General features: G+C 45.0%; 2 protein-coding genes and 1 pseudogene across 3 annotated transcripts; all 3 read right to left on the bottom strand.

Annotated features, from left to right (window-relative positions):
- Positions 1 to 38,891: 38,891 nt before the first annotated feature.
- Positions 38,892 to 41,164, bottom strand: LOC136519458 (DNA (cytosine-5)-methyltransferase 1-like). Of its 2 annotated transcripts, XR_010774924.1 has the most exons (4): positions 40,633 to 41,164; positions 39,588 to 39,693; positions 39,349 to 39,476; positions 38,892 to 39,108 (listed from the first exon to the last, which is right to left on the bottom strand). XR_010774924.1 is itself a non-coding variant. In XM_066512860.1 (3 exons), exons 1-2 carry the CDS (start codon positions 41,008 to 41,010, stop codon positions 39,673 to 39,675), a joined length of 399 nt encoding a protein of 132 aa, XP_066368957.1. In that variant the 5' UTR covers positions 41,011 to 41,164; the 3' UTR covers positions 38,892 to 39,476; positions 39,588 to 39,672. The 2 variants fall into 2 exon arrangements, 1 of the variants encoding a protein (XP_066368957.1); XM_066512860.1 differs by having other exon boundaries at positions 38,892 to 39,476.
- Positions 41,165 to 46,505: 5,341 nt separating this feature from the next.
- LOC136524249 (uncharacterized) lies at positions 46,506 to 49,420 on the bottom strand. The gene is made up of 4 exons (XM_066517690.1): positions 49,397 to 49,420; positions 48,039 to 48,706; positions 47,441 to 47,708; positions 46,506 to 46,739 (listed from the first exon to the last, which is right to left on the bottom strand). The coding sequence occupies exons 1-4, from the start codon at positions 49,418 to 49,420 to the stop codon at positions 46,506 to 46,508; spliced, it is 1,194 nt and encodes a 397-aa protein (XP_066373787.1).
- Positions 49,421 to 50,758: 1,338 nt separating this feature from the next.
- Positions 50,759 to 54,708, bottom strand: LOC136524250 (uncharacterized; annotated as a pseudogene).
- Positions 54,709 to 72,089: the final 17,381 nt, after the last annotated feature.

Below are 72,089 nucleotides of genomic sequence, written 5' to 3' on the forward strand. Positions count from 1 at the left end.
ATCTAGATCGGCCTTATATCATGTTTTACCCATCGTTTGTTAATTTAAACTGATCTGATCCGCACCTTAAACAATGAGTTATGTTTTATTAGCTGTTTTATATCAATCTTGATCGTGCATAGCGTGCAGTTAAGGCATGCCTGGTCTTGAATAGATCTATCGGCTAACGAAAACCGTTCCATGGCCTGTTATCATGGCCTGTGTGATTCTGCCTCACACCCCACTGTTAGCACCGTGGAGCGGGGATCATTATTTGGTAGATATGTTCCTGATAGGGCATGACCTTGATTGTGCGCTATGCCTGAATTGGCTGCTTTAGCCGATATTGAGTGCTTTCACATATGCAGTTCACGCCACGAGACCGTTGAAGTAAGGGTAGGTTGAAAGATATGTTAGCCCCATGATCTTATTATTGTATTATGGCATGCATGATTCTGCCTCATGCCCCACTGATATTAGTAATAAGTTAGGGTCGTCGAATTTATTGCTGTTTCTATGGTCTACATGATTCTACCTCATGCCCCACTGGTCATAGCGATAGATGAGATCTAATATGTTCATTTGATCTATCTCTATTAAATGGTTAAATGATGATGGGCTGAATTTTTATATAAAAAAGGGATTCGGTTGCTTGCAGTCATTGGCTCAGCATAAATTGATTAGTGTCGACATTCTACTGACATTGACTAATGTTTGTCTAAATAATGATATTCATCCTGAATGATAACCGATTTTTCTTCCATAATTCCATGAGCTTTAACTGATTTATTCTTATGAGTATGCTAGAATCGGCTATTTAGTCGATCTCCTTCCACATCGGCTCTTAGAGCCGCATATTCGGGAGTGTCTGGCAACACCGGCATGTTCTGTCTTAAATTATTGATTAGCTTTCTCTCCTTGTCAATTGCAGGGTCAAATTGACTAGCACGTCTCGGGAGGAGTGCACAGGATCGATAATCCCTGCGTTGAAGCCAGGTAGATCTGCAGCTCCATCGAGCAGACCCTTCTGGCTTGCTCATGTGCCTCGGCATGGGATGAATTTTCATGTCGACACTAACTTTGTGTAGTGACATAGCCATTGTGTAGATAGAGACTATAGAAACTAGAATTATGGTAGGTGGCTTGCATTTTTAGTAGGCTAGTGCAACACTCGCTTCGTCTCATATTTGTCTAACGGGTTTGCTAAGTGTTGCTGTAGAATTTTTTAATAGTCTATTCACCCCCCCTCTAGCCATTAGGACCTTTCAAGTGGTATCAAAGCCAATGTCACCATGATTTGAGGATTAACAACCTTCGGTGTAAAAATGGCTCAAATCAACAACACCAAGAAGCCACCCCAATTTGGTGGCGCAAATTATCCATATTGGAAGTCAAAGATGACCACACATATCAAGTCAATCAATAGAAGGGTATGGAAGGTGGTAGAAACCAAAATCGAGATTGCTGATCCGGAGAATCCCACGGCAGTCGAACAAGTGCTTCTCCAAAACAATAACATTGCTCTAAGTGCCATTCATGACGCAATTAATGAGAGAACATTTGAGCAAATCAAGAATATTGAGATGGCTCATGAAGCTTGGAAGAAGTTTGAAGAATCATTCAATGGCACCAAGGCAATGAAGGGTGCAAAGGCATACATTCTCAAGGAGAAATTTGCTAGCTTCAAGATGAAGGAAGATGAGAGTGTGCTGGATATATTCCATCGGATGGAAGTGCTTGTCAATGATCTCAAAGCACTTGGTGAGAAGGTGGAGGACAAGGACTTCTCTCATAAGTTCTTGAAATGCTTACCCGCAAGATTTGGCATGTTGGTCACCTTTCTAGTGAGGACCGGTTTGGACACAATGACATCAAATCAAATCTTGGGAGATATCATGACCGATGATGCTTATAGAGATGATGATGAGAAGAAAGAAAAGAGGGACAAGAAGGATGACAAGAAGAATAGTGTGGCATTCAAGGCCACATCATCCAAGGGCAAAGCAAAGCAAGAATCATCAAGTGAAGATGAAGACTTGAGCTTTGATGAGATGGATGATGAGAAGATGGCTCTCTTTGTCAAGAGATTTGGCAAGTTCATGATGAAGAAGGGCTACCGTGCTAGAAGAAAGAAGTATTCATCCAAGAACAAGGAAGAGTCAAGAAGGTGCTTCAATTGCGGAAGCAAAGATCATCTTGTTGCTCAATGCCCATACAATGGTGACAATGATGATGACAAGAAGAAGGACAAGAAGGAAAAAAAAGAAGAAGGACAAGATGACCTTCAAGAAGAAGGGTGGTTCATATGTGGTCACTTGGGATAGTGATGCTTCCTCAAGTGATGATGATGATAGTGATCATGACAAGACCACCAAAAAGAAGGCACTTGCAAGCATTGCTATCAATGAGAAGCCTTCTCTCTTTGACACTCTATCATGCTTCATGGCTAAGGCCACTAAGGTACAAACTTGTGATGATGGAAGTGATGAGGAACATGATAATGAAAATAAAAATGAAAATAAAAGTGATAGTGATGATGATGAACCAACTAAGGATAAACTACTTGACATGCTAGATGATGCTAAAGAACACTTTGACATTAAGAGAAAGCAATGCAAAAGCTTATGTAAGGAAATAAAAGCACTTAAGCAAGCCTTTGATGAGCTCAAAGCATCTCATGAGAGGCTAGAGGAAGCCCATGAGAAGCTTGGCAAAGCTTACAAGAAGCTTGAAAAAGCTCATTCCTCTTTGCTTGATGAGCAAAATAAGAAGAAGCATGTTGAGACATGTAATGTAGGCTTAACTTGTGACTTAATTGATGAATCATTATATAAGCCTATCATTGTTGCTCCCACTAACCCTTCTTGTAGCACTTCTACTTCCACCTTATCTAGTAGTGATGGTTTCACTTGTGATGCCTCACTAATGGTTGAGAATGAGACCCTCAAGAAGGAGGTCAATGAGCTCACTCATACCTTGGCTAAGGCCTATGGTGGTGAGGACCGCTTGCTTATGTGCTTGGGTAGCCAAAGAGCTTCTCTCTACAAAGAGGGATTGGGCTATATCCCTAAGAAAGGCAAGGCGACCTTTGCTCCTCACAAGACTAGTTTTGTGAAGAACAATGGTCGGTTTTGCACTAGTTGCAAGCAAGTTGGTCATAAAGAGCATGAATGCAAGAACAAGAGCAAAAATACTAATGTATCATCAATTAAGATTAATTCTTTCTATGTGCTTACCAATGGTGCAAATGGTGTAAAGGCTAAGTTTTATGTACACCATGGATGAGCTCAAAGAAGAAAACCATTTGGGTACCAAAGAGCTTGGTCACTAACCTTCAAGGACCCAAGCAAGTTTGGGTACCTAAAAAAATTAATCTTCTTTTGTAGGTCAATTACAAAGCCAGGGGAAGGCATTGGGTTCTTAATAGTGGATGCACTCAACACATGATTAGTGATGCAAGAATGTTCAACTCAATCAATACTGTAACATCCCGCCTCTACAAGGCCGGGCCCGCTTACATTTGGCAGCTTTTCTAGGACATAGACTGCCCTCACAGACCCACATAAGTCTTTTCTGCTCACTTTGTCCTCACTTATGCGCACCCGGGAAGGACTTCCCGGTCGGTCACCCATCCTAAAATTGCTCTAGACCAAGCACGCTTAACCTCAAAGTTCTTTAGAGATGGGCTTCCAGAAAAAAAGTTGCAACTTGTTGGTATGAGTATCCTCACCCCCTTAAGAGACTGATGTCCTCGTCGGTCAATCCCAAGCCAGGAACGTCCCCTCTTGGCCACATCCGTGTGTCTAGTGCCAGCGCATGTGTCATGCTATGTGACCACTCTAAGATCACTCCAGCCATGCGCACCATGCCTGCGCAACTATGACACACGCGCCTGTGAAACCGTGAGAGTCGGCTCTGATACCATTCTGTAACGTCCCGCCTCTACAAGGTAGGGCCCGCTTACATCTGGCAGCTTTTCTAGGACATAGACTGCCCTCATAGACCCACACAAGTCTTTTCTGCGCACTTTATCCTCACTCATGCGCACCTAGGAAGGACTTCCCGGTGACCACTCCAGCCATGCGCACCATGCCTGTGCAACTACGACACACGCGCCTGTGAAACCGCGAGAGTCGGCTCTGATACCATTCTGTAATGTCCCGCCTCTACAAGATCGGGCCCGCTTACATCTGGCAGCTTTTCTAGGACATAGACTGCCCTCACAGACCCACACAAGTCTTTTCTGCGCACTTTATCCTCACTCATGCGCACCTAGGAAGGACTTCCCAGTCGGTCACCTATCCTAAAATTGCTCTAGACCAAGCACGCTTAACCTCAGAGTTCTTTAGAGATGGGCTTCTAGAAAAGAAGTTGCAACTTGTTGGTATGAGTATCCTATTAATCCTGTTAAGCCCTGGGCCAGGATGTTACAAATATCAATGGCAATGATGGCTATGATAGTATCACATTTGGTGACAATGGCAAAGGCAAGGTCAAAGGGCTTGGTAAGATTGTAATATCCAATGACATAAGCATATCCAATGTGTTGTGAGTAGAGAGCTTGAACTTCAATTTGCTATCTGTGGCTCAATTGTATGATCTTGGATTCAAATGCATATTTGGGGTAGATGATGTTGAGATCATAAGTGTAGATGGCTCTAACTTGATCTTCAAAGGCTTTAGATATGAGAATCTATACTTGGTTGATTTCAATGCTAGTGAAGCTCAACTATCTACATGTTTGTTCACTAAGTCTAGCATGGGTTGGTTAAGGCTTGGTCATGTTGGAATGAAACAATTGAATAGATTGGTTAAGCATGACTTAGTTAGAGGCTTGAAAGATGTAGTGTTTGAGAAGGATAAGCTTTGTAGCTCTTGTTAAGCCGGCAAACAAATTAGAAACACCCATCCCAAGAAAAGCATGATGAGCACTAGTAAAACATTTGAGTTATTACACATGGATTTGTTTGGGCCAACACAATACACTAGTATTGGTGGTAACAAATATGGATTTGTAATAGTGGATGATTACACTAGATACACTTGGGTATTCTTTCTAGTGGACAAAAATAATGTGTTTACAATATTCAAATCATTTGTCAAGGGCATTCATAATGAGTTTGAAACAACCATCAAGAGAGTTAGAAGTGGCAATGGTACTGAGTTCAAGAACACTAGAATTGATGAGCTATGTGATAAATTTAGAATTAGACAGCAATTCTCAGTCAAGTATACTCCACAATCAAATGACCTTGTTGAGAGAAAAAATAGAACACTTATTGATATGGCAAGGTCTATGCTTAGTGAATATAATGTGAGTTAATCTTTTTGGGCCGAAGCTATCAACACGGCTTGCTATTGTAGCAACCGCCTCTATTGTCACCCATTAAAAAAGAAGACACCATATGAGCTTTTGAATGGTAGAAAGCCCAACATTGCATATTTTTTAGTCTTTGGTTGCAAATGCTATATCTTGAAGAAAGGCACTAGATTGGGCAAGTTTGACAAGAAATATGATGAAGGATTCCTACTTGGATACTCAACTACTAGCAAAGCATATAGAGTTTGGAATTTGGATAGTGGTACTCTTGAGGAAGTTCATGATGTTGAATTTGATGAAACTAAGGGTTCACAAGATGAGAATGAGAACTTAGAAGATGTTAGAGGCGTTCAACTTTCAAATGCCATGAAGAACATGGATATTGGTGAATTGAGGCCTAGGCAAGTGAATGATAATGAAGATGATCAAATATAAGTGCTCTCTAACTCAAATGTGCAAAATGATACAAATCAAGCTAGTACAAATGGCTCTCATGATAATGAACAAAATCAAGTGGCTAGTACATCATCTCAATCCAATGATCAAGCAAGTGCAAGCAATCAAGTTCTAATACTCCAACCAACCAATATTTCAAGGGATCATCCATTGGACACTATCATTGGTGATATTTTAAGATGTGTACAAACTAGATCAAGATTGGCTTCATTTTGTGAGCATTTCTCATTTGTGTCATCCATTAAATCAAAGAAGATAGATGAAGCATTGAAGGATGTTGATTGGGTGAATGCTATGCATGAAGAATTGAATAACTTCATAAGAGATCAAGTATGGGAATTGGTAGAGAGACCAAAGGGACACAATGTGATTGGAATCAAATGGGTCTTTAGAAACAAACAAGATCACGATAGGATAGTAGTAAGGAACAAAGCAAGATTGGTAGCACAAGGCTATACACAAGTCGAAGGTCTTGACTTTGGAGAAGCATATGCCCTAGTTGCTAGATTGGGCAATTAGAATCCTATTAGCCTATGCTTGTACCCATAACATCAAGCTCTATCAAATGGATGTCAAGATTGCATTTCTCAATGGTTACATCAATGAAGAAGTATATGTTGAGCAACCTCCCGGTTTTGAAGATGACAAGAAGCCCAACCATGTGTACAAGTTGAAAAAGGCATTGTATGTCTTGAAGCAAGCACCTAGAGCATGGTATGAGAGATTGAGGGACTTCCTACTCTCTAAAGGGTTCATGATGGGCAAGGTTGACACCACTCTTTTCATCAAGAAGATTAGAGAAGATTTATTTGTGTTGCAAATCTATGTTGGTGACATCATATTTAGATCAACCAATCAAGACTTTTGTGAAGAATTTAGAAAAATGATGGCTAATGAGTTTGAGATATCCATGATTAGAGAGTTAAATTACTTCCTTGGTTTTCAAATCAAGCAATTGAAGAATGGTACATTTGCGAGTCAAATCAAGTATATCAAGGACCCGGGCTCGAATGCGTCAACTCAATTTACAGGTGAGCTCGTTCTTAAGCGATCCTTTTCATACTTTTGAGAATAGACTACTACCTAATGATGTTAGCTTGCTTAGGAACATTGGAGAGGGTCAAGAGGGACTAAGAGGACGTGGAGGAGGTGATGATGACCAGCAAGGACGTCCAACACAAGCCGGAGGCCCAGTCCAACAAGAATTCGAGTCTGCCTTGGCCTCCAGGACCAGTCTGTCTTAAACTGGTCGCCCAGGACGCATCCGGACTCCGTTTTCGATGATCCACATATGGATGGAAAGATAATTTGATAAGGAAGCCAATCCATGCGGTTTCACATCAAAAGCTATTCGTAATCAACAGGAATCATCAAAACAAGTAAGCATCCAGAATCTGCCATGGTGCTGCGACACCGTCTTTTGGTCCGTTGGACTATGTATCGAGTTTGGACCCATTAGGGGCGCATCCAGGGGTCTTGCACAACCCTAGAGTCTTCATAAACAGCTGCCACCCCTCCATTAGGGTTTGGGTTTTGCTTAGATTATTCTGTCAAGAAACAGTTTCGCCGTTCTTCGGTTTGTGAGACCCCAACTCGTGAGATTAATCAATCATCTGTAATTTGGTTGCTTTCTTTCTCGTTCTTGCTTGTGTTCTTCGTTGCGCAGGCAGGGATTAGCCTTCTTGGCGAGGTCAACCTGGTCCGTGACTTGGTTGATAACCAGAGGAGCTGTGGTGCTAAGATTGCAGGGTTCGATCTTTCGATCTAAAGCCGGATCGGTGTGTCATTCTCCGCCATAACGATAGTTACCATCACCTGACGGAAGATCGGGATCCCCGTCTCCATTAAGACACCATATGAGCTCTTGAATGGTAGGAAGCCCAACATTACATATTTTCGGGTCTTTGGTTGCAAATGCTATATCTTGAAGAAAAGCACTAGATTAGGCAAGTTTGACAAGAAATGTGATGAAGGATTCCTACTTGGATATTCCACTACAAGCAAAGCATATAGAGTTTGGAATTTAGATAGTGGTACTCTTGAAGATGTTCATGATGTTGAATTTGATGAAACCAAGGGTTCACAAGTAGAGAATGAGAACTTGGAAGATGTTAGAGGCATTCAACTTTTAAATGCCATGAAGAACATGGATGTTGGTGAATTGAGGCCTAGGCAAGTGAATGATGACGAAGATGATCAAGTGCAAGTGCTATCTAACTCAAATGTGCAAGATGATACAAATCAAGTTAGTACAAGTGGTTCTCATGACAATGAACAAGATCAAATGGCTAGTACATCATCTCAACCAAATGATCAAGCAAGTGCAAGTAATCAAGTTCCAATCCTCCAACCAACCAATGTTGCAAGGGATCATCCATTGGACACTATCATTGGTGATATTTCTAGAGGTGTGCAAACTAGATCAAGATTGGCTTCATTTTGTGAGCATTTCTCATTTGTGTCATCCATTGAATCAAAGAAGATAAATGAAGCATTGAAGGATGTTGATTGGGTGAATGCTATGCATGAAGAGTTAAATAACTTCACAAGAAATCAAGTATGGGAATTAGTAGAGAGACCAAAAGGACAAAATGTGATTGGAACCAAATGGGTCTTTAGAAATAAGCAAGATCAAGATGGGATAGTAGTAAAGAACAAAGCAAGATTGATAGCATAAGGCTATACACAAGTTGAAGGTCTTGACTTTGGAGAAACATATGCCCCGGTTGCTAGATTAGAAGCAATTAGAATCTTGCTAGCCTATGCTTGTGCCCACAACATCAAGCTCTATCAAATGGATGTTAAGAGTGCATTTCTCAATGGCTACATCAATGAAGAAGTATATGTTGAGCAACCTCCCGGTTTTGAAGATGACAAGAAGCCCAACCATGTATACAAGTTGAAGAAAGCATTGTATGGCTTAAAGCAAGCACCTAGAGCATGGTATGAGAGATTAAGGGATTTCCTACTCTCTAAAGGATTCACAATGGGCAAAGTTAACACCACTCTTTTCATCAAGAAGATTGGAAAAGATCTATTTGTGTTACAAATATATGTTGATGATATCATATTTGGATCAACCAATCAAGATTTTTGTGATGAGTTTGGAAAGATGATGGCTAATGAGTTTGAGATGTCCATGATTGGAGAATTGAGTTACTTCCTTGGTCTTTAAATCAAGCAATTGAAAAATAGTATATTTGTGAGTCAAATCAAGTATATCAAGGACATGATCATGAAGTTTGGCATGAGTGATAGTAAAGCCATTAGTACACCAATGGGAACAAATGGCAACTTGGATAGTGATGCAAGTGGCAATATGGTGGATCAAAAATTGTATCGGTCTATGATTGGAAGCCTACTCTATATGACCGCATCAAGGCCGGATGTCATGTTTAGTGTATGCATGTGTGTAAGATTTCAAGCCTCACAAGAGAAAGTCATTTGAAGGCTACAAAAAGAATATTGAGTTACTTGAAGCATACACAAAATATTGGTTTGTGGTATCCTAAAGGAGCAAAATTTGAGCTAGTTGGATACTCCGACTCAGATTATACAGGATGCAAGGTTGAAAGGAAGAGCACCTTGGACACATGTCAATTGTTGGGAAGATCACTTGTTTCATGGTCATGAAAGAAGCAAAATAGTGTTGCATTATCAACCACCGAAGCCGAATACATATCCGCTGGTAGTTGTTGTGCACAAATACTTTGGATGAAGGCCACCTTGAATGACTTTGAAATCAAGTTCAAGAAAGTGCCATTGCTATGTGACAATGAGAGTGCAATCAAGTTAACCAACAATCCAGTTCAACATGCAAGAACAAAACACATTAATGTCTGCCATCATTTCATAAGAGATCACCAACAAAAAGGGGATATTAGCATTGAGAGTGTAAGCACCGAAGATCAACTTGCCGATATATTCATCAAACCATTGGATGATAAAAGGTTTTGCAAGCTAAGGAATGAGTTGAACATATTGGATTTTTCAAATATGTGTTGATGCACCCTCCACTGATATGACATGCCTCTCCCTCGAGCAATCCAAGGTAAAAGTTGATTGGCATGTCATACATCCTTGCTAAGGACATGTTTTGTGCATCGAGTCATCTTTCACATTTAATAGGCTCATTCATAAAAATCAAATGATTTCGATGTTTGCATGGTACCACTATTGCTTCTATGCTTAATTTGGTCTAGTGGTAGCATATGACATGTTTGTGGGCTTGTAAACCTAGTGTTTGATCTAGAAAATGAACTATAAGTGTTTAACTAAACATGGTACAAGATAACCCTTATTTAGAGGTGTGAAGAAGCTTGTCCTTATATCAAACTGAGTTAAATATCTTTAGCAAATGATCTAGATTGAATCATATTTGGGAAAATGATCCTCACCCCGTTGATTGACTTTGATAACCCTAACCTATCTACATTTTGAACATTTGTGGTCATTGATGACAAAGGGGGAGAAATAGTGTACAAAGATAGTGAAAAGACAACAAAGGGGGAAAGAAACAAAGATATAAGTGATAGGGGAAAACTTGACATAGGGGGAGAGATATGACAAAGGAAGGGGATCAATTAAAATTTTTAAGCACACAAGTAGGGGGAGCAAGCTCATAAACTTGATTGATGCATTTGAATGTGCATTTCATATGTTTGCTTGCATGGCACAAGTTTTAAATTTCAATATCCATGTTTGTGTGGTGTATGCTAGTTGTAGGTTTGAATGATAAAATAAAAAACTAGCATGCATAGGTTAAGTAACTAGACTCATGCTCATATTATGAAAACTAGACCCTTACTTCTAATATTGATCTCATAGGGTATTCTAGTTTTTGTGTATGTCTAGTTACTAATGATGCTAAGGATGATATATTGGTGCACTTCGATTGGTATCACGCTTCAAAGGTCCATCTTTTATACCTTAGCATCATTCAGTAGATATTGTCTCCTATATTTCCTATCTAAGCATATGTGCAAGCTACAATCCAAACTCTTAGCACATATGTAGGGGGAGCAATTGCTACTATATGGGATTCATGAAACTTGTCCATATTCTTTTACACATGGCAAATAATGCTTGGGCAAGCAACATGGATTCAAATGAATTTCAATTCATATCTTTGTGAAAGGGTTGTTGTTGATGTTTCACCACTAATAGCCTGCCATGGGGGTACCCGGGGCAGTTTGTTCGGGCTTCAGCGTATGCAGAACTCGACGGTTAACGCAAGAGATAGTCAATTTATCCTGGTTCAGACCCTCGATCGTGATCGAGTAATAGCCCTACGTCCAGTCGATGTTAGCCCTTTGCGTTGGATTGATTGTCAAGTGTTCCCTTACCTCCCAAGAACCCCACCCTCCTTTATATAGTTAGGAGGTCAGAGTCCTAGTCGGTTTACAATAAGAGTTCCTAGTAGGATTACGGAATAATTCTACTACTAAGATTACATGGAAAGAATCCTAGTTAGTCTAGATATTCTCCCTTCCTTGTGGGGTATCCCGTGGGTCCCGTATCGATAAGCCCCCGAGCACTTCATGGTTGAGCTCTGGAAGCCTCGTCTTGTTCCTTCAGGTCTTGCCAAGCAGGAACAAGCGTCGTCCGAGCGCTTTCTTGAGTGAAACCGTGTAGCGCTTCTTGGGATCTTCGAGTGGTGTGTGCTTTTTGAAGAAAAGAAGTACTCCCATCTGGGTGTAGCCCCCGAGCCTCTTGCTATTTGGAACAAGGAGCTGGAGGGTCTTGTCTTGAAATTGTTCTGATTCTTCATCGAAGGGCTCCCGAGCATATACCCAGGTTCTTTATCAAAAAGAACTCGGATATAGCTCGGTCCGGGTTCTTTTTGTCATGAGGCCTTGAAGTGGTCTATCTTGAAGAAGTCTTCTTGGTGACATGCGCTTTTTTGGAGAAAAAATGCACTCTTCGAGTGTAGCCCCCGAGCCTCTTGCTATTTGGAACAAAAAGTTGGAGGGTCTTGAATCTTATGTTGTTTGAAAATTGTTGTCTTGAAGAAGTCTTCTGAGTGATGTGCGCTTTTTTTGAAAAAAGTGCACTCACTGAGTGTAGCCCCCAAGCCTCTTGCTATTTGGAACAAAGAGTTGGAGGGTCTTGAATCTTAGTTGTTCAAAGAATTGAAAGCCTCTCCTGTTGTAGCCCCCAAGCATATATTTGGGTTCTTTTATTCAGAAAGAACTCGTATGCAGGGTCTTGGCATATTCTCTAGTAGTCTACTATTATCAGATGTAGTTGTATGGTGGTGGTTGAGTGTAAATGTTGTTTGTTCATGAGTTGTACAGTGTTGGTATATTCTTTTGAATATGCTCGTCCTTGAGTACTGTTCTTTCACGCCCGAGTCCTCTTTCATTGAATTCTGTCTTTTCGCTGTGTCCTTTGTTAGGTTTGTTCCATTGGTGCTCCTGGTCCATGTGCATCGCTTCTTTGGTCTATAAATACCCTCTTGGTGTGCTGTTTTGATTCATCGAGCATTTTGTTGCGTAGTCTGAAATCTCCGTAGTCATGAATATGATAGTTTCTGAAGTAGAGCAGCCCCCGGGCGTATCTTGTAGTTCTTGTATATCTTGTTGTAGCTGGAGGGAGTCTTGTGATAGAGATTAGAGGTAGACTAATATCGCAGCGGCATTGTACCAGGAGGTACGTGGCGGTAGTTGGAGGAAGTCTTGTGATGTGGGATACGTTCCTTCATCCAGCAGTTCTGGGTAGATCTCCCTTGCCTGCCCTGCGACTGTCCGGTGTAGATCAACGCCTGATCCGGTATCACATCGGACTTGGGTAGACAGATGTCTACTGGCCTTCCCTGATCCATGTCCCGCCATGCTGCTGACTTTCGCCTCGAATGTACTGCGTTCGTCCTTTGAAGAAAACAGTGTAGCCGAGTGCGGTTTGTTCTATCGAGTAGCAATTTGGAACACGTAGTAGTTCTAGAGCCTAGTTGTGTCCAGGTTCCTTTTTGCTATCTTGATCATCGTAGTACCGAGTTCGTTGGGTCTTGTAAGATGTGTAATCTTGTAATTTTTGAAGCCATTTGTAATGGAAAGAATCTTGTCTTCTGAGTTTTCATTCTTTTTCCTGCTTATGTCCTGGTTGTTTATGAGATTCCCAAATTCTTTCTATAAGAACTGAGTTCTTGTGTTCCTTGTGAGGTAACCCTTTGTTGCTTCATGGTTGATGAGTTCTTTTTGTAGCAATATGATAACTCTGCCTTGGTGCTGGATGGATAAGTCTAAAATCTGCCCGTTGAACTGTACCTTTGTGTAGAAGTGTGTTGTCTGTCATTTCAGCTGTGTCAGTTGTGTTGGGAAATGGACCGTTACGTTCTCATGCCGTGTTTAAACGGGCCTAGTGGGCCATGTTTTTATTGCTGTAAAAATCTATTTAAAGGCTTTCTTTCTTCTTTTTCTTTGCTGCCCTGCTTTTGCCTTCAAACCCTAGTCCTCAAAACTCCACCGTTGCCATTGCCGCCGTCATCTGAGCACCGCAGTCTGAGCATCCTTGTTTCTTAGTGCTTTATTGCTTTCACTAGTATATGGGTAGGAAGAAATCAGCGAGCAAGTCCTAGGCGACTTTTGTAGATGAGGAGGCATCGCTTTCTGTGATTGAAAATCAAGAATTCATGGCCATGAGGGCTGCTCAGAAGATCTGGCCGGCTCCGACTACGACTGAGGATCAGTTGTGCGAGCTTGCCAGTGATTGCCTGATCCAGGACAAGGATATTGCTGAGTGGAAAGCTCTAGGCCAGCATTGGGTCCCAACTCCAGGCCCTGGTGAGATTGTTCTTTTTGTCTCCTTTATCCGTGCCGGACTCTGCCTTCCTGCTTCTGCTTTTCTTCATCGATTTCTTAGTTATTTTGGGATTAGCTTGAACCATCTTACTCCAAATGATGTCCTTCATCTTTCTATTTTTGTTCATCTTTGTGAAACTTTTCTTGGAATTCCTCCTTCTCTTTCTCTCTTTCGTTACTTCTTCCGTCTGAAGCCCCAACCCCGCAGCGATGACACCCATGTTCTTGGTGGCTACGGGATTCAGTTTCGTCAGGGTCGTAAGAGTAAATTCTTTGATTATGACTTGGTTGATTCTATGAGAGATTGGCGTGTCGACTGGTTTTATGCCACCAATATGATCCCTCCTCTTGCTGTTCATTCTGGTTCTGGTCCCATGGTTAATGACCGATGGGAAAAGAATCCCCTGACGGTGAATGAGCTCCAGGCGATCAAGTCGTTTCTTGAGAGGATATGTGTTCTAAAATAGCAAGGCTTGATCAGCTTTGGGATCATTTCCAGTTTTCTTCGCCGCCGTGTTCAACCTCTGAAGGAGCGAGAGAATTATGGTTTTGAATACTCTGGGGCGGAGGACCCTTCTCGTATGGTCCCTTCCCTTGAGTTGACCGATGAGGAGGTGCTTAAGTGCCTTCAGAAGATGTTGAAAGGAGTAAGCGTCGTCCCGCATACTGTCCCTGAGTATTGTGCTAACAACCCGCCTCCTGCTGTGAGTTGTTTTTTCTTATGTGGGTACTTTTCGTATTTCCTTTGCTATCTCCACTTTTCGCTTAATCTTTCTCGTCTGGTTGTTTTACTCTTTTATAGGAATTGGGGCGCAACTTCGTTGATCTGATCCCCCTTGATGACTGCCCTGCCATTGTGGAGACTGGGGAGAATCTTGCTGGGGCATCTTTAACCAGTAAGTTTCAAACCACCGCGATGTTTCCTGGTGTTTCTTCCGCATTTCTTGACACATATGTAGAGTATGTTCCTCGTCCAGTTCCTCGAGCTCCTCATAGTGTCGGAAAAAGGGGGCGAGCGGATTGTTCTTCTTCTGGTTTGTCTACTACCAAGAAGTCTCGCCAATTGAGTACTCGTCCAGGTACTCAAGTTATAGGTAGCGTGCTCTTAGGTGAGCATATTAATATGTTTTGTCTTTTCGTTGTTTGTTTTTGCCTTTAACCGAGTACTTTTCTTCCTTTTTAGATGGCGCTGTGGTTGCCATGTTTGAGAGTGAGGAAGATGAGGATGATGATGCGGCCCTTGTTATGCGTCAGTGAGTTGTTTTCTTGTTTTTCTTGTTGTTGAACACCTCTTTTTGTTGTGACTTTGACCTTGTTCTCTTGTAATAAGTGGTCGTCGACCTCGAGTTCTTCTAGGGCTCTGGTACCGACCATGCCACTCCTGTCGCAAGGTGGTGGTGATATTTTTGCTGCTATAGTTCCCCCTCTAAGGTCTTCTTTTGGTTTTATGAAGAAGAAGATAGCTGAGTGAGTGAATCCTCGTTCTGTTTCTTTGCTTTTGTTTTCCTTTTTTCTGATTCATATTCTTATCGTCGAGTTTCCTTATCATCTTGTAGACCCTCACCTTCCCTTAACCCTTATCAACCTCTTGTCAGTCTTCTGGTTTGCCCTGGTGTACTGAGTCTCAGGATCCTGAATGTACGGTCGGCGAGGTGGCTGTGAGGGAGACAGGGTTCTCTGGTGATCACGCAACTGCTGATTTGCTAGCTCCGGAGGTGACCGTGGCCGTGGTGGTGGAGCCATCTGAGGAGGTAGCCAGGGCTTCCCAGGGTACGGCCCGGGTCTTGTCTTCTTTGCCTCGGCCGGCTTCTCCCTCTGCTCCTCTTGCTAGTGGCGTTCAGCGTTTGGATGATGATGTGGTGCAACAATTCGATGCCACTCATCGGTTGTCAGAGCTGACCGCTGCCTGGGGAACCTTTGCGACTTCTTTTGGCGAAAAACTCTAGGTAAGTTTTTTCTGAAGTTCTTTCTTTGGATGTTTGTCTTTTTTCTGTCTTATGTCTTGTTTTTCTCTCTCTCCTTTGTTCAGTATTTTTCTCGGGATCATACCAGCTTCTTTTTCTCATCTGAAACCGAGAAAAAATTGTCTTCTGAGGTTAGTGCCCTAAAAATAGAGCTTGACCTCTGTCGGGCTGAGATGGAGACCAAGCGTCAAACGCACCAAAGGGAGGAAAAAGCTCTCCGTGCCTAGGTGGTTGAGGCAGAAAAGCGGAGGGATGCTGCTGTCCAGGAGGCCTTGAAGAATGTGGAGGCCATGAAGAATGAGTGCAATGGTATTGGAGGTTCTTTTTGTTTCCTTTTGTATTCAAATTTCCCTTTCTGCTAACTTGTTTTTTGGTGCCTAGTCTAGCTCTCTGAGTTGAAAAGCAGAAGCTCTCGGAGGGTATTGAGGAAATGAAGACACTTGCTCGCAATAGTCACAACAGAGCTGAAGAGGTAATTACTCGTGCTAAAGAAGAACTCGCGCTTGCCAAGTTGATTAGGCGTGGAGCTGATAGGGATCTTGTGCAGGTCCAAAAAATGGTTGAAGTCTTGACTGGTAAGTTGGCGACGGCTATTGAGAACTAGAATGCTTTGTGGAAATCATTTCGGTCAGTAGCCGATCTTCTCCGGACTCCATCGGATGATGGTCAAACTTGGGCTCAGTTTATTCCCCAAGTTCCGACCCGTTTCCAGGAGTTTGTGAAGAGGTGCGCCCAACTATGTACCAGAAATGTTTTTGCCCAGGTCCAGGTTCTTGCTCCGGAGATGCCTTTGTCCAAGATTGCAGAGGAAGCCGAGAGTCAAGAATATCTGGATGCCATTGAAAAGGTGGAGCCTGAGGTCGAAGATTTAGCCAGGAGGATCGTAGATAATCTTAATATTGATATTTCTTCTCCTGATGACAATGCTTAATGTAATTGACCTTTGTATTTTAGCCTCTATAATAGGATACTATACTTCTTTTTGAATGAAGATCTTTTATTTTTTGTTGATGTCTTCTTCGCCTGGATGTCTTTGATTTTGACAAGTACTTGTCATGCTTTCGTCTACACCGTGTAAACAACTGGGTATTTGTAGATCGTTGTCTTGACAAACTTTCTTGACTTGTCGAGTGCTTGTCTGGCTTCCGTCTGCGCTGTGTAAACAACTTAGGGTAAGTAGATCTTTGTCTTTATGACCTTTTTGTTCTTATTAGTACTGAAAAGACTTAGGACCAGCGATCTCAAGCATCTTCAACTTCTTCTTTTTAGCTTTTTGCTTAACTCGAGATGTGGCCAGCATCTGGCTCTTTCCCTGGTTGTAAAAACATCTTAGGATCGGTTCGGTTGTTAGCTTATTAGTTACCCTCATTGGTGGGCTCAAGCATCTTTTCAGCTTTTTTGCTCTCGGCCAGTATGCTCAGGCATAATTTCAGCCATTTTGCTTTTTGGATCGGGTGTCAGCTTATTAGCTACCCTCATCGGCTGGCTCAAGCATATTTTTAGCTCTTTTGCTCTCAGCCGGTATGCTCAAGCGTAATTTCAGTCATTTTGCTTTTTGGATCGGGTGTCAGCTTATTAGCTACCCTCATCGGCGGGCTCAAGCATCTTTTCAGCTCTTTTGCTCTCGGCCGGTATGCTCAGGCATAATTTCAGCCATTTTGTTTTTTTGGATCGAGTGTTAGCTTATTAGCTACCCTCATCGATGGGCTCAAGCATCTTTTCAGCTCTTTTGCTCTCAGCCGGTATGCTCAGGCATAATTTTAGCCATTTTGCTTTTTGGATCGGGTGTTAGCTTATTAGCTACCCTCATCGGCTGGCTCAAGCATCTTTTCAGCTCTTTTGCTCTCAGCCGGTATGCTCAGGCATAATTTCAGCCATTTTGCTTTTTGGATCGGGTGTTAGCTTATTAGCTACCCTCATCTGTGGGCTCAAGCATCTTTTCAGCTCTTTTGCTCTCGGTCGGTATGCTCAGGCATAATTTTAGCCATTTTGCTTTTTGGATCGGGTGTTAGCTTATTAGCTACCCTCATCGGCTGACTCAAGCATCTTTTCAGCTCTTTTGCTCTCGGCCGGTATGCTCAGGCATAATTTCAGCCATTTTGCTTTTTGGATCGGGTGTTAGCTTATTAGCTACCCTCATCGGTGGGCTCAAGCATCTTTTCAGCTCTTTTGCTTTCGGCCGGTGTGTTTAGTGAAAACAACTTGGAAAAAGTCATAATAAGACATATGTTGTCGAGGAACACCATCTTTATTGATCATGAACATTTACATGCTTAGTAAAAACGACTGGGGGAAAGCCATAATAAGACATATGTTGTCGAGGAACACCATCTTTATTGATCATGAACGTTGATCTCTTGTGGCTTGTATATATATTCTTCCCTGAGTTGTTTTTATGCTTAGAATCTTCTTAGTTGGCTGATGTGCCATGTATTGTTGACTTCTTTTCCATCTTCAGTTATCAACTTGTACGTGCCTGGTCCGGTAACTTTTGTGATAATAAAAGGACCTTCCCATGGACTAAGTAGTTTATGGCGTTCGTCAGTTTTTTGTATCCTTCTTAGTACTAGGTCTCCGATTTTGAGTGATCGAGGCTGGGTATTCTTGTTGTAGTGGCGCCTTAAACCTTGGAGGTATATGGCTGATTGAAGGGTAGCGTTTATTCTGACTTCTTCTGTACTGTCGAGTTCTAATCTTCGGGTGTGTTCTGCTTCTCCTTCGTCATATTGTTCTATCCTTGGTGACGTCTGAAGGGTCGAGATGGCGACTAGAGGGGGGTGAATAGTCTTTTCTAAAACTTAATCACATTGGCTAACCGAAACAAATGCGGAATTAAAACTATCGGTCTAGCCAAGACTATACCCCACTATATATGTTCACTAGCACCTTGCAAAGATAACAATTATGCAACAAAGATGCCGGGCTAGTTAGAGCTCTCCTAAACAATTCTAGGAGCAAGGTTACACAAACCTATGTCACTAGTACTTTAAGCAACAAGGGAGCTCCTACACATGCTAGTAAGCAAAAGCACAAAGCTAACTAAGCTTACTAGCAATGCTCAATAACAAGGCAACCAATGCCTAATTAGAGAGCGCAAATACTTAGCTACACAAACTAAGCAATGTGACTAACAAGGTTACTAAAACCAAATTAGCCACGCAAGGGAGCTACTTCTATGCTACACAAGCAAGAAGGTAATTAGCAAGCTACACAAGCTATCTAATTACAAAAGCAACAACACAAGCGTAATGTATATGAAAGTAAACGCAAGCTTGTGTAACGGAGATGCAAACCAACGGGAAGAACAAGGTTGACACGATGATTTTTCTCCCGAGGTTCACGTGTTTGCCAACACGCTAGTCCCCGTTGTGTCGACCGCTCACTTGGTGGTTCGGCGGCTAATTGGCATCACCCGCCAAGCCCGCATGTCGGGCGCCGCAAGAACCTACCCCTTGAGTGAGGGTAGCTCAATGACACGCTTTACTAATGTTGCTCTTCGTGACTCCCGCGGGGCGAGCACAATGCCCCTCACAAGCACTTCTCCGGAGCGCCGCACAAGCTTCTTGCGGGCTTCGACGAAGACCACCACCAAGCCGTCTAGGAGGTGGCAACCTCCAAGAGTAACAAGCACCACCGGCTTGCAACTCGATCACCTAGTGCCACTCGATGCAACCTCACGATGCAATCGCACTAGAATCGCTCACTCACACAATCGGATGATCGCTATCAAGTATGTGTGAGATGGAGGGCTCCCAAGCACTCACAAGCATGGACACTAAGTCCCTTGAGGTGCTCCACACCAGCCATGGCCGAAGGCCACTTCTATTTATAGCCCCAAGGGCTAAACTAGCCGTTACTCCTTCACTGGGCAACGGTCGGGCCGACCGGACGCTCCGGTCGTGTTGACCGGACGCTGGACCTCAGCGTCCGGTCGCTCGCAGATGACCACGTGTCCTGATTCCAACGGTCACTTGACCTGACCGGACGCAGCAACTTCAACTGACCGGACGCTGGACCCTCAGCGTCCGGTCGTTTCCAGTAAGCTCCTGAGCATGACCGGACGCGTCCGGTCGAACGCGATCGGACGCAGCACCAGCGTCCGGTCGCTCTCCAGCTACTGCTACACTCCACGTCAGCGCGACCGGACGCAGGCAGTCAGCGTCCGGTGCATTTGGATCCAGCGTCCGGTCACTTGACCAACGCTGGCATCTCCTCCATTTTCTTCACCCTTGCTCAAGTGTGCTAACCACAAGAATTTGCATCCGGCGCAATAGAAAATAGACATTCCATTTTCCCGAAAGCGCCGAATCCCAGAGAGGGACCCAAAACCCATCTCACCCCTGCAAACACCACCTCCTTTGTAAATGTGCCAACACCACCATGTGTATGTGTGTTAGCTTTTCACAATCATTTCCCAAAGGATGTTAGCCACTCAACTTGCCACGCCACTCGATCCTAGCGACAATGCAAAGTTAGATCACTCGAGTGGCACTAGATGACCGATATGCAAACAAGTTTGCCCCTCTTGATAGTACGGCCATCTATCCTAAACCCGGTCATAAACTTCTCTACACACCTATGACCGGTGAAATGAAATGCCCTAGGTTATACCTTTGCCTTGCGCATTCCATTCCATCTCCTCCAATGTCGATGCAACACATGCACCAACACGATCAACAATGATATGATCCACTTCATATCATCACATGATCATATTGGTTCATCGATCTTGACTCTACTTGCTCTTCACCATTGCCATCGTCCATCGGCGCCAAGTCTTGCTCAAGCTTCACCGCCACGCGGTCCATCACTCCAAAGCCTTCGACTTGCCCTTCACGCTTGCAACCGGTCCATCAAGCCAAGTCATGTCTTGATCTTCTCCACCTTGATCACATGACTCAATGTCATGTCTCATGTGCAATAAGCTCCTTCATCATCACATGTGTGAGCTTTGCAACATCTCCAAGCCATTTTCACCTTCATGGCATATGTTGCTCACACACATGTACCTGTGGACTAATTACCTGTGTATCTCACATAAACACAATTAGTCCACCTAGGTTGTCACTCAATTACCAAAACCAACAAGGACCTTTCAATCTCCCCCTTTTTGGTAATTGATGACAACTCTACAAAGATATGGAAATTAAGCTCTTTTGGATTCATGTTGCTTGCCCAAGCAATTTTACCATGTGAAAATGATTTTGGACAAGTACCACAAACCTGAAATGGTAGTATTAGCTCCCCCTACATATGTGCTAGAGTATTTAATTTGAAGCTTGCACATATGCATAGATTGAAATTGTGGGAGAGTAAATACTACAAAATGATGCTAAGGTGTATAGAATAAACCTTTGAAGCGTGTACCAATCGGAGTTGCACCTTTAAGTTCATCCTTAGCACCATGGTTAACTAGATATCACTTGATAATAAAACACTAGATACCTTGTGAGATCAATATTAAAAGCAAGGTACTAGCATTACTTGAAAAGCATACCAAGTGTCTAGCTATCATCCTATGCATGCTAGTTATCAAATCATCATCCAAGTTCTACAACTAGCATACACCACACAAGCATGCATATTGAATTTAAAAACTTATGCAATGCAAGCAAGCACATGAATATGCACATATCAAATGCAATCAATCAAAGTTCATGAGCTTGCTCCCCCTACTTGTGTGCTTCTTTTGTCCAAGACTTGTGATCCATTCTTTTCTCCAATGTTGCTCCCTCTTTGTCCATGTCCATGTCCAACCTTTTTCATATCTTATCTTCTTATCTCTCCCCCTTTGTACAATCTCTCCCCAAGCTTCATATCTTTGTACAATCTCTCCCCCTTTGTCATCAATTTCCATAAAAGGTATGCTTCTTATTGATGCAAAGGTGTGCACTTTGGGGTAGATGGTTGAGACTAGAATTTTATATTTTTGATGGACATTACTTGAATATTGGAATGACACCACATGTAGATACCATTTAGAATTTTCAACTTGTACTACTTGTATCTTATCATTCTATGTATGGGTCATCCATTTTATTTCACTTAAGCTCTTTTAGGTGAGGGATGCATTCTTCATTTGATGATCACTTAAAGTTGAGGATCACTTGTGGAACCATCATCTTGCATGATTGATACTATGTATAGATACCACTTGTAGGAAGTGAATATCATTTGAAAGAATCTTCTAGTATGGAACCACTTGTTTGATTTATCAATAAAGACCATTTCTTGAACATTTGCTATCTTCATGAGTACCACTTACAGGATATCACTTGTGAGTTGAAACATATAAACTAGATATCCATTTGCATTGTTGTCTTGTGCTTGTACTCTTATCACTATCATGAGCTTCTTATGTGACTTGAACTAAATTGATTTGCTTAAGTTTTCAAGTCCGGTTTGAACCAATGACAAGCTTCTTCACACCTCTTTTAAGGGTTATCTTGTCAATGTTGTACTTGTCACTTGTTTAGCAATCCAAATTAAGTCAAGTACATGGGATCACTAGCTCATGAACAAATTCATATACTAACCACTAGATCAAGTAATCATTCAAGCAATAGTGGTAGGCTATGAATTTAAAACATTTCATTTGTAATGCATGATCCTATGAAGCATGTACTATATGCACTAACCGCATACTAGTAAGGGATGAAATGATCATGCACATTACAATGATACCTTTGCTATGTTGGAGTAGAGGATAGTCACATAGATTCCAATTCATTACTCCAATAGCAATACGAAGTCCAATTATAAGCTTGGTGAAGACCGATAGATACCAATTTGAATCTCATTCTTCACCCATATGAAATGAATACCACTTATGATCAAGTGCACTTTCTTGTTGTGGTTGACTTGCTTTCTCTTTTGATGTTTGCTTTTATGAGAGAACTATTTGAAATACCACTTGAAATAACTATCTCTCTTTTGGGTGTTGCTTGCTTTTCTTGATCAATCCTTTTGATTGCTTCAACTAAGCATCTCAAATGTTCCTCGGATCACCACTTCCATGTTAGCCTTCCAAGTACCACACTTGGTTCACCTACACATAGGCGGCAAGCCCCTACACTAGGGAGAAGTGACCTCTCTCCAAGAACCATTCTTGATACTCACTTGACATAACTTGATTGATTGATCCAAGTGATGGACTTAATTTGATGAGTAACCTTGATTCCTTCTTTAAGTCCTTTTCTTTCTTCTTGTTTAAGTTCTTTTCTTTCTACCAAATGATTTCCAATAGTCACTAGAACTTAAACTTCAACTTCATCTTGAGTTTGATCTTGATCTTCTAATTTGAGTACCAAAAGTGTGCAAAGTACACTCCTCAATCAAATGGCCTTGTACTCATATCTTGTCATGCTTCTAGATCATATCAAAAACAAACTTAGGTACCTCAAACACTTGTAAACATGTTTCCAACTTAAGGACCTTTCAATCAAAGTAACTCTAGATCAATCCAATACTTGTCACTTTTCTTAGTTAGCTCATGATCATCCAATTAGCAAGCTTTATCTCAATTATTTGCAAGCCATCAAATGTATCTAATGAATCATCAACAACTTGAAATTTACACTTGTATGTTGTAGCACATTTGGACTTCATTCAATTTGTCATGGCATTGGGATAATGATCATCACTTAGCAATACTTGGTTCAACTACATGATCAAGAAGATGAATATCATTTGAACCAAGCCTCCAATGCCGATGGTACCTACAATCAATTATCCACTTTTTGATGGTACCTAAATAAGTTTGGGTCCTCTCAAGTTAGGAGCAACATACTTAGGCAACGCCTTAGTATGAGTAGCGGGATGTTTTGCAATTGCAACCAATGAGGTACCATTGCCATCCTTTCTAAGCATATCATGATCATCAATTGAAGTAGGCTTAGAAATTTTACCTAGGGGACATGAATGTGCCATGTGTCCCCTTTCCCGGCATGAGTAGCACTTTCTCTTTGCTTGAGCCTTCTCTTCTTTGCTCATGTGGTGCTTCTCATTGCCTTGCCTCTCATGGATTGCTTGAGCCTTCTTCTCAAGCTTGTTAGGACACTTAGAGGCAAAGTGTCCCGTACTTCCACACTTGAAGCACTTGATGTGAGCATAGACTTTCTTCTCATTGTCATTCTTGCTCATCATCTTGGCATCTTGAATTTGCATTGGATGCCTTGCCTTTCCACCCCTTCTTGTTTTCTTCTTCTTTATCATCAAATCACCACCATCTTCATGGTTGATCTTGAGTTGAACTTGGGGTGTCTTCTCTTCCTCAACTTGTAGCTTTGGTTGAGGCTTCACTTGTTGCTTCACCAATTGCTTGGTTGGGCACATCGAGGTAAGATGACCCCAAGTGCGGCACTTGAAGCACTTGACATGCCTTAGCCTCTCTTCTTCTTTCATCATCTTGAGCTTCTCAATGTTAGGGCAACCATTTGCAAGGTGTCCCGCTTCATGACACCGGTAGCACATGGTGTGAGAGAGTTTTCTTTGTTGAATCTTCTTCATTTTTCTTTCTCTCTTTCTTTCGCCCTTTGTCATCTTCTTCTCGAAGCCAAGGCCACACTTGTCACCATAGTATCTTTGAGTCTTCAACATGTGCTCAAAGGTGACTTTTGAGTTGTAGCACCTCTCTAACTTGTTTATCAATTTCTTCACTTTATTTTTGAGCTCATTGTTCTCCTTCAAAATGTTAGTCTCACAAGACATAGAAGTAGAACAAGCATCTATATGTGAAGAGCATGGCATTTCTAGTAAATCATCACAAGAGGTGGATACATGCTTCTTGCCTACATCACAAGGGTTAGCAATAATATGTGATTGATCAATTGACCCATGTGATGAGCTCTCACTAGTTTTAATTTTTCCATTAGAAATCTCTATAGTGAGAAAAGCATGGTCTTGTACCAAGTTATCATGAGCAACACTAAGTTCCTCATGAGCCAATTTTAGCTCCTCATGTGAACAAGTAGTAACATAGAGTAGATGCTTTTGTTGTTCACATGTGTTCTTTAGAAAAGAGTTATCATTTTTTAATTTCTCGGTTTTAGCCATCTCTTTTTCTAAAGCTTTGATCATGCAACCATATCTATCTAGAAGCTCCTCATATGAATCAAGATCAATCACATTTGCATTAGATACCTTAGTGTCACCTTGTGACATGAAGCAATGTGATGTAGTTGGAGAGCTTGTAGTAGCATCTTCATCATGGCTTGAGCATGAACCATCATCCCCATCAAGTGTGCATGGGGTAGCATCATCACTTGCGACACTTGTGGCATCATTATCAACTTTGTCAAGTGAACTTGTAGTGGATCGATCATCATCATCGGAGACCGCACCATACTTCTCATTGAGATAACTCCAAATCTCATCGGCGGTCTTCATGTCAATGATCTCTCCAAATATGCAATCATGCAAAGATCTATACATGATATTAGTAGCTTGGATATCGAGATCTAGGCATTTTTCTTGTGCTTGAGTTAGATTATCTTCATCCAACACATGAGAAATGCCTACATCTACCATCCACCACATTTGAGGGCAAATAAACTTAAAATTGCATATCATCCAATTTTTCCATTGTGTAAAGTGTGTGCCATCAAAAATGTATGGACAATCAACATCTAGCCCATAAGCCGCCATCCTCTCGGGTCGGTGAAGACCACAAAAGAGAGACCGGGCTCTGATACCACTTGAAGGGTCGAGATGGCGACTAGAGGGGGGTGAATAGTCTTTTCTAAAACTTAATCACGTTGGCTAACCGAAACAAATGCGGAATTAAAACTATCGGTCTAGCCAAGACTATACCCCACTATATATGTTCACTAGCACCTTGCAAAGATAACAATTATGCAACAAAGGTGTCGGGCTAGTTAGAGCTCTCCTAAACAATTCTAGGAGCAAGGTTACACAAACCTATGTCACTAGTACTTTAAGCAACAAGGGAGCTCCTACACATGCTAGTAAGCAAAAGCACAAAGCTAACTAAGCTTACTAGCAATGCTCAATAACAAGGCAACCAATGCCTAATTAGAGAGCGCAAATACTTAGCTACACAAACTAAGCAATGTGACTAACAAGGTTACTAAAACCAAATTAGCCACGCAAGGGAGCTACTTCTATGCTACACAAGCAAGAAGGTAATTAGCAAGCTACACAAGCTATCTAATTACAAAAGCAACAACACAAGCGTAATGTATATGAAAGTAAACGCAAGCTTGTGTAACGGAGATGCAAACCAACAGGAAGAACAAGGTTGACACGATGATTTTTCTCCCGAGGTTCACGTGTTTGCCAACACGCTAGTCCCCGTTGTGTCGACCGCTCACTTGGTGGTTCGGCGGCTAATTGGCATCACCCGCCAAGCCCGCACGTCGGGCGCCGCAAGAACCTACCCCTTGAGTGAGGGTAGCTCAATGACACGCTTTACTAATGTTGCTCTTTGCGACTCCCGCGGGGCGAGCACAATGCCCCTCACAAGCACTTCTCCGGAGCGCCGCACAAGCTTCTTGCGGGCTTCGACGGAGACCACCACCAAGCCGTCTAGGAGGTGGCAACCTCCAAGAGTAACAAGCACCACCGGCTTGCAACTCGATCACCTAGTGCCACTCGATGCAACCTCACGATGCAATCGCACTAGAATCGCTCACTCACACAATCGGATGATCGCTATCAAGTATGTGTGAGATGGAGGGCTCCCAAGCACTCACAAGCATGGACACTAAGTCCCTTGAGGTGCTCCACACTAGCCATGGCCGAAGGCCACTTCTATTTATAGCCCCAAGGGCTAAACTAGCCGTTACTCCTTCACTGGGCAACGGTCGGGCCGACCGGACGCTCCAGTCGTGTTGACCGGACGCTGGACCTCAGCGTCCGGTCGCCCATAGATGACCACGTGTCCTGATTCCAACGGTCACTTGACCTGACCGGACGCAGCAGCTTCAACTGACCGGACGCTGGACCCTCAGCGTCCGGTCGTTTCCAGTAAGCTCCCAAGCATGACCGGATGCGTCTGGTCGAACACGATCGGACGCAGCACCAGCGTCTGGTCGCTCTCCAGCTACTGCTACACTCCACGTCAGCGCGACCGGACACAGGCAGTTAGCGTCCAGTGCATTTGGATCCAGCATCTGGTCACTTGACCAACGCTGGCATCTCCTCCATTTTCTTCACCCTTGCTCAAGTGTGCTAACCACAAGAATTTGCATCCGGCGCAATAGAAAATAGACATTCCATTTTCCCGAAAGCGCCAAATCCCAGAGAGGAACCCAAAACCCATCTCACCCCTGCAAACACCACCTCCTTTGTAAATGTGCCAACACCACCAAGTGTACACCACCATCCGTATGTGTGTTAGCTTTTCACAATCATTTCCCAAAGGATGTTAGCCACTCAACTTGCCACACCACTCGATCCTAGCGACAATGCAAAGTTAGATCACTCGAGTGGCACTAGATGACCGATATGCAAACAAGTTTGCCCCTCTTGATAGTACGGCCATCTATCCTAAACCCGGTCATAAACTTCTCTACACACCTATGACCGGTGAAATGAAATGCCCTAGGTTATACCTTTGCCTTGCGCATTCCATTCCATCTCCTCCAATGTCGATGCAACACATGCACCAACACGATCAACAATGATATGATCCACTTCATATCATCACATGATCATATTGGTTCATCGATCTTGACTCTACTTGCTCTTCACCATTGCCATCGTCCATCGGTGCCAAGTCTTGCTCAAGCTTCACCGCCACGCGGTCCATCACTCCAAAGCCTTCGACTTGCCCTTCACGCTTGCAACCGGTCCATCAAGCCAAGTCATGTCTTGATCTTCTCCACCTTGATCACATGACTCAATGTCATGTCTCATGTGCAATAAGCTCCTTCATCATCACATGTGTGAGCTTTGCAACATCTCCAAGCCATTTTCACCTTCATGGCATATGTTGCTCACACACATGTACCTGTGGACTAATCACCTGTGTATCTCACATAAACACAATTAGTCCACCTAGGTTGTCACTCAATTACCAAAACCAACAAGGACCTTTCAACGTCTAGATCAAGTCGGCAGGTAGTACGGCTTCTGATCCATAAACTAGGAAGAAAGGTGAGTATCCGGTGGCTCTGCTTATTTGAGTTCGTAGCCTCCATACTACTTTGGGTAATTCTTCAATCCATTTGGATCCATAGTCCACTAGTTCTTCATACACTCTTGGTTTTAATCCGGCTAGCATGAGTCCATTAGCCCTTTCTACCTGTCCGTTGGCTTCTGGATGTGCGACTGATGCATAATCTATGCCGAAGCCGCAATCTTGTGCCCAACTTTGGAATTCTGTAGCTGTAAAGGGAGAACCCAAATCTGTGATGATTCGATTGGGCATGCCAAAGCGGTGCATAATGTCTTGGATGAACTCGACTGCTTTGGCTGTGCTGTATTTTGCGAGTGGTTTGTATTCAATCCACTTGGTGAACTTGTCAATTGCTACAAAGATGTACTTGAAACCGCCCTTTGCTTTCTTGAGAGGTCCTACTTGATCCAGCCCCCAGTAGGAGAAAGGCCAAGCGAGAGGGATGCAGATGAGATTGTGAGCTGGTACATGACCTTGTCTTGCGAACATTTAACAACCTTTGCATTTTCTGACGAGTTCTTCTGCGTCTTTCAAAGCGGTTGGCCAGTAGAATCCGGTGCGGAATGCTTTGCCGACTAGTGTTCTTGAAGCGGCAAGATTTCCACAGCAACCTGAGTGTATTTCGTCTATGATGTCTTTGCCTTCTTCAAACGAGACACATTTTAGGAGTACTCCTGATGATGCGGCTCTTCTGTATAGCTTGTCCCCTACTAGGACGTAGTTCTTGCTTCTACGAACAACTCGGGTAGCCTCTGCTTTATCTGCTGGTAACTTATTCTCTTTGATATAATCGATAAAAACCTGGGTCCATGAGGTGGTGATTACCAAAATCTGGGTGCCTTTAGCTGGGAGTTCATGGGTTATCTCACTGGGTTGTTTGATAGAGGGAGCTGATAACTCCTCTATGAATACGCCGGGTGGGACCTTTGCCCTATCCGATCTGAGCTTGGCGAGAACATCTGCTACAATATTAGAATCGTGCAGGACATGTAGAATTTCCAATCCTTGAAAATGTTTTTTGAGTTTTTGTATTTCAACACAGTAAGCACCCATGTTTTCTTTGGTGCAGTCCCAATCTTTGTTGACTTGGTTGATGACTACTGCCGAATCGCCGTATACGAGTAATCGCTTGATTCCGAGGGTAATTGCTACTCGAAGTCCGTGGATGAGGGCTTCGTATTCTGCTTCATTGTTCGTAGCTTGCCATAATATCTGAAGGACATACTTGAGTTGTTTTCCATCTAGAGAAATGAAGAGAACGTCTGCACCGGCTCCGCCTAGCTTGAGCGATCCATCAAAGTACATCTTCCAATGGTCAAGGATGGTATTTGACATGGGTTGTTGAATTTCTGTCCACTCGGCAAAAAAATCGGCAAGGGCTTGAGATTTAATTGCCTTCCATGGAGTGAAATCGATATTGAGAGCACCAAGTTCAACTGCCCACTTAGATATGCGCCCTGTTGCATCTTTATTGTGTAGGATGTCTCCGAGCGGGAAATCTGTTACCACGGTAATCTTGTGGCTTTCAAAATAGTGGCAAAGTTTTCGTGAAGTGATCAGGAGGGCGTAGAGTAGTTTTTGCACATGCAGGTACCAAATTTTTGATTCTGACAGTACTTCACTGATGTAGTATATGGGGCGTTGTACTTTATATACGCACCCTTCTTCTTCTCTTTCTACGACTATCGCTGTGCTGATCACAGTAGAAGTTGCCACAATGTACATCATCATGTCTTCGTATTTCTTTGGAGGTGTGAGAACAGGCAAGGAGGTGAGGTATGCCTTAAGTCTTTTGAAAGCTTCGTTGGCTTCTTCTGTCCACTTGAACTTGTCTGTCATCTTTAGTAGTTTAAAGAAAGGTAACCCTTTTTCGCCGAGTCTTGATATGAAATGATTGAGGGCCGCCATGTAGCCTGTTAGTTTCTGCACATCTTTGACACTTCGAGGAGGGCCCATCTCTGTTATGGCTCGAATTTGCTTGGCGCTGGCTTTGATTCCACGATGACTGACCAAGAATCTGAGTAGTTGTCTTGAAGGAACTCCGAATACACACTTGCTTAGGTTCAATTTCCACCTCCACCTTTTCAGGTTTTCGAAGGTTTGCTTTAAGTCTTCGATTAGTGTGTCCGGGTTCTTTATTTTTACTACTACGTCATCCACGTATGTCTCTATGTTTTCGCTGATCTGATCGCCAAGGCACGTTTGGATAGCTCTTTGGTATGTGGCACCAGCATTCTTGAGTCCAAACGACATGGTCTTGTAGCAGTAGGCACCGAACGGAGTGATGAAAGATGTCTTGCTCTGGTCTTGTTCCTTTAATGCGATCTGGTGATATCCTGAATAGCAATCAAGAAAGAATAATAGGGCAGATCCTACTGTTGAATCAACTATCTGATCAATGCATGGTAGCCCAAATGGATCTTTCGAGCAGTGTCTATTGAGATCTATGTAGTCGACATACATGCACCACTCGTCCGTATTCTTTTTTTGTACTAGAACTGGGTTTACTAGCCAATCTGGATGAAAGATTTCTCTGATGAATCCGGCTGCTATTAGCTTTGTGATTTCTTTTTTGATTGCTGCCTTCATGTCGGGTGAGAATCGTCATCTCCTCCGGCTAGTTCAATCGACTACGAGTAAATCCTGAGCCACTGCCTTGGTTCGGTCTTATCATCATATTTAGAGTGGTTGGATGGCTTGAACTTGTGAGGTAGTCGTATTGAAGCAAGTCTGTTTGCAAAACAGGGGAATCTATTGTGCGTTCCGGCTTCTTTGTATTCTGATTCGGCACCTCCTTCCTACCAACTGTCGTTTTGGTGAGAGTAGTTCTACGGGGATGTCTGAATGGGTGCTTCGCTTCTGATCTTCCTTGGTTGTTTGATTCGGTAGTTTTGACTATGGTCCCTTCTACTTTCTCTATTGTGACTTCCACTTGGTCCAAGTCTCTCGAAAGCGGACTTCCTTTGATTTTGATCTTCCTTCCTATGAGATGTTGACCTGGCAGGTAGTCTTGAGTGGGCTCTTCCGTCGTGCGTCCTTAGGGCTACTGACTGGAGGAGGTCCCGGAGCTGTTCCTGTTTTTCACTGGGAAGTGATGTCGCTCCGAGTTCTTCTAGTGCTTCTCGGATCCTATTGTAGGGTGTATTCGCCGTGCGTCTTTCTTCGACTTCTTGTTCTGATTTTCTTCTATCGTACTCAGCCAGATCTGACTCATATTTGATCCAAGCTTCCTTGCGCTGCCTAGCATGGCATTGGCATCCTTGTTTCAATTTAATTCTTCTTTCTCTGGCTTGCCTCTGATTCTCGGTCTCACCATCGTGCCCCTGGATAAAGGGTGATATGTTGGACTCAGATTCATCCGATGACCTGATGTCGGGTGCTTCTGGGGGGACCAATGGTGATCAAGGATGGCGAACCATGAATACTTCTCGTGCGTGAATTGTTCTATTATCGGTGTTGGTTTCCACACTGTTGGAGTTGTTGATGATTTTAGTAGAGGCTTCAAGGTCGCAGATTGAGTCTCCTTCTTGGTAGGGTAGAATTGTTGTCGTCGTCGTGCCGACTAGTTGGGTACCGCTGTCCTCAGGAACAGAACCTGGCCAGTGGACGATGCAGTCTTGAGATGTTATAGTTAGTATGGGACCTTCCTGAGCTCCTTTTAGTGGCATTCTAAGCACCGGATTGAGGGATCCTTCGGACCATGCCTGATAAGATTATGTCATGTTGTGGAGTCCAAACGGAAAAGGACCCGGCTTCTTGAAAGGACTCTGAGTGTATTCCAAGTTGTTTTCTTGATAGGCTGAGGCCACGTTCTGGAGCCCCACTAGAAAAGAACTTGGTTTCTCGAAAGAACTCGGTAAAGACTCCATCTCGGATGCGGAGCCTGAGTTTGCGTCGGATGCGCAAAGCCGCAAAATCTGAGTTGGATCGGACATCACGAGCTACGCGAATCTTCCGGTGAGTTGATCTGTCATAGTCGCCGAAATAGAAAGGTCTTCAAGGTGATCCAAATCTTTGAGGAGATGGCTTTGGAGCTTGCCATTGTCGCTTACCTCGTAGATCCATGAACTAAAGATGAAGGTTGATCCCGTCGAGAAGATCATGTTGTCGAGGTCCGTCGAGCTCTCGGATGCAAATTCATCGAAAGCCCCTACCTGGCGCGCCAGCTGTCAATGTTTCACCACCGATAGCCTGCCATGGGGGTACCCGGGGTAGTTTGTTCGGGCTTCAGCGTATGCAGAACTCGACGGTTAACGCAAGAGACAGTCAATTTATCCTGGTTCGGACCCTCGATTGTGATCGAGTAATAGCCCTATGTCCAGTCGGCGTTAACCCTTTGCGTTGGATTGATTGTCAAGTGTTCTCTTACCTCCTAGGAACCCCACCCTCCTTTATATAGTCAGGAGGTCAGAGTCCTAGTTGGTTTACAATAAGAGTTCCTAGTAGGATTACGGAATAATTCTACTACTAAGATTACGTGGAAAGAATCCTAGTTAGTCTAGATCTTCTCCCTTCCTTGTGGGGTATCCCATGGGTCCCGTATCGACAGTTGTCATCAATTACAAAAAGGGGGAGATTGAAAGCTCTAGTTTGGTTTTGGTGAATTGATGAAACCCTAAGTGCTAACCTAGTTTATCAAAGTAATTATGAGATAGGTAGTACTACTCCAAGTGATGAAGCAAATGAAGATCATGACATGATGATGGTGATGGCATGGTGATGATAAATGCTTGGACTTGGAAAAGAAGAAAGAAAAACAAAAAGCTCAAGGCAAAGGTGAAACTTGATAGGAGCTTTTTTGTTTTGGTGATCGAGACACTTAGTGAGTGTGATCACATTTAGAATCGATAGCCATACTATTAAGAGGGGTGAAACTCGTATCGAAATGCGGTTATCAAAGTGCTACTAGATGCTCTAACTCATTGCGTATGCATTTAGGATCTAGTGGAGAGCAAACACCCTTAAAAACATTTGTGAAAATATGCTAACACATGTGCACAAGGTGATACACTTGGTGGTTGGCACATTTGAGCAAGGGTAAAGAAGATAGAGTTGAAAAGGAGTTGAATGCGCTGGTCACGGGGTGACCGAACATGTCCGACGTGAGGACCGAACACGTCCGGTATCTTCTTGATGTGACCGGACGTGTCAGATCAGACGCATCTGGCCAGGCGTGGTAGAGTTGATGAAGTGACCAGACTCTAGGTCGTATCAGTGACCGGACGCTGAGAAATCAATGTTTAGCATCCGGTCAAGGTGACGTGGAGCGCGGGTGTTGGTCCAGAAAGGACCGGACGCACCCCTGCATCTGGTCGGCAACACCAGACGCGTCCGATCATAGTTCAATGGCTCTAGGAGCTCTCTGGACTCGACCGGACGCAGCGACTAGACACGTCCAGTCGCCACACCGAACCAACAAGTCTCGGGTTTTCAGCTATAATTGATCGGACGCTGGGAGCGTGGTCATTTTCTAACAGCGCGTCCGATCATGCAAAGATAGCCGTTGGGCTCGAGGGCTAAACAATTTGAAAGGGACATGTGGCGGTCTGGCTGCGACCGAACATAGCGACCGAACACGTCCGATCGCCACACCGGACGCGTCCGGTGCACACGACCGGTGCGTCCGGTCGTCCCGCAGTCAGCCCAATAATTGAGCCAACGGCTCTATTGTTTGGGGGTGTCTATAAATATCGTTTGGCCGGCTCTAGCTTACTCTCTTAGCCATTTGCATTGACATAGCAACCTTGTGAGTTAACCAAAGCCCTCCCACTCATCTCCATCATTGATTCATCATCTTTGTGAGATTGGGAGTGAATCCAAATGCATTGCTTGAGTGTTTGCATCTAGAGGCACTTGGTGTTCATGTTTCGCTGTGAGATTCGCTTGTTACTCTTGGTGGTTGCCGCCACCTAGATGGCTTGGGGCAGCGAGGATCATCGAGCAGAGGTTGGTGATTGTCTCTGGCTTCGATCGTGGTGATTGTGAGGGGTTCTTGACCTTTCCCTGACGGAGAGCCAAAAGGTACTCTAGTAAATTGCTCGTGGCTTATGTGATCCTCATCTTGTGTTGGTTGTGCGGCACCCTATTGAGGGTTTGGCGTATGATGCCAATTAGCGCGTGAACCTCCAAGTGAGTGAATCGCCACAATGAGGACTAGCTTGCCGGCAAGCAAGTGAACCTTGGTAAAAATCATTGTGTCACCATTTGATTTTGAGGTAATTGGTCTTCATTGGTATTCATTCTTGTGATTGATTGGTTCATTCCTCGATTCGACGGTATAACGATCTTGTTCTCTCTCTTTACATTACCGCAAACTAGTTGTCGACCTCTTTAGTGTAGCTAGTCATGAGAGCTTGTTAGTTTAATTAATGTAGCTCTTTAGTTAGCCTTTGAGAGCACACTAACTTTGTGTAGTGACATAGCTATTGTGTGGAGACTATATAAACTAGAATTATGGTAGGTGGCTTGCATTTTTAGTAGGCTAGTGCAACACTCGCTTCACCTTATATTTGTCTAACCGGTTTACCAAGTGTTGTTGTAGAAATTTTTAATAGGCTATTCACTCCCCCTCTAGCCATTAGGACCTTTTAGAAGGCCATGCAGTGACCGCGCACCCGGCGCCAACCAACCCGAGACAGTGACGTGCACGAATTTTAAAGTGTTCAACACGACCAAACGGTTGCTCTAGGAGGCAAACCAGCTTCACTATGCTCAAGATGGCATATGAGACTACCAAATTGAGTTATAACACTACACCACCCTTTAACCCAATCTCTCATAATAACTTGCTAAACATAGCAATGTCTAGCTGTCGGCAGACTTGAAAAATTCTAGTTTTTTAGCTGAATTTGATTTCCATTTGCGATTTCTAAGCTAGTGGAAATATTAGCTAGTAATATCATTTTTCGACCGCAAGTATTTCGCTATCATCTACAAAGTTTGTACTACAAACTTTATTTAAATATCACATACATGGTCTATAGCATTTTTGCTTAATAAAAATTAGTTTTAAACCCTAAGTGATATAACATGACTATCGAATCAACTTTCGTTTCGCATTTTTGTTGATCGTTTTGAGTTATGGAAATTGATCTACACACTTTATTACATGCATTAACATCTAAACATGATGCTCATGACATGTTTTAGTAAATAATTTACGGTGTAACACCGAGGGTGTTACAGATATCTAGCTGCCATCATCAGCCGGTTAGGCTTCCATCAACATTGGGTGGATACAGTCATGAGGTTTGTCACGTCTGTCTCGTTTTCAGTTCCTTTTAATGGCAACAAGCTTGAGAGTTTCAGACCGGCGCGGGGTATACGACAAGGAGATCTATTTCCCCCATATTTGCTTCTACTAGCAGCAAAGGGCGTCATGTGCCTTTTGAAGTCAAGAACCCAGAACATTTAGTTTGAGTCATAGTGCTGTTGGTTACAGCAAATGAGAGCGATGTAGGCCGTGATGGCTCCCTGCTCTCCCACCTGCTCCCCCAACCCTAGCCTGCCGCAAGCCACTCTAGCGATGGCAGCCACCAACCTAAACCGCGTCGGCGGCTCTGGTAAGGCCCTCTCCCCCGACGCGCCCCTTCATCCCCTTCTCTGTCGGCAGGACGAAGAGCATGCGCTGGGATGAGATCTCCGTCAGTGACTACTCTAACGACGAGGAGCCCCCTACCTCCAGGCCACACGCCACGCCATCTCTACCACCCTGACACCCCAGGTGACCTTGGTCTGTGAGGAGGGCAGCTCCTCCGCCACTGCCGTTGCTGGTTCCCTGTCGAGGGAGCTGATGGAGGGCGTGTGCCCAAACGTCGTCGCCAGAGCCGGCGTCGCATGAGGAGGCGGGTTTGCCATGAACGCGGTGTAGCAGTGAGCTCTGGTCGTCGCGCCTGAGCGAGTCCCTGTCCATCAGCACCTGGGGCGAAGGCACTGGACGACCGCTACGAACACCGACGACTGGCAGCGTGTGTTCCCTCAGTGCCCCGATGAAAGGTTTTAATGGCTGGAGGGGGTTGAATAGCTTATAAAAATTTTTATAAATACACGAGAGCAACTTTGTTAGTCAACTAAATGGTGAAATGTGTTTTGCTCTAGCTCTACTTAAAAGGCAAACCACCTACCAACAATTCTAGTTAATTATGATCACTAGGCACACAATAGCTAAGTCACTACTCTAACTAACTTGAGAGCTAGCAACAAAGCTAACTACAACTAATTAACCCAAGCTACTCAACTACCAAGGCTACCACGAGATCTACACAAGATAAATAAGAATGTAATACAAGAGAGCATCAAGGTGATTATACTGTCGTGGCAAGATACAATAGATGATCAATCACACAGTGAATATTATATAAAATGACACCAAGATTTGAGTAAATTGCACGGCCGGTCCTTAAAGTATTGGGCGGATTTCATCTGGGTCCCCAAACTACGAAATCACATGTTTGGCTCCCTAATATATTTAAGTGATCTCATCTAGGTCCAAAATAGACATGAGGAGGGTTAGAAGCTGACATGGCCATCCATGTGGACATGATTTAACCCAGTCACCGCCACCTCGATGACCAGAAATTGACCTTGCCGAGGTGGCGGTTGACCGGTGACATGGCGTATCCTGATTGGAGGGAAGGTGTTTGTTGACTGTCAGTCAACAAGCGGTCTGGACCGTCGGTTTTGGATTGGGCAGGGTAGGAGGAGTCGTCCTCCCCTATAGCTGCGCTGGGGTCGAGGCGGGATGGCACTCCGGCGGACGATGATCTCCGGCGAGCGGCGGAGCAGGAAGAGGAGGCCACGACGAAGTCGTCTGCGGCGATCTCGACGGTGGGGAGGCCGCGGGGAAGGGAATCAAGGCGGTGGGGCAGACAGTGGCGGTCTGGAAGCTCCGGTGAGGTCGGGGAATGGAGTTGCCGGCTCAGATTGACATCGTGGAGTGGTGTAGAGGCCTCGTCGTGCATCTGAACCCAATGGAGGAGGAATCGAGTCTGGAGGTGAGCTGTGGACGAAGATCGGGAGCTCGGCTGTGTGCTTGGTAATGGCGGGGGCGGCGGCGGAATCGGGCGCTAGAGCGAGAGAGAGATCACAGGGAGGGGCGAGGTGGCGTGACGCAGCAGTAGCAAGCGGTTGCGTGGCGGCATGACGCAGCAGTAGCAGCAGGCGGCAGGCGCATGGCCGAGCTGCCACCGCTCTCCCGTGGTCGCCTACCCCGATGCGACGGCAAGGCCCACGGGTTGCACACTCGCCCCTGCGTGCCAGCGGTGGCGGCGCGACCGGCAATGCACTCACTCGCCTACCCCCGACACGACGGCGTGACCCGCATCCCCCGCGCTCACCTAGTGAGCTCGTAGGCCGGCGGCAGCTAGAGCTGGAAGACAGGGCCGTCCTGGTGGTGACTGGGCTGGAAGATTCTGGCCGCGCATGCCACGTCTTAGGGTTTTGTGCTTAAATCGTCCACATGGATGGTCACGTCAGCTTCTAACCCTTCTCATGTCTATTTTGGATCTAGATGAGATCATTTAAATACATTAGAGAGTCCAACGTACGATTTCGTAGTTTGAGGACTCAGATAAAATTCGTCAAATACTTTAAGGACCGGCCATTCAATTTACTCAAGAGATTTTTACCAAGGTTCACTTCACCCGGCCCTGGGGCGGCCGTCCCAGGCCCAGTGATCCAATGGACCCCTCCCCAGGTATGGATACAGTAGTACTCAGCGTCTAACATGCGCAAGTCCAGAGTAGAAAGAATCGACGATCACGGAACACGCATTCACGCTCTGACGCGCCACGCGAGTCGCGACTTCTCCGGTGCCTTTCCTTCGACAGTTCGCTAGACGCCACCGCCGCAAGGCCCAACCGCAACCGCCCAAGGCAGCGAGCCAGCGAGTCGTCTCCCGCCGGCCGGGCACGTCCGTGCGCACCGCACATCGGCACTGCATAGGGCGAGCCGGTTCTAGATCCATCACTCCATCAGGTACGTATCTCTTATCCCTAATTAGTCTAGGATTATTCCTAATCAATTAATCATGTACAGCCGGTTGCAGTCCTACGATCCCTAATCAATTGTTTATCTAAATTTTAACAGTGTCATGTCATCAAGAAAGTATGCTTCTCGGAATGACAAAAGAAAGAAGAAAGGGTGAATAGATGATTTGATACAATCACAGATAGGGCTCTTCATAAATTTCTTAAGAGCAATACAAGCACTTCAACATATTCAGATGCCTTGGTGATAGTTGCTCTGGAGGAACCAGCTAATGCTAATCTAGAAGATCAGCTGAAAGAAGCTTCTTAAAATTAAAATTGCTGAAGAACTATTTGAGATCTACAATATCATAACAGAGGTTAAATTGATTGGCAACATTATGCATTGAGAAGTGATCGTTGGATGATATTGATATTGCCACCGTCATCGATAACTTCGCATTGACAAATGTTAGAAGAAATTTTGGAGGTAATTTAATATACTAGTGGCAATGCACGTGCGGCACACACGTGTCTATGGTAAGACACATTCATATCATATCTTAAAATGTGATGAAAATTGCTCTTATGACACTACAGACAAAACATTATATATAGACATATAGTTGACATGCACACGTGACACGTACGTATTTATGATTTTTTTCCTCCATAATAGATGAATAACCATCAAATTGTGAAAGATAATTCCTATATTGTATTAAAAAGTTAACGATCTGTACACGCAACCTAGCAAATTAATTTGTATCGCAATGGAAACCAATCACGCCAGTATGCAGCTATTATGGTAGGCCTTTTCTTTTATGAGTTGTGACAATAGGCTGGAAAACTTTATAATTTTTTTAGAACATTATAATTTTTTTAGTTATGTGGTGTACCATTCAGGAAATTTGAAGAACATCATAGTCAAAAAAATATATCTAGGGCTTCAGTTTTTAAATTCAATGTCTACTCAAACACATAGTATGGCATAGTTCAATGGAGTCCACACATTAGGTTCTCTACCATGCGAAGAACTAAGAATTCAATTTATTTTCCAAAAGACTTCATGTGACACTGCAACACAGTCCCTGCACTGCATGAGGGGTTATTGTCAAAAGGTGGACTTCAAACTTTATGTAGACACTCTTTTTTCTATTTTAGACTAACAATATCATGTGAGAAAGAACCATTTATTCTGTTCTTTATCACAGGTTTGATGTCAACATATTTCCTTGTCGTACATATATAACATTATGCAAGGGGATACAAATGTCTCAATTCAATTGTTCAAATGAACTAAAATGTTGAGCACAGCTATGTGATAAAGATTACCAATTGATCTCAATAATAAGGATAAAAAATGCAAATAACTGAAACAATAACTGAATAGAGAAAAAACTTGGAGCGCTTAGACAGGTCTCCACAGTGCCTTCTTCAATTGATTCTAATCCATCCAATAGATGTAAGCTTGAAGCTGGTATTCCTGTCATAATATATTGGAAAAACTGCACTGCACGTTACGCAAAGGTTCAACAGGCAAATTACATGAAACTAATTAGGCTGACGTAACCACTTCTCAGGAGAGGCCAGAGACCTCAGTTAGCTCTATCTAGGTGCGGCATTTGCACGAGCAGCTTGTGGAGGCAACATTTGGAATACTGTTTTCTAAATAAATTTCACAAAATTGTACTGGGAGCAGAATAGGTGAACAATTAGCACATACCTTTTTATCAAACCATAATTTTACATGAATGACGTTGAAGTTGGTAGGCGAAGATCATTCAAACTATTTCTCTGTAGCCACTATCCTAGGCGATAGGCAGTCCACCAGCCTTTTACGGTACCCAAGATCTGATTCATGAGAAAATCAATGGAAATTGATAGACCTTAAAATTTTTTGAAACAATGCTAAACCTAAATCACACAAATATGAATGATCGAGATTCATCGGCATTTAAATACCATTCTCGCTTGTTGTCAACAGCTCACGGACGTTTGGTCCCACTTTGAATTCGGACGACACCACAAAGAGTCGATGAACTCACCATCAAGCCATGGAATGGGAGACCTGCAAGGAAATCAAAACAAAACAATTAATAAATGATTTCATATATCTAATCGGATTGAAATCACACTACCACCATGCATTTATTTAAGTATATGCTACTCCTAAAGTACTATCACATCTAAAAATAATACACTGAAAATTGGGAGAAAATGACACAATTGTGGACTACAGCATCTACATCATTCAAAATCTAGAAGGACAAAGTATATAGTGGACCGAACACAAGATAGTATGGCTGCTACTGACAAGTAACTGATTAGAATTGGTGAACAAAAAATTAAGCTGAAGGTAGGTTCAAAAGTGCCTTGCTTTCTTAAGTTTATTTTATTCACTAAGCATATTTTAACCTATTGAAACCAGCACACTTTAGCTTTGTGCGGTACATAGTTCACAAAGAAATAGTAGTAGGCAAACAAGTGTAATTGGTCAACCCCAAAAGGCTTTGTTGCTCTAATCTGATATGCAGTATTACAGGTGTGATGTGTTCAATTACATGCCAATTCTTTTGAGCAAATGTTCAAAGAAAATCCATTAAGCACACCAAATATACATGGTTTTGTTGTGTCCAGCAGCAAAGATAAGTTTTTAGATGTCTTTCAGCAAAAATGACGCACTTTTAGTGTAGTAAACCTGCAACACCAGCAGTAAAAGCTAACTGTGTATAAAATACAGCAGAATCATTGCGCATATGCAGATCTCAGGCGCAGAATCAGAAGGTTCTCTACTATCGTCCAGCTGTTGCATTGGGAGCAATTCTGTGTTGTTTTGTTTCCTTGTTATTACAGTTAGTTTCCCCAACAATATGTTACCATCTGATAGTGACCTCTTTATGAATGATCTGGTGAAACAAGATGAGGATTGATAAACTAGAACGGTCTACAGAACCAAGCGACATTTGGAGATGAATAACAAGTCTGCATCCTGCGAGAAACGCCTTACCTGGTATTGTACCTTTCCGGCCATCTTTGCTTCGCCTCGTGGTCTGGCTTCGGTTCCCCCACGAAGTGGTCCTCCGCAGCATCCGCCCTTCTCTCCGAGCTCGGCCGTGCCACCCGCTTCCTCGCCCCCAACCTTCTCCGCCGACCATCCTCCTCCGGCCTTGGCCTTCTCCTCCTCGACTTCCAACGCGGCCGCTTCTTCCACCATCTCCTCCGAGTATGGCTCCTCCGTGCACACATCGTCGTCGGCAGCCGCTGGCTCCTGCGCCTCCGCCGACCCCTTCGGTTTCCCCTTGTTTGGCCTCTCCTTCCTCGCTGTGCTCTGGAGGCGGTTGCCGGTTGGCGCGTCGCGATCGGCCCCGTCGTCCGCATCCTCCATCGCCGCCTCGACTTCTGCACGGGCATCAGGACCGGGCTTCCCTGTCCCCACCCTGCGCTGGCCGCGTGAGTGTCAGGGCGCGCGACATCTCGACTCCGCCACGGCGGCGGACTTGAAGCGCCTCCTCGACCTTGAGGAACGGACGGTGACATTGGGACGGAGTGACGACCGTTCGGGACGGGACGGTTGGAGTGAGGGGCCGCGCGAAGGAAAAAGCGACACAGAGGGGGATGCGGGTACGGCGGGCGGGTAAGGATTGTTGACGGTCAAACAAAAGTTAATCCGATCAATGCCATTATAATTTTTTTTTTATGTTCGAAGAAACGTTATTACTATTCGTCTATTTTAAAGCATGTCATTATAATTTTTCGTTTTCGACAAAAATGTCACTGAATACGTATAGACACAGCCTGAGCCCAGCTGCAGGCGTATACGAAGACGTATACTTCATCTCCCTTGTTACTGACACGCGGGCCCCACATGTCATATTCTTCTTCCTCCTCTCCTCCTCTCTCTCTCCATCTTGACGCGGCCACGGCCACGGCGAGCAGCAGCACGCTGGCAGCCCACGAGCAGCAACCCATCTCCTTCCGCTTCTGCCGCGACCAAGCTCGCCCGCCGCGAGGACCAGGCCCCCTCCCTTCCTTCCACGTCCCCCCTACCCTCGCAGCAGTCGCAGCGCCATCCGCACACCTCGGGCGCGCCAATCGTAGCCGCCATGGGCGGCATGCCTCTGAGCTCGCGATCGGCTCCTCTTCGCTCCCTCTCTGCCCTATATAAGCTGGGCCTCGGCACCATGAGCACACGCCTCCACCGCTCCACCACTACCCGAGCCCTTCCCCACTCTCCAGCACCCATTTCCGCCGGCACAGCCGCCATTGCCGAGCTCGGTTTGAGCTCACTGTTCTCTACGCTCCGACCACCTCCGACCTCATTTCCTCCTCCGTCGAGTTCGCAGAGGCACTACGAGTCCGTGAAACCGCTCCTTCGCATCAACCCACGCCAGCAACACCTTCGCCGCGAGCTCACCAGAGTTGTCGTCCGCCTCGCCTCGGCTCCCTCCCTCTCCGGTCAACATTCGACGACAAGAAGCCCACCATCGGCGTCGTGGTGAGCTCCTTCTCTGTTTGCATCTCTCCCTAGCGTATCTCGTGGCCCCTAGCTCAACTCCGAGCCCACGCCGGCGAGCAAGCCATGTGCAGAGTATGCACGGGAGAGAACAGAGAGGAAGACAGCCCACGAGCAGCAGCAACACGCCACGGGCGAGCAAGCGGGCGAGCAGCAGCACGTCGGTCAGGCCACGAGCTCCGCGCGGGCCGTGTCCTCGGCGCGCCGCCCGGGAGGAGAGCTCTGCACCGGCCGCACCTACTGCTCGGCTGTGGCGCTCCCGTCGCTGGCTGCTCGCCCGCGGCGCGCGGGGTCATGACAGCGGCTCGTCGGCTCACCCGCAAGCCAGCAGTCGCCGCCACCAGCAGCGCCCGCCGTGGCCGCGTCGGGATGGAGAGAGAGAGCCGGAGAGAGAGATGAGGAGAGGGAGAAGATGACATGTGGGGCCCGCATGTCAGTGACAGGGGAGATGAAGTATACGTCTTCGTATATGCCTGCAGCTGGGCCCAGACGGTGTCCATACGTATTTTGTGGCATTTTTGTAGGAAACGAAGAATTATAATGACATGCTTCAAAATAGACGAATAGTAATGACGTTTCTCCAAACATTAAAAATTATAATGGCATGGATCCAATTAACCCGAAACAAAACGCAAAGTAGCAGTTGTCTTCACTGTGAAACACCTATGTTTTATATGTTTATGTCATCTTTCTCTCGTGGGTCTACATGTCAATTTAAGGTGGATAGGGATTTTTTTATGGTGATAATAGATTTTCAATTCCTTCGTTACTTTATAGTATAGATAGATAGATATATACAAATTATTTTATATAAATATTACTTTTGCATTTATTTAACTGCTTATTAGTAACATTTTATACATGTGTATATATATACTAGCAATGAGTAGTGCGAGTAGTATTATCATGTTTATATAAAAAGGTCTAAAATTTTAGTTTCATTCTAGGTCAAAAATACTCAGGACCGGCCCTGTTCACTTGCTTGCCGGCAAGTTACGTCTTTATTGTAGCGATACACCCACTTGGAGATTCGCGCGTTTATAGGCATCACACGCCTAACCCGCAACAGGGTGCCGCACAACCAACACAAGATGAGGATCTACGAGCTACGAACAAGGTGTGGCCTCGAACAATCACCAACTCGAGCCAACACTCCTCCGCTGCTCCAAGCCGTCTAGGCGTCGGCAAACGCCAAGAGTAATAAGAAAACCGCAGCAAAACGATCCCCAAATGTCACTAGATGCAATCACTCAAGCAAATGCACTTTGGATCATTCCCAACTCACTTTGGATGCAGAACCAAGCAACAGAATGAGTGGGAGAGGTTTGGCTCAGCTCAAATGAATGTAAGGATGATCAAAATGTCCAAGAGTTGAGCTAGAGCCGGCCAACAACAATTTATAGAGCACCAAAAGAATAGAGCCATTATACTTTTTTATTGGGCTTACTGCACACTAACGGGACCCTAACAGAGTCTAGTACGGACCAACTCACCGGGTCCGGTCGCTTGGATGCAGCCACGCGTCATCTCTAATCAACGGCGAGCATCAGATCTCAACAGTTAAGTCACGCGTGTTAGTTTACTCCGGACCGGACCTAGGCCCCCAGGTCCAGTCGCTTCGCTGCCTGCATCCGAGCACACCGCGCGCACGTAGTTGACTCCGGACCGGACTCGCATGTCAGAGTCTGGTTTGTCATCGCTCAGGGTTCGGTCACTTCCAGTAACGATATCGAGTGCCAAAACCCCTCCAGACCGAGTCCGGTCAGAGGGTCCGGACATTGAACAGTAGAGTCCGGAGAGAAATCACTGCTCTCTGTTTTAACAAATAATTCTTCGGACTCTCGCCTACGTCCGGACCCACCAACAATAGGGTCCGGTCCATCTCCTTGCGCCACGTTGCCATCGCGCCCAACTGCGCCGCAACCGGACCCAGTGATCAGGGTCTGGTCGCCCTTCACGACAGGGTCCGGAGCAAAACCCTTGCCCTCGGCCTACGGTGTGAGTCCGGTCACTCTAGCAGCCAGGGTCTAGTCCCTGTTTTCTCCTCCTTTTCTTTTTCTATCTCTTTAACTACTTCACCCTTTCTTTCAAGTTGCTAACCACAAAGTGTCTCACCAAAGTACACGTGTGTTAGCATTTTTAAGCATTTTTCAAGGGTTAATTGTTAGCACACAAGGTCATAATGCATATGCATGAATCACGTCACCTAGTGGCACTTGACAACCGCTTTAACCATGATTATTCTCTCTTCATAGTATGACTATCTATCCTAAACTCACTCACACTCACTTGGTGTCTTGAGTGGCAAAACAAAATGACCATATCAAATATACCTTTGTTTTGAGTCCAATTTATTTTTCTCTTTCTTCTTTTCCAAGTTTAGAATTTGATCATCACATATCCACCATCATCACCGTGGACTTTATCTTGCTCTGCCTTGGACCATCCTATCTAGTCTACACATTTACATCAAGGATTAGTCAAGTAGGTTTCATCAGTTATCCAAAACATCACATGACCAGCCGGTGCAGCCGTCGCAACCGGCTCAGCAGCGCCGCGGGGCGGGCGACGAAGTTCACGGCGCCGGTCCGCGCCAGCTGCCCAGCTTCCTGTCGAGGTCGACGGCCGCTGCCTGAACTGCCTGTCCACGGCTCACCGCGTCGCCACCTGCAGGCTTCCCAAGCGGTGCTTCAGATGCCATGGCTTTAGGCACTTCGCGCGGTACTGCAAGAGGCCGCGACACGAGCCCGAGCTCGGGAACGCCGCAAGGCGCTGGCGGCCGCACCCCATCCCCGGCAAGCTCGCCGGAAACTCCACGGGGCGCGCACGGCCCGACACCACCGCGCTCGCCGGGACGCAGGGGCGTGCATGGACCATCGTCGCCGCACTCGCTGGGACACAGCTCCGCAACCACCTCCGCCGACGCGCTGCCAGGGGCACTCGCCACCCGCCCCAGTTTGTCCTGGTGCTACATCCAGTGGGACGCTGCTCTAGACAACGCCGAGGCCATCCTGCGGTTTTCCATGGTTGCACAGACCCGGTGCCTCCTGTGCCGCCTGTGACACTGCCACACCTTTAAATATTTGAAGGACAGGGTGTGGAGCAGTGTTGAGGGATGGCTGGAGCAATGCTTGTCCGCAGGCGGCAAAGAAATTTTGATCAAAGCAGTAGCCCAGGCGATCCCCACTTACTCGATGTCGTGTTTTAAGCTACCAAAGGGACTCTGTGAGCACCTGACTAGCTTGCTGAGGAATTTTTGGTGGGGCTATAAAGATGGCAAGAGGAAGACTTGTTGGGTGGCCTAGGGTGAGATGGTTAAACCCAAGTCTATGGGCGGACTGGGTTTTTGTGATATGGAGCTGTTTAACCTTGCGGTTCTGACCAAGCAAGCTTGGCGAATGCTATAAGAACCGAATTCATTGAGCGCAAGGGTTCTCAAAGCTTTCTATTACCCAGGAGGGGAATTTTTGGAGGTAGAGTTGGGGTAGTCTCCTTCGCACGTCTGGACCTTGATTGTTGATGTCCACTAGGTATTACAGGCGGGTCTGATACGGCGCATTGGCACAGGGGAAACGGCAGCAATATGGACGACGAACTGGCTACCGTCGGACAATATCACGGCACTACACTAACATGTTGCACTACCGGACTCCCAGCCTCTCTCGGCAAAGACGAGTTCACGCTCGGCAACCTATTTGCCGAGAGCAGCTTTCGGCAAAGAGCCGTCGGCAAAACATCTACCGGCAAAGGATTCTTTACCGAGAGCCTCTCTCGGCAAAATATTTACCGAGAGTAATGTCAAGGCTCTCGGCTAACTATAGCTCTCGGCAAACTGGGTTGCCCTAGTAACGGCCACACGAACGCTAACGGTGTGACAGCTTCTTTGCCGAGAGCGACCGTCGGCAAAGAACTTCTTTGCCGAGAGCTACCGTCGGCAAAGAACTTCTTTGCCGAGAGCGACCGTCGGCAAAGAATTGTTAAAAAAAAACAAATATTTGCGGAGGTGGTTTTCAAAAAAAAAATAGGTTTGCCGAGAGCCGAGAACCAAGCTCTCGGCAAAGAGGCATATGTGCCGAGAGCTAGGCTCTCGGCAAAGAGGAAGATTTGCCGAGAGCCCAGAGAGCCTTACTCTCGGCAAAGAGTCCAGAGAGCATTTTTTTTATTTTTGTTTATATTTCCAGCTTCAACAACACATATTTCACAAATATAACACATCATCCACATCACATATATCACAAATATGTCATCCACATCACATATATCACAAATATGTCATCCATCTAAACACATGTCCATCTCAAAGTGCTAAGTTCATCTCACACAAGTTCATGTCACAAAGTGCTAATACATGATGAAGAACAACAGGCTCACCCCCAAGGCTCCCACCCCCCCGACCCTCCCGACGGCGGCTGCTGCTGCGGCGGTTGGTACCCCGACGGCGGCTGCTGATGCGGCGGCTGGTACCCCGACGGCGGCTGATGCGGCTGGTACCCCGACCCTCCCGACGGCTGCTGATGCGGCGGAAGTTGTGGATACGGTTGGTGCCACGACCCTCCCGACGGCGGCTGCTCAGGCACATCATTCGAACCCGCTGATTGATTCTGCACAAAGGAGAAGAAAAATTAGTAATTATAGTAATACTAAGGCATATAATTGTAATCTAAGCGTAGACAAGTCAAAATTTGCAGAACTAGGTATAAAATTGTAATCTAAGCCTAGACACATCAAAATTTCGGCAGCACCTCCCCTGCACGGTGGGGTTTTCAAAACCTGCAAGAAAACCAACGGCACGATGGCCGCCCACCACATATCAACGGCACGATGGCCGGCACACATATATATCAACGGCACGAAGGCCTCCCATCACATATCAACGGCCCGATGGCCGACATGCACATTAAAGAGCTTTTGTTAGAGAAGTTGAACTCACGTATGAGTAAGGCGGGTATGGGTAAGGCGGTGGAGGAGCGAACAACTCTAGTGGCGCTGGACGACCCATCGTGACGCCAAGACTTGCCACGTACTGAGCCAAGGCGTCAAACCTCGCCCGCTCGGCCTCCCACCTCTGTCGCTCGGCCTCCCGCTCCCTCTGTCGCTCTTCCTCCACCCTAGCCTTATGCTCCTCGAGCGCATGCACCTGGGCCTATAATTTTTCACCGCATTGTTACAAGCAATTTCGAGGAATGTAAAACCAATGAACAACGAATAAAACAGAAATAACCTGTAGTGCTGCTACACGATGCGTTGAAGTGTCCTGCCTTGGGCGTATGGGCACGCTACCGCTCGTGCTGCTTGTCCGGACCTGTGAGAGAGTGGGAGTGGTGTGCGGGTCGAGCGTGCTGTTGCCGATGAGGTACCGCCCATGCTTCTTGCCTCCTCCCACCCTCATGACGATGTCACCGTCAATGTCCGCGGTGTGCGGATCCCAGTCTGCCCCATGGACTCCCCTTGCCGCCTCGGTGTACTGACTGATGCGCTCGGGGATGCTCTCGTAAAGCGACCTGACCGCCCGCAAAGCTCTGCGGCCCGCCATCTTTGCACAATCACCTACTACTACTCTAACTCGGCTCCTGCAAAAAGAAAGAAAGAAGGAAAATAACATCAACTCAAAAATTCGGCAGCATCTCCCCTGAACGGTGAGGTTTCCAAACCTGAAAGAAAACCACGGCACGATGGCCGACAACCACATATATATCAAGGAACCACATGCAGCTTAATTATCAACTACTACTACTCTAACTACTACAACTACAACTACAACTACACTAACTACTACTACCACTACTAATACCACTACTACAACTACTAACTACTAACTACTACTAATACCACTACTAATACCACTACTACAACTACTAACTACTACTCACTACTACTACCACTAATACTACTTAGTATACCTTGTTCCTCTCCGCGGCGATGGCGAGGCCGAGGGCGAGGCCGACGGTGAGGACGAGGCCGAGGCCGAGGGCGAGTCGAGGCGCGCGCGAGGGCGAGTCAGAGCGCGGGCGAGGACGAGCCCGAGGGCGAGGACGAGGAGGGGCGCGGGCGAGGACGAGGGCGAATCGGGGCGCGCGCGAGGGCGAGTCAGGGCGCGAGCGAGGACAAGCCCGAGGGCGAGGACGAGGAGGGGCGCGCGCGGCGGGGCGGGAGAGGAGGGGCGCGGCCGGCGCCGGGGCGTGGCGTGGCTGGGGCTGGGCGGGCTTGGACGGCCTGGCCGGCCGTGGAGGGGCTGGGGCGGGTCGGCGACCGCCGCCGGTGCGCGTGGGCGGGCGTGGCGGGATGGGGCGGGCTGGCCGGGCTGCGGCGGCGGCGTGGCTCGGGCGGCGGCGTAGCTCGCGGCGACGGCGTGGCTCGCGGCGGCGGCGAGGCTCGGGCGGAGCGGCGGCGGCAGCGCGCGCGGCCGGGCTGCGGCGGCGGTGTGGCTCCGGCGGCGGCGTGGCTCGGGCGGCGGCGTAGCTCGCGGCAACGGCGTGGCTCGCGGCGGCGGCGAGGCTCGGGCGGAGCGGCGGCGGCGCGCGCGCGGCCGGGCGTGGCGGGCTGGGGCGAGCAGGAGCGGGTTGCGGGGCTGCGGCGGCGAGAGAGTGAGAGAGATAAGGCCCGAAACGGTTAAGTGGGAAGGCACTTTGCCGAGAGCCAGATCTGGGAGGCTCTCGGCAAACCTTCCACCTTTGCCGAGAGCCCCCCGATCCGGCTCTCGGCAAAGTTTTTTTTTTCAAATTTCGTTCGAAATTTTTAACTAGCTAACTGCACAAAAAAATATTTAAAAAAAAATTTATTGTTTGCCGAGAGCTACTCTCGGCAAAGAAAAGTTTTTTTAAATATTTTTTATTCGTCTAACAAACTGAACAAAAAATGATATTTCTCAAAAAAAATTAAATATTTGCCAAGAGCAGCTCTCGGCAAACCATTGATCCAGGCTAGGTAAAAAAAAAAGAAATCTGCGCCAAGAGCGGGCCCAGTTGCTCTCGGCAAAGAAGCTTTGCCGAGAGCAATCCCCTGAAGCTCTCGGCAAAGAATATCCAAAAAAAAATTAATAAATAGCAAACGGCTCCGGAAAAATACGAAATTTTGCCGTGTTGCAACTTATGCTCTCTAATGGCTATACAAAAAGTTTGGAACTCCAAAACTAATTCGACCGTGACATTGTTTGAAAATCCTAGTGGATCCTTCTCAACTTTATGAAACTTATTCGGAGATGTCTCAGATTGTAAGAATCATACGCAACCACTTGTGCGAAACATTTTCAATTTTTTACCACAGCCTCCAAGTGTGATACCATGACTTCATTGCAAATATCACAATTTTCCGAATTCGTTTCCTTTTATTAAGAATTTTTAAATCGTTCGGCGACATATGTTCGTGGTCTTCGATTCGTAAAATAAAAGGTGAAAAAAACGTCAACAAGATGTTATTTGCCCCCAATAATGCATAAATAGCATGAATATCATTTTCTACTTAATTTGTTCCCGTGTTTAAATCAATCGCTGTTCAAATTTTAATCGATTAAAAAAACTCCTTGAAATGCAATTAATTAATTATATATAGCAAATAATTACAAAAATACACAAAATTTTAATATTGAGTACAACCTGTAGTATGTGTATAGAGAAAAAAAGTTTGGAGCATATGAAAGAAAAAACAATTTAATTGGAGAGAGTTAGGAGAAGAGAAACACATGCACATGAAATATAGAAACCACGTTTGCCGAGAGCCTGGGAGGGGCTCTCGGCAAATATTCACCGAGAGCAGCTCTCGGCAAACAGTTTTGCCGAGAGCCATAACGTTGGGGCTCTCGGCAAAGTGGTGACGCCGTCAGGGCAAGTCACGGCGATGGGCCCACGGCAATGTTTTGCCGAGAGCCTGATTTTGCCGAGAGTGCGGCCCACGGCAAAGGCCCATTTTGCCGAAGGTCATTTTTTGCCGAGCGGGGCTCTCGGCAAAATGGCCCACTTCGCCGAGAGTTGTTGTTTGCCGAGATGCAGGCCCACGGCAATTTTGTGAGTTCCCGACGGCCCGTGTTTGCCGAGAGCTGCGCTTGGCAAACGGTTTCTTTGCCGAGATCTCGCGTTTTTGCTCTCGGCGAAAATCGCGGCTCTGGGCAAAGGACGTTTTTCCGGTAGTGTTGGGCCACTGTGCCTGGGCGCAACACTAACACGTTGGGCCACTGTGCCCACTGGCATGGCACGGCATGGCTTGTCGTGTCTAGGCCGAGGAGCAGGCACGGTGACACGGCACTGCCAAACCGTACCGGTCGTGCCGTCCGTTTGGCCAACTATATCCGCCACTGGTTGCAAGTCATGTTTTAGTGAGTAGTACTACTGTGCAGAAACAGCACGATGCCGCTTCTGGAAACTTATCAATCCATGATCAGGCATGAGAATACCGAATAAGTTTCATGTTTGGTTGTGAAGGACGAAGCAAAACAGGGTAATACAATCATGTATAGTTTCATCGAGAAAAACGTGTGTGAGAAAACTACATGATGCCTCCAGAGAGAAAAAAGTTGCCAACTGAGCATCGAATTTGATTATTTGAACACCTTTTCTTCCCAGGATAATAACGGGTTCGAGCTCCTCTTAACAACACTGGAAAAAGATTATCAAACTAATTAATCTCCTCAATCCTGATCAATGGGCGTGATGACAGGGAGGCTGTCGCTGGACGGGCTTTTGACGAGATCGCCATCAAAGTTGCCCTCGCAGAGCGCGAACGCGGTCTCGAGGTTGGCAACGATGCCTTCCATCCCTGGCCGGTCCTTCCCTTGCAACCGAACGCAGTGCACCGCGATGTAGACCACCAGCTCCAAGGCCTTGGCCTCGTGCGCAGCCGGCTCCGGCACGCGCGGCTCCGGCATGCTGGGAACGGCGTAGTCCACCACGCTCAAGGGGCTTGCGCCCTCAGCCTCCTTGAGGATGGGAGGCTTCCCTGTCAACACCTCTAGCATCACCACGCCGAAGCCGTACACGTCGCTCTTCATGGTGAGGTGGTGTAGGCTGTAGTACTCCGGGTCAATGTACCCAACAGTTCCGGCGACATTGACGGTGCACCGGTGGTGCACCTGCGCCTCCGACTCCATGAGCGACAGCCCGAAACCAGACACACGCGCTCGCCAGCTTGCATCCAGCAGGATGTTGGACGACTTGACGTCGCTGTGGATGATGGGCGGCACGGCGTACGAGTGCAGGTACTCGATGCCGCGGGACGCGTCCAGCAGGATCCTGATCCGCAGCTTCCATGACGACATTACCGGGGACGGCGACACCTTGGGGTGGAGGTGGTTGCAGAGAGCGCCGTTCTTCATGTACTCGTAGACCAGCAGGCACTCTTTTCCCACGCAGTACCCGACGAGGTTGATGAGGTGCTTGTGGCAGAGATGGGACAGTAAGGCCACCTTGGACAGGAACTCGCTCTCCTGTAACCCACGCTTGATGGCCACCTCACGCCCGTCGGGAAGATAACCGCGGTACACAGTGCCAAAGCTGCCGTTTCCGATCATACCATCCGGTGAGAAGCCCTTGGTCGCTGACTCCATTCGCGCCAAGGTGAACTCCTCTGTAGGGACCTCGGGTGACGAGTCTCTCACAAGTACGCACGACAGCTGATGCGTCAAAAATCTCATGACGTGCGACAACTGCCGATGGAAGAAGCCGCGCGGTCGCGACTTGTTCAGCGAGCCATAAGGTCTTTGGCCGGCCCTGGTATTGGTATTGCTGTTGTCGTCTGCGGCGGCCGTACTTCTCACGCCGGTGATGTTGGGCTGCAGTGCACAAAATATGCTTTCGTAACCAGTTGTGCTAACTGATCCTTTCTCTTCCGTATGCGTCAATATCTGGTCTGCAGCTGGCCTTCTCTCACTGTTGACATTGCAATTTGTTGTTTCCCATCTGTCAAGTCTCTCTATAATTTCCCTTGATGTAGGCCTTTCTTCTCGGTTAAATTTGATGCAGCCTAGACCGATTTCAAGACAATACTTTATTTGTTTGCAATCTGTTTCTGATGGTGCTCCTCCCATCCTGTTTCTCCAATTGTTAATTGCCTGCAGAATTAGCATGCAGAGCATGATACTATGAAAAATCAAATGTAAAGAGACCTATTTCCCATCCAAGGACCTTCATCTGTGTATAAACTGTAAAATAATAAACACAATTTCCTACACCATCCACAAACTTCTGGCAGGAAGTTGGAGAGCTGAAACTGAAAATGTTGACCTTGCTCCCAGTTATGATCTCTATGATTATTACTCCCAAATTGTATATGTCTGCCTTAGCTGTGACTATTCAGGTGCCATGTAACCACTGCATATATCAACAAAACTACAAAGAACATATTTCTAGAAACAATAGGTAACAACCGGATAATGCACTTACAGTGACCCTAAAAGAGAAGTAGCGCACGTTTGAGTTTTGTTATCTTCGAAGAGTCTCGACAGACCAAAATCAACAATTTTTGGCCCCATATATTCATCGAGCAATATGTTTCCTGGTTTCAGGTCCAAGTGAATTATGGAAGCACCAAATTGGCATTGGCATTCCTCGTGAAGATATAGTAAACCACAGCAAATCCCCTTAATTATTTTGTAGCGCATGTGCCACTTATGTCCAGAAGATTCATCTGCATTTGTAATGGAGCTCTATGTCAACTTCCTTTTTTAACTTTCAACCTCATAACAAATTATGTCCAGTAATCTCCTGGCACCATACATATGTGCATGCACAAATGCATTTATTTCATCATTTCTTATAGTTTCTAATAGGCAGTTAGACATTCCATCTGATGATATAGTAAACCAGAAGGTATACTACATCTTACTATTACTAGTTAACTGAACCTCCACGTTAATCACAAGATCTGCTAATAGATAAATCCTAAATTTTCCTCACAGAAATAAGAAAGATCCAGCAGTCAATTCGCTTTATTCTAACAATCATTGATAATAATAGCTATTGGATCTATTTTGTGTTAAGAGAAATTACCCACCACTGTCATCATAAAAAGCAACGTAGAGTAGTCCTAAATATATGCATCTAAATTACTTACGTATGCTGTAATGAAACATAGTCTAAAGTAAATCCTTAAATTTGTACCAAAATTTTCTAGCCTGAGATGATTATTACTGATAATGTAAGTTCCCCTTAAATTTACATCTAAATTACCATTTCTGCTATTATTTAAAATGAACTAAGATCTCCTCCAATGTACATGTAAGTTTTCAACATACTTAAGACACATAAAGTAATATGTAGAAGGAGAAAAACTATCGATGGATTGAAAAGAAAACATATAGAGCAATTGATAATATTATCACAATTGGACAAAGGCAACATAGTATCTATATATTGGGAAATCGTTAGAAAAAGAACAGAGAGAGTGCGCGTATACACAAGTAATTTTAACTAATTGTAGGTACTAACTAAGAACAGATTTCTAATATACTTTTGTCTGCTAAAATTTTAGTCATTGTAGGAGCACAAGTTGATGGGCTAGTAAAACCTAATTAAGAAGTTTTGTCCAGAAATAGTGAAATAGTAACAAATGAAAATTTGTGGTAGGATGACCTAAGTTATGGAGGATAGAGTTCATATAGACACTAACACTCCCACAGTGATGTTAATGCAAGCAATTTCCAACCAAGTTATTTTCCCTTCAATAATGGCATATGAGAAATCAACTAGCTGCTCAAGATAATAAACGGAATAGCTGTGTAAATATATATTGAGTGTTTTATATCATTTATAGACCAAATGACCAATCTCAGCATCTATCATAAGTTGACAAACACTCCATATTATATGAGAACATCAATTGGAAGTTAAAGAAAGCTATAGTTGTCATACCTGAAAGATGCCTATCTAGGCTTCCATTTGGCAGGTACTCCAAGCAGATCAACTTTTGTTGCATCTCAGCAAAAATGTATTTTCCATCATGCTCTACACATTCATTCCGTGTTTCATAACAGTAGCCTAGAAATCGTACTATGTTGGGGTGCTTAAGCCTCATAAGATGATAAACCTCATTCTCAAATTGCCTCTCCTGAAATCCAGGCTTTAACAGCTGGTCAAGCCTCTTATGGCAACCATCTTTCCATTTTGAAGAACTCCCTGTTTAAAATCTGTTACTATTTTTTTTTCTTTTGACGAAACAGGAGGGGCCAGAACCCCTACTTACTGAAAATATATTAAAAAGTAGAACTTGTTTGGGACTTAAAGGCTTTGTTGTTGTTGTTGAAATAAAAAGTGGCTTCAAAGTATCTAGACAGTTTACAATAAGATGAAAATATTCTTTTCGCTCTATGGATAACCAAGACAAAACTCAAAGATCTCTTACTATTGCATATGTGGGAAGTATGGTTAATGTTACATATATAGATTAAAGAGGACAAAAAGGGTATGATTTTAATCGTACCTTGTACACCTTACCAAAACCACCTTCACCAAGTAATCGCTCATCAGAGAAGTTATTTGTAATCCTCCTCAAAAATTCTAGCGGTATACTGCATGGTCCTGAACTTCCATTAAGTATTATGTTCTCCGGTTCATCGTATGTACAAGTGCTAGACTCGCCCTCCATTTTTCCCACTAAACAATATTCTGACTACAGAAACATAATAGCAAACATTTTGACCAACCACATGCTAGGGGCCATATATAGTGCGTGTTGTTATAACTTGTAAATAAATGATTTCCGCCAACAAGATAACTGTACAACAGAAGGCAAAAGTATGTGTCAACGTACATATAAAAACTCAAGACAACTTATGCATTTGCCATAAGATATGATTTGCACAAATAAAGAGTGTTCAGTCTAAGGAATTATATCTCTCAGTGTTGCGAACCTTTTTGAAAGTTCGTGTAAACAGGGAGGGAAAAAAATGTTTTTACTAACAAGGGCAGCAGCCTTCTGTTGGTCTATTTGGTTGGCAAGAAATGAAATTGTTTTCGACAATTGTAAACCTAAAAACTTTGTGCAGGTCTTACTCCGAGGAACTTATTGGCTCTGTCTTTAAAGTCAATTGTAGGGTTGTGATGGCAAGGAACAATAGATCGTCTTTGCTTGTCGCATGTCGGAGTCAACGACAATGGCCTTCTTCGCTTCCCATGGGTGGCCTTACGTATTTAGGATTACAAACTAAGTTTATTTGGCTTCTGAGACTGTTGATGCTTAAGCATTTGTGTCCTGTAACAATTTTGGTCTGATTCATCACTTGTGGGGATGAAGCCGGATATTCTTCCATTATCTAAATGAAAGGAATTATATCTCTTCTATTCAAGCACCACCTGTGTGATTATAGGAAGAAAAGAATTTTTGGAACAATCAATTGTACTGCTGAGCCTAGTGAGCAAATTATATAGAAGTACAGTGTTTAAGGGATAAGAAGCCAACCTTAGAGATAAGTAAGCCATGATTACACAATCCTAATCTACCATATCTGAAGATATCCCAATATACTCTAACATATGTCAACAATCACTGCAGGAATGACACAGACGGTGAGATCAGAGAAGGAATTAAACTGAATCAATCTGACATCACAATGCAGTCATATAAGGGCACCTCCAGTGTCGAGATCGAACCGAACTGAGAAAATTGTCAGGATGAGATATGGTTCGATAGCTGCAGCGTTTGGTTCGGTAGGTGGCCTCCGCTTTAGATTAGAAAAATGAAAAGGCATCAGCTTTCTCTCGTCTGTTGGCAGAGCAAAGTACCGGCTTCAGACCCCATGCATGGCTACCACTCGCTCTTTCATTTTTTCTATTCGATATCGTTGGAACCGTCTGCAACCTCCGAACCGAAGAAAGATTCGCTATGGTTCGACTGCTCCAGTGTGCCAATCGAACCATACTCCTCCCACGGTTCGGTTTGGACATACACTGGAGGTGCTCTAATGGCTGATGCATCATGGATGCTATGGATGAAGTGAGACTGGACGAGAGGTTTGCTCAAGCAAAGCGGTAGCCCTTTGTGTTGATGTCAAGGTAGCCAAGAGTGATGGTGAGTAGCCGTGGTCGGGAATGTCATGCTAAATATAGTAGTGGTAGGGTATCCAAGCTCGAGACGATCGCGTATGACCCGTGTGTGCAAGAGGCGCCATGGTGATGACGGAGACACGTTAAGGCAGTGGAAGAAGGCGATGCCGAGGTCGAAGTAATCAGGGCCTTTGAGGCAAATGCAATTGAGGCAAATAGTACAAGAACGAGAGTGTCGATGCGGAAGTTGATGGACACAGCATGCGCCATGGTTGCCAGGTAGTGGAAGAAGCTAGGCACACACCAGTGTTGCCAATCTTGCTCAGAGACAAGCAACCTTGATGCAAGGTATGTGGTGGTGGCCTCGATGCCGGCGATGACGGCCCGATCTGCATGACAAAGACCAGGTGTAGATATATGGTGCATAGATATTGTGCACATAGTCATCGATGCATAGGGGGGCAACAATATAGATGCAACGGCAATGAGACATATGGGCGATGGTGCTGTGGCCCAAGGAGGTGACACAGCAACAACCTTGTTGCTTGGAGAAGATGCGTGTAGTACTCAACAATGAACGCCATGGGAGCCAGGTGGATCACGCACAATCAGCTAATCAAATCGAGTACATACGAGGCAAAATGACAATGGAAGATGTCGATGGAAGCATCCTGAATCGTGGTAGCAATGACGAAATGGACATGAAGACGTGCGGATTGGATGGTTGAGAAGCGACATGGGAAGGCATCTCTTCAGCATCGTGTGCCTGGCCTAGTCGCACGGTTGAGAAGGTAGAGGCCGATGTAGTCGATGCCAATATCAAATTAGATATGAGCGAGATTGACAAGTAGTGGACGACTCAACCCTAATAAGTGAACGGAAAATAGACAGTGGCAGATTAGATGGTGGCTACATGCTGGGGGGCGATGCAATGGTTGGATGTCGCGACAATGTGACAGTCAGCCACCATGGTGTGGTGGCCCGACGTTCCAACAATGGCGGCCAACACCCTAAACAACGGTAGCCCACCAAGACGGGGATCAGTGCAAAGTGGTAGGGCCAATATGCTGCTTGGCGGTGACGACAACGATGGCCGGATCAATAGGATCCGCCGCCTATACGGTGGTGCTACCCCCTATGGAGATTGTCTCTCCTAGGGCACACGGTGCGAAAGCGAGCGGCAACTCGACTCACAATTTGTACCTAGACTCGTGATACCATATAGGAAGAATAGAATTGGTGGAAGAGTCAATTGTATTGCTGAACACATTGCTTAGTAGGCAAAAAGCCTCCCTTATAAATAAGGAAGCCAGAATGGCGAAATTACACGATTCTAATCTAACATATCAGAACATATTTCAATATATAGTCCAACGGTGAAAGATCATCACCTTCCAAGCGAATATGTTACCTCTTCGCCTCTGTGTCACTCCCTGTGAGCGGCTCGGGTGGAACCCTGCCGTCCCCGCCGAAGCTCCTCCCCTGCCCTATGCCTGCCTCGCCGCCACTCCAGCACGTCGCCGGCAAGCCGTGCGGTCACAAGGATGGCGGTGGCGGGGCCCTTTCCCTCTTCGCCTCCCTCTCCTCTCCTCGGCGCCGGCTATGGCCATGGTGGTGCTGGTCGGCGATTCTCCTAGACTTTGGGGTCACCGGCGGCTGGATCTGGGGACTCCATACCCGGATATGGCGTCCAACGGCGGTCTGGAAGCTCTGCCTGGCAGATCGGCTCGGGGTGGCTTTTTGGCCGGTTTTGCACCGGTGGGTCTTCCCGCTGGTGCGGGCCGCGGTGGGCGCCCATGTGCTGCTGCCGGCGCCCTGCAGTTCGTCGGCGCACGTCGAGCTTCGTTGCTCCCACGGTGGTGCGGCCAGACCCACACGGGGCGGCCAGATCCGCGCTGGCCATTAAACTTTGATGTATGGGTATTCCTAGGACTAATTAACTTTTAAAATTTCTTACATACTTAGTACTGATAGCATCCAGAAAGCTAAGAGAGCAGTGGAGAAACTAATAGTCCAATGATGACTGAGCCAACTAACATTTGGATCTTAAAAGAACACAAATTGGAAAGCATGGAGAGCACAAGCATAAAGCACTGGCCCAAGGTCCAGAGTTTTTTTTTTTTACAAGAAGCAAGCAGTTATAACCAAAGGAACAGCTAACCTGGAGAAGACGTTCAGGCGTGAAGAGAAGCTGCTCCTGGAAAGCCTGCACTAGCCTCCATCAACAAACCAATCAAGAAGAAGAGGAACCCTGGAAGATGAAGCAACCAAGGAGATGGAGAAGCATTAGTAGTGGTCAAAAGTTGACCTGAAAAACCATAAATATATACCTTGATCTTATTCCCAATCCCAGGGCAGCAACTGGTAGCCAGAAATTAGGTGGACAATATATTATTTTTTTCTGAGCATGTGAAAACGGCAACACTGCTCGTGCTCGAAGTGGCGCTAGACAGACTTTTTTTCTACTGAAGTCTCGTAAAAACACAGTACCTCTAAAACGTTTCAGAGGATAAATATCTTACTTAGATGGAGAAACTAATTTCTCTATTTTGCCCTGGCGCGGTTGCGCCGTAGCCGCGTGGACGCCGGTGTCGTGGGACCTCGGCACGGTGGAGTACAGCGTAGTGGTGGCGATGCAGAGGCGACGGTGACGCGAGGTGCCGCGGTCCGGTGGTGACGGCGAAATCAGTGGGTCTTTCCGTCGCTGGCAGCATCATCTTTAGATCAGGTTAGGTTTAGCTGTTGGTGGGTTACGGCGGCTCAGGTCAACCTCGTAGTTAGAGCCCTGGTCCCCACCTCTCTTTATAGTGCTGTGCGATGGGGGGCCACTAACCATAGAGTGGTTGGACGCCCCTGATTAGGGCGTTGATCCAAGGGCATAGGCCAATTGGTGGAGATCAAACTAACATTCTCTCCCTTGATCTCACACCATCTTTCAATTTTATATATTTACTTTTGTTCATTCCATTACAGATTAGCGCATAGAGCATGTTTCATCGTCACGGTCAATTGCCGATAAATTTAACAGTTACAACACACTACTCTGTTCTGAAATAGATACTTAACTTTGGGCTTTCTTTTGTTCAGGAATTATAGACTTTCCCTTAAACCCATGCCGGCTATATGTTCTCTGAACACGTTGGGTGGTAAGCCTTTTATAAGCGGATCCGTGAGCATCTTTTCGGTACGTATATGCTCAAGACTTATGACAGCACCACTTGATTTATTGTTGTGAGCATACTATACTGTCGGATTATTATCGCAGTATAATTTAAGTGGTCTATAGATGTCGTCAACCACCTTCAAACCGGGTATAAACTTCTTTAGCCAGTTCACCTGCCCCATTGCCTCATAACACGCTACAAACTCGGCAAACATTATGGACGATGTAGTGACGGTTTGCTTTGAGCTTTTCCATAAAATAGCTCCCCCTGCGAGAGTGAATACATATTCAAACGTGGATTTTCTATCATCTCCCGCATAATCAGAATCTGAATATCCCACTATATGGAGTGAATCTGATCTTCTATACGTCATCATGAGGCTTTTCGTTCCTTGCAAATAACACAAGACTTTCTTTACTAATTTCCAGTGTTCTGTTCCAGAATTGCTCTGGAATCTGCCAAGTAACACGGTAACAAATGTCAAGTCAGGGCGCGTGCATACTTGAGCATATTGCAAGCTTCCGACAGCTGAAGCATATGGAACCGTTTTCATTTGAACGATCTCATACTGATTCCTGGGGCATTGAAAATCCCCATATCTGTCGCCCTTGACTATAGGAGCAGGTGAGGGACTACATTTGTGCATATTTAATTTCTTTAAGATCTTTTATATGTATGCCTTTTATAACAATCCTAATACCCCTTTACTTCTATCTCGGTGAATCTCGATCCCTAGAACGAACGAAGCTTCACCAAGATCTTTCATATCAAATTTTGAGGACAAAAACTTCTTTATCTCCAGTAGTAGACTGACATCACTACTAGCAAGTAAGATATCATCCACATACAGGACAAGGAAGATAAACTTCCCATTCTTAAACTTTACATAGACACAATTGTCCTCTACATTCTCTTTAAACCCAAAATTCCTTATTGTCTGATCAAACTTCAAGTACCACTGTCTTGAAGCTTGTTTTAATCCATAAATGGATTTCTTTAGGCGGCATCACATTCGTTCTTTTCCTTCTATGACAAAATCTTTCAGTTGTGCCATGTAAACATTTTCCTCCAAGTCCTCGTTGAGAAATGTCATATTTACATTCATTTGATGTAATTCTAAATCGTAATGTGCCACTAATGCCATTATGATTCTGAAGGAATCCTTACATGAGACTGTAGAAAATGTCTCATTGTAATCAATGCATTCTCTTTGCGTAAAGTCTTTTACCACAAGTCACGCTTTATATCTCTCTATATTCCCTTGATAGTCAAGTTTTGTTTTGTAGACTCATTTACAGCCTACTGTTTTGGCTCTTTTAGGAACTATTTCCAAGTCTCAAACTTTATTGGCATTCATAGATTTTATTTCATCTTCCATGGCCTCAAGCCACTTTGATGAATGATCACTTCTCATGGCTTCTTCAAATAAGGTGGGATCATCCTCCATTTAAAATTCCTCAGTGTTGTATACTTCATAGTCAACAGGAATAGCTGATTTTCTAACTCTTTGAGACCTTCTAGGGGCCTTGAGGCTGTTGTTGCTCCTCCTCATGTGTGGCAATAGGTTATATAGGATCCTAAAGAACAGGTTCCTCATCATCATTCATTGTTGCCACAGGCGGAATAACAACAGGTGCTGGCACCATAGTATCTTACACTATCGGTGCAGCGACAACAGGTAGTGAGAAAAATGGCTCATGAATCATTAGAGTGGGCGCATACACCCGCTTCTCTTCAAGGTCAATTTCTCGAGCTACCATGCTCCCCCTCATCATTTCATCCTCTAGGAAGACAGCGTGTCTCGTTTCCACAAACTTTGTATGTATGTCTGGACAGTAGAAACGAAAACATTTTGACTTTTCTAGGTAGCCGATGAAATGGCAACTTACTATTTTAGGATCTAGCTTCCCAATATTTGGGTTAAATACTTTAGCCTCAGCAGGACTCTCCCACACACGTAAGTGGTTTAGTGAGGGTACTCTATCTGTCCATAACTCATACGGTGTTTTGGGCACCGACTTACTTGATACTCTATTGAGAATATGAATGGCGGTTTTTAACGCCTCCATCCACGGACTAACGGTAAGGTGGAGTAACTTATCATACTGCGCACCATATCCATCAGGATACGATTGCGTCTTTCAGCTACTCCATTCTGCTGAGGTTCGCCCGGTGTAGAATACTGGGCTACTATGTTATTCTCCTGTAAGAACCTTGTAAAAGATCTAGGAACTTGGCCATATGGGGTATGCTGACTGTAGTACTCCCCCTACGGTCGGACCTGACTATCTTAATCTTTAAATTGTGTTGGTTTTTAATTTCTACCTTAAATATCTTAAATTTATCCAATGCTTCTGTTCTTTCTATGATTGGATAAATGTAGCCATAACGGGAGTAATTGTCTGTGAATGTTATGAATGAATCATAACCATCCACACTCTTTACAGGAAACAAACCACAGATATCTGTGTGAATAATCTATAAAATTCCTACGCTTCGTTTGGCATCTTTCTTAATTTTTTTTACATACTTTCCTTTTATGCATTCTATGCATTGTTCTAAACCTGATAACTCTAATAGAGGAAGAATATCATTCTTAACTAGTCTTTCTATTCCCCCCTCGAAATATGGCCTAAACGACAGTGCCATAATTTCGACGACGCATCATGAGTTCTCTTTCGTTTTCTGTTTACATCCGCAAACGAGGATACATTCTCATTGTCGCATACAACGTTCCCATCATCGCATATAACATTCACATCATCACATAGTGATAACAAATAGTATGTGCTCTCTTATGCCACCATTTCCAGAGTACCTCTCTATCACCAGCTGCTTTATCAGCTGGGTAGCATATGTCTTTAAAGAGCCAGTGAACTAACTCTTTATTCTATCGAGGTACTCGGTGACCGTGTCACACTCTGGGATTGAGCCCACAATTGCAGGCTCAATCGTGTTCTTTATCACAGTCAAACATTTTTTGTTGGCAGTGCCCTACTTCCTATGCTCAAGGTCATAGGACATCTTTTGGGATTCAAAATCCCTCTTTCTAGTTGCCCAAGCGGCATCAGCCTTGTTTGTCTCTCTCACCGGTGCCACAGGCTCAGTGGAACACGATGAGGTGACTACCCAGTCCACCTCAGCCAAGATGAAGGCTAGGTCAATCTTTTTCTTTCACTCCGTGTAGTTGTCACCTTTGAGGGTGGTGATCTCTTTGATACAACCCATCAAGTTATATCTGCCTTAAAACACAATTCATATAGAGTGAGAATATAAACATAATAATAACAATTGCATGCCTTAGTTCCAACGTTGGTCAAAATTAAAATATACAATTGTCCTCTACACTAATTCTACGTCATTGTTGGGCAGAAATAGAATTAATGCATGAAATCATTAAAATTACGATATTGTTATTAACAACGTTGGTCAGAAAATAACAACATTATAATCATGTCAAAATCTCTTTTTCTCCAATTAAATATCACGTTGGTTCAAAATAACTGGAGAATAAACTATTTCTTTAGCAGCGGAAAACGTAAAAAAATTCAATTATCTATTTTTCAGAAGCATTAAACTTTTCTCAACTATTCTCTGAAAAATTATCCCGTTGGTTCAAATTTTAATAGAGATATTAAACTAGACAAAATTCATCGAAATATGCTTCTAAAAAATTAAATAAACTTGAAACTTTATTGACTGTTCATTCTGGCCCGGCTTGCAGCAACAGTAACCGGCCCAGTCCAGCGAAATCGGCCTGGCATGGTCTGCTGACGCGGGCGCTGTCCCTCCTAGGCCACAACTTAGGCCTAGGCCGGCAAAGCCGCCAGCCCGCGTGCTCCCACCTGGGCCGGACCCTGGTCCGATCAGCGCTAGCCATTCATCTGAGATCGACGGTCGTCCGCGCGTCTCGGGTGATCAAAAGAGCGCCACGGCCGGTGCCCCTGAAACCCAAATTCCATTTTCACCATCCCTTCCTCTCTCTTTAGCGCGCAGCCGGTCACTTCCTCTCTCTCAGTCCCGTGAGTGATAGAGCGCAGCCGAGAGCTCAAAGCGGACGCGACACGGTGATGGCGGCTCCGCAGTGGCACCCCTCGCCGGCACACATGTGCGGTCAGAGCCACACGTAGGCACCGTCGAACGGCACCACAGTGGTGCCCTTTGGCCCAAGCTCGAGGCAGAGATCGTGCGGCAGCGCTTCTCCCGACCCGGCGGCTGAGGTTGACTTCCCACGCGGTGTCCACACGACGCCCGGCAGTGGAGACGAAGCGGGTGGACCCCAGGTAGGAGCTCCTAACCCTTGTCCATTCACTCTCTTCCCTTTTATCATCACGAGTTAGGGTTTCGTTAGGTAAGCCTCCTTGCTAGCTCTTCCCCTTTCCCCTTCTCCTCTTTTGGATCTTCTTTCTTTTCTTCTCGGAGTTGAACCGATTTGGGGTTAGGGTTAGGGTTAGGGTTAGGGTTTGACTCACAGGAGTCACTATTCATCTTCCCCAGCGAGTGCTTCGTGGGTTTGAGTTGGATTCGGATTCTTCTTGAAGCCGAGTCCCTCTTCTTCTTACTGCTTTCATTCACCCTGTTAGGGTTAGGGTTCGTTGACCCTCTTTTTTCTCGATTTCTTTCCCAATTAGGGTTAGAGTTTTAATCCGAACCGGATCGAACCCTATGTTACTCTTTGATTTCTTTTCAATTCTCTACCCCATACTAGATCTACACACTGGCACCCCAGCTCTGATGCCATTGATAGAAACACAGTACCTCTGAAACGTAGATCAGGGGATAAACATCTTACTTAGATGGAGAAACTGATTCCTCTACTTCGTCCTGGCGTAGTTGCGCCGTAGCCGCGTGGACATCGGTGTCGTGGGAGCTTGACGCAGTGGAGTACAGCATAGTGGTGGCGATGCAGAGGCGACGGTGACGCAAGGTGCTACGGTCCGATGGTGACGGTGAAGTCAGTGGGTCTTCCCGTCACTGGCAGCACCCTCTTTAGATCGGGTTAGGTTTAGCTGTTGGTGGGTCACGGTGGCTCAGGTCAATCTCGTAGTTAGAGCCCTGGTCCCCACCTCTCTTTATAGTGCTGTGCGATGAGGGCCCACCAACCATAGAGTGGTTGGACGCCCTTGATCAGGGCGTTGATCCAAGGGGGCCAATTGGTGGAGATCAAACTAACAAAGTCTTCATGTCCTACCTTCATCTGTTCAGTGCTTATTGTTCCCATTTCCAATGGTGCCATTTAGTAGAAAAAATTCCTAGAAGATACGAGATGGGTCTATCCATGGGGAAAACACGGACGATTTGGTCCCATTTGGATCCTCACAAGCAAGAAGCAATAGATGATTTATGTATTAATCATCTCCACAAGACCAGAAGGAAGCAATGGAATGGAGTGCAGCTACCTTTTCTCTTTCTCTATTTTCCAATCGCAAGAATCGAGCCACCGCCCAGCATCAGCCCCAGCGCTGGCCGTGGCCACCACCGCGCCCAGCGCCGACCTCGGCCACGGCCCCTTCTCCCCAGCACCTACGTCAGCCCGCGTGGATCAACCCCTCAAGCATCGTCGTTTTGCAAGCTTGTGGCTCGACGGCAGATACGGGGAGGATCCGCGAATGGCAGATGGGAGCTCGAGGCTCGACAGCAAATGGTGGATGTAGGCAGAGGCGCATGCGCTCCCATATGCAACGACTATCGATGTTTCACCACCGATAGCCTACCACGGGGGTCTCCGGGGCAGTATTGTTCGGGCTTCAGCGTATGCAGAACTCGACGGTAAACGCAAGAGACAGTCGATTTATCCTGGTTCGGACCCTCGATCTTTGATCGAGTAATAGCCCTACATCTAGTCGGCGTTAGCCTTTGTGTTGTATTGATTATAAAGTGTTGTCTCTAACTCCCCTATCTAAGGAGCTCTGCCCTCCTTTATATAGTCAGGAGGCTAGAGTCCTAGTTGGTTTACAATGTAGAGTCCTAGTAGGATTACAGGGTAGTATTACTACTAGGATTACATGGGAGGAATCCTAATCAAGCTAGATCTCCTCTCTTCCTTGCGGTGTATCCCATGGGTTCCGCATCGACAAGCCCCTGAGCACTTCATGGTTGAACTCCAAAAGCCTTGTTTTGTTCCTCCAGGTCTTGCCGAGCAGGAACAAGCGTCGCTCGAGTGCTTTCTTGAGTGAAACCATGCAGCGCTTCTTGGGATCTTCGAGTGGTGTGTGCTTTTTTGAAGAAAAAATACTCCCATCGTGTAGCCTCCGAGCCTCTTGCTGTTTGGAATAAGGAGCTGGAGGGTCTTGTCTTGAAATTGCTCTGATTCTTCGTCGAAGGGTTCCCGAGCATATACCCGGGTTCTTTATCAAAAAGAACTTGGATATAGATCGGTCTGGGTTCTTTTTATCGTGAGGCCTTGAAGTGGTCTATCTTGAAGAAGTCTTCTTGGTGACGTGCACTTTTTCAAAGAAAAAAGTGCACTCACTGAGTGTAGCCCCCGAGCCTCTTGCTATTTGGAACAAAAAGTTGGAGGATCTTGAATCTTATGTTGTTTGAAAACTCCTGTCTTGAAGAAGTCTTCTGAGTGATGTGTGCTTTTTGGAAGAAAAAATGCACTCACTGAGTGTAGCCCCTGAGCCTCTTGCTATTTGGAACAAAAAGTTGGAGGGTCTTGAATCTGAGTTGTTCAAAGAACTGAAAACCTCTCCTGTTGCAGCCCCCGAGCATATATCCGGGTTCTTTTATTCAGAAAGAACTCGGATGCAGGGTCTTGGCATATTCTCTGGTAGTCTGATGTTGTCAGATGTAGTTGTATGGTGGTGGTTGAGTGTAAATGTTGTTTGTTCATGAGTTGTACAGTGTTGGTATATTCTTCCGAATATGGTTGTTCTTGAGTATTGTTCCTTCACGCCTGAGTTCTCTTTCATTGAATTCTGTCTTTTCACTGTGTCCTTTGTTAGGTTTGTTCCGTTGGTGCTCCCGGTCCATGTGCACTGCTTCTTTGGTCTATAAATACCCTCCTGGTGTACTGTTTTGATTCATCGAGCATTTTGTTGCGTGGTCTGAAATCTCCATAGTCATGAATATGATAGTTTCTGAAGTAGAGCAGCCCCCGGGTGTATTTTGTAGTTCTTGTATATCTTGAATGTACCAGAAATGTTCTTGCCCAGGTCTGGGTTCTTGCTCTAGAGGTCCCTTTGTCCAAGATTGCGGAGGAAGTCGAGAGTCAAGAATATCTTGATGCTGTTGAAAAAATGGAGCCTGAGGTCGAAGATTTGGCTAGGAGGATTGTAGATAATCTTGATATTGATATTTCTTCTCCTGATGTCGATGCTTGATGTATTTTGACTTTAGTACTCCAGCCTCTGTAATAAGAATATTATACTTCTTTTTGAATGAAGATCCTTTATTTTTCGTTGATGTCTTCTTTGTGTCGTAGAACCGACCAATTTATAAGAATACAAGTACAATGGCAATCCGCAAGCGGTCGCACTATTATACTTGAACCCATATAAACCCGGTAGTCCGTCGAGTACCACGACGGGTCTCGATAAACGATTTACAACAACCAAGATCGTACAGGATTCAACATACATGCCACATATTACATAAAGTTCATAGATACTTTTCATCATCAGAGTACGAATAAAAGTTATTACAAACCAAGTTTGATAAACAAAGCGGAAGCAATTAAGTTCGAAGATAAAGTTTTCCAACATAGTTTGATACAGTGCCAAACCAGATCACGGTCCACAAAAGCAAAGATAGGAATTATTAAAGAAGCCTGCCCAAGGCTTACTCCTCATCCACGGCGGGATAGAAGCAACTCTTGCAATACCCATGATACACAGTGCCATCTGCAACAATGGGAAAATAAACCCTGAGTACGAGAAGGTACTCAGCTAGACTTACCCATCATGAACCAGAAATAAAATGACTCCAAGGATTATGTAAGGCTGTATAAGTGGACGTAACTTGACAACATTTTGCATAAAAAGGCAATTGACCCATTGTACAATTATGATTCCTTTATCAAGTTAATTATAACTATCCATTTCTAGATTAGCAACTATCCTGTGCCAAACATGTGGTATATCATTTAGAAGCATACAATAGTAACCATAGCAGGTATTGTAATTCCATTTTCATCCGAACCATCATGTTTCATACATAGTTACTATGATGTTGGAGCTAGTCAAGTTTCTCACTATCCGGGAGAGACGACGATTCGAATCGATTTCAACCAGCTGGGAATTTATTCCTAACACAAACCCAGGTCTACTAGCCACGATAGCCTTAGGTCACCTTTGGTACAACTCCGGTACACATTTCGTGGGTCCGTACTGCGCCGCACAGTCTGGAACACCAGATGCTAGGATGCTCAGGCCAAGCCTGCCCTTGGGCTCAGTCTGATCGTTCCCTGGAAGGAGCGCACAACAGAACGATTCTCGGCCTGAGTTGAATTACTCAGCTTCGCGGTCAGAACGAGTTATCCGGCCAGCTAAGTGAGAGGCATACGTTCAATCTTGTTAGAAGTTCCAACAACAGTACGGTCCTTGATCGACACAGACGGGGATAGATCCACACCCAAGACCTCCATGTCTTGTTGCTTCTCTATTGACCTCCCGTCCGGTCTTGATTTACTTTTACCTCATGGTTCAGTTCCACGATGGCAGATATAGCCAACCGTGCTCCGGTATCCATCTACATCTCGCAGGTGACAGGATATCACCCGACTTCTACCGGTCTAAGCATGGCTAAGCATTTATTCAATCCTGGACCTATACCGGTTAAAGGTGTAATATCTGGACAAGGAATGTACATGCATCAAGTGGTTTCATTCAACTCTTATAACCTAATGCATCAACCATAATTATGTAAGTAAACATTTGCAAATTACTGGGAGACTTATAATGCTTCGGGGCTTGCCTCATAGAAAGGAAGTAGGGCGGTGGTCAGGACACTCCGGAAGCTCTTCAGGGTTCTGCTCCACGCCTTCGGGAGCTGTGGCTTGCGGATCCTCCTGCTGGTTCCCTTCCTCTGCTTCTTTGAATTCCAGTAACATGATCTCTTCCTCCGATCCTAGATGCATGAGTATGGCATAAGTATTACGAATGCATATATGTTAACAAGTGCATCATGTTTATTGAGTAGGTCCATATCTCTTCTCGGTTATTTAATTATCTACTTCCATAATGCATCGATTATACCATAAAATAGCAGCTACTTGTTTCACTCATAACTGGAGTTCTACAAACCCAAATCCAGTGATCCTGGACTTTCTGGAAAGCTTATCAAATTCTCTACAACTTTGTTATTAACCATTTTTACAGTACACATCAGTTTCAACATGCAACTCATCAAACTCTAGAATCAGTCCGGAAACTATTTAATATGCAATATAAAGTAATAATACTTCTACTTTATGTAATCATTCAAAATTTGAAAACATAGAATCTACCAACAGTTTAAGCATACCAAATACATTTAAGATAATATAATGGTGAAGCCCAAACTATTTATTTAATTGTCTTTATTATTTTATTTAGATATCTAGGTTAAATAATAAACATATATCAGATACACTTCATAAATTCTCAAAAATTTACAGTGCCTTACTAATGCTATCAAAGGACTACTATAAAAATTTCATGTCATTTTACCAAGTAGAACATTCTATACAAAAATGACAAGAAAGCAAGGCTTGAAATAGCATAAATGGAAAATCCTATTGAAAAGTGTCAAGCAACAGATTTCCTATTTTTCTTAACATCCATATGGTACTAGGATTACCTCCAACCAATTTCATGAATTTTGGACTCATAATTAATTTATGAAAATTCATGCAAGGATTGACTATCCATAAAAGAAAAATCTATAACTATAAATCTACCCATGCACTGGTCCTAAAATTTTTACCGGAGCTCATATATGCTAAGACTAGCTTACCACAAAAATTTCATAATTTTTGGAGCACAGAAACTCTAGATATAAAATAAACAAATTTGAATGCATTTAAAAGCACATTTCAAATCCCTATTTAAATATCCAAAAATTTCTACTGTACAAGTCAAGAACATATTTTTCCTAAATACTACACTTCCTAAGGAACACTACAAAATTTATTTCACAAATTTAGGAGCTACCAAACTGAAGATACAAAAATCACAAATCACACTTGAATCTAGAATTTTTGAACTAGCCCTCAACACTGCTGTCGCTGACCGGTGGGACCCACACGTCAGTTGGACCCACATGTCATCGAGACGAAACAGAGCAGCGGCGCTGCTTGGCACTGCGCGGCTACGGCTCATCGACGGCGAGCTTCGCCGGCGGTGACATCTTCACCGAGCAACCTACTCGACCTGGCGCGTCCAATGAACCAGTTGGCCGGCCCTATTGTCGACTCTAGAGATGACGGCGGTGGCCATGGCGGAGCGGCGGGGCTGGACTACGGTGGTACGCCGATAGAGGCCACGGCGAGGCACAAAGGGGCACGGACGAGTATCCCTAGGCTTAGGTGAACCTAATGCGCACGGCTACGCGGTCTATGGTGGAGGGACGTGCCCCAGCCACGGTGACGGGCCCGGCGGGGAAGCTCCGGCGAGCACTTGCATGGCGTTGGGGCTTACCGAGCTCTGTCAGCGGGCACGGGAGGAGGCACGGGGCTGCTGGGAAGACGGTGATGCAGCTGCGGTGATGGAGAAGCGGCTAGGCGCGGCTTGTGCCGTCAACGACGACGGTGGCGCTACGGGAGCTCGGCGGCTGCGCTTGTGGGTGCTGCGGACGGCGAAGGAGGAGCGGGAACGCGAAACTGAGGGCGCGGACGGGAGCGGGTGGGTGCTGGCGTGATAATGCCGCGCTCAGGCACGTCGTGGCCGGCGCGGTTAGGGCGCTGGCGATGCGCGGCCATGGCGACCTCCACGCGGCGCGCGGTGTCTGAAGTCGGTCGGCCACTGTGCCGGTCGATTCAGTTAGTTCAGACGCGATAGGAGTAGCCTGACAGCGGGTTTTCACGTTGATTTTACTGCTAATCCGTGGCTCTAATTCGTAAATGATCTGAATGACTTTCGTAGTCCTAAGTACCAGCTACAATTGTTGTTCAATGATCTCGTGCTAATTCGCAACCGAAACTGAGTAAAATCACCCCAAAGTGAGCCTGTCAGTCGGTCAGTGACCCACGACTTGGAAAATTTTCTTAAGTGTTGAATTGTTGATTTTTCTGATTTTTGTGATCCAATTTCACACATGTTAGGAGCTGAATCATGCAATGACCCAAAAATAAAAGTTGTTCCTTATGTCAAACACTACAACATTGCTTTAGTGAACTCCTCCATGCAAGGTCTCTAGCACCTAGTTCAACTTTAGTCAAACATGTCACTTTGAAATTGTGATACATACTCAAACCATGACTAAATGACCAAATTAGCCCTAGCCCTAAATACCAAAGTTGTTCATAATGATATCCTAAGCATGTTTAAGCAATTTGCAAGGTCATTCAATCATTTTATGTAGTAGTCACTCATAGAGCTAGTTAGTGCAATCACATGAAACATGCCTTAAAGGCTTGATTTAGAAAAGTGACTTTCATGACAATGTTCTAATTGCTAACCCAAGTGTGGTTACATGTTTTTGTGACTCACTTCTACCAAGTACATGTTTTCATTCATGATCATTTGCAGATACACATGGAGACATGAAATAACGAGAAAGGTTGCATATGATAATGAAACATGCGATAACAAGTAAATGTTGCAAATGTTTTAATCAGATGTTTCAATTGTAAATGCTTGTTTATGAATGCATGATGATCATGCTCATGTTATGCAAGTCAAGTTATGCAAGGCTAACACCCGAGGTGTTACAACCCCTCCCCCTTATAAAAATCTCGTCCCGAGATTTGCAAGACCTACCATTCTTGGAAAAAGGCGGGATAAACTTCTCGTAGATAATCTTCTCTTTCCCACGCAGCATCTTGTTCACTATGATTGTTCCACACCACCTTATAAAACTTAATAATCTTACTCCTTGTCACTCTCTCCATCTCTTCTACTACTCAAATTGGCTTTTCTTCATAGGTCAAATCCGATTGAAGCTGCACGTTGGTAGGTGCAATAGCTTCTTCAGGTACTCGAAGACATTTCTTTAACTGAGAAACATGGAACACATCAAAGATTGCACTCATCTCTGGTGGAAGTTGTAACTTATACGCAACCTTCCCTTTTCGTTCCAAAATTTTGTATGGCCCTACATATCTTGGTGAAAGCTTCTTTTTCATCCCAAATCTTTTCACACCTTTCATGGGTGATACTCTCAAGTATACATAGTCACCCACTTCAAAAGTTAGTGGTCTTCTTCTTCTGTCGGCATAACTCTTCTGTCTTGATTGAGCTGCCTTCATGTGTTGTTGGATGATACGTACTTGCTCTTCGGCTTCATTGACAAAATCAATACCAAAGTATCTCCTTTCACCGGGCTCAATCTAATTCAATGGAGTTCTGCACTTTCTGCCATACAAGGCTTCGAATGGAGCCATTTTGATACTCGCTTGATAACTGTTGTTGTAGGAGAATTCAGCTAAAGGTAACCATTTCTCCCATGAACCCTTTGAAGATATAACACAAGCTCTAAGTAAATCTTCTAGGATTTGGTTCACTCGCTCTGTCTGTCCTGAAGTTTGCGGATGATATGCCAAACTTCTGATTAGCTTGGTTCCCAAAGCCTGGTGTAAGTGCTCCTAGAAACGAGCTATGAACTGTGGTCCTCGATCTGAGATTATGGTCCTAGGTACTCCATGCAGTCTCACGATCTGGGAAACATATAACTCAGAGTA

The sequence above is a fragment of the Miscanthus floridulus genome, chromosome 18 (genome assembly GCF_019320115.1).
Source record: "Miscanthus floridulus cultivar M001 chromosome 18, ASM1932011v1, whole genome shotgun sequence".
Classification (NCBI taxonomy): Eukaryota; Viridiplantae; Streptophyta; class Magnoliopsida; order Poales; family Poaceae; genus Miscanthus; species Miscanthus floridulus.

What these genes read in the sequence shown, in the direction of transcription:
- LOC136519458 (XM_066512860.1), bottom strand. Translation starts at nt 41,010, where the DNA reads ATGGAGGATGCGGACGACGGGGCCGATCGCGACGCGCCAACCGGCAAC. An exon ending in CCGGAAAGGTACAATACCAG is followed by an intron (nt 39,694 to 40,632) that starts GTAAGGCGTTTC and finishes ATTTCCTTGCAG; the next exon opens with GTCTCCCATTCCATGGCTTG.
- LOC136524249 (XM_066517690.1), bottom strand. Translation starts at nt 49,420, where the DNA reads ATGGTATCACACTTGGAGGCTGTG. An exon ending in TCGCCGCGGAGAGGAACAAG is followed by an intron (nt 47,709 to 48,038) that starts GTATACTAAGTA and finishes TTCTTTTTGCAG; the next exon opens with GAGCCGAGTTAGAGTAGTAG. An exon ending in CCACTCCCACTCTCTCACAG is followed by an intron (nt 46,740 to 47,440) that starts GTCCGGACAAGC and finishes TCCTTTGTGCAG; the next exon opens with AATCAATCAGCGGGTTCGAA.